Below are 72,089 nucleotides of genomic sequence, written 5' to 3' on the forward strand. Positions count from 1 at the left end.
TCTCGTGATCTTCGCTCCCGAGAGACCCTGCTCTTTGAGAAGCTGATGAAGGAGAACATGACTGCTGGTTCACTAGCTGCTCCGTAGCGGATGTGAGCATTTGTGGCACACACACACACACGCTCTTGGAATACTCCTGCTGGCTTGGGGCGAAAGACTCTGTGACAGGAGGGGCGAGCAGGCAGGGACAATACAGGCAAAGGTGGGCAGACTTGTTCTAAGTTCTGGGTGAAAGTCCACAGCTGTTAAAACTGAGCCCAGGTAAGGATATATTTTTTTCTAGGTAGATTTTACCTAGAGCTTTGTCCTCTCACAGGATTACAAAAGAAACAACTATCTAACACCCAGAGGGGGCAGAGAGCCGTAGCCTTTCGGGCAGTTGCAAATATATAATACCGACCCATGGATTTATAGCTAAGCTCACAGGCTCAGCGTAACGCTCTGCAGGAAATTTGCAAAGTACTTTGGAATATCTCCTGCACTCTGCAGTACTCCTGTGAGACGGTAAGTGGAATTATCCTTATTTTACTGCTGGAGAAACTAGCTGGGGAGAGATAGAAAGAGCAGTCCCTCTGCCTGACTTTGGGTATCTACTGCTTTCCATATGAAGGAAAACATCCACCCTGATGGATCTCTCCTGTCAAATGAACACATTATAACATGAAGCACAATGAAAAAGGAATGATTTTTATTCCTACATCTGCCACCAAGTACTGTAACTTCACAGGCTCTGTGGAAACTAACCACTTAAATTAGACCCTTGAGGCCCCAAGTGGTTGAAATAGCTTACCACGAGTCCTACACCAAGACTGAGTAGTAGAAGCAGAATATGTTTCTCCATCCCAGCGTTTCTTGGCCTTGCTCATTAGGCACACTGGTGTCCTTGCAGCAATGCTCTTAACAGCAGAACTAGAGACTTCCTCAGGGCTGAGGTTTCACTCTCTCGCATGTTCAAAAGTCTGTTATCCTGGTGATTGCTACAGCTATCCTAGCGATTGCTGCAGCAAGCAGTGGTGACCATAGCATGACCATAACAAAGGCTGACCATAGCCTGACCATAATCACAGCAGCAGAACATCGATTTGAATTAAAAGACCAATGCAGCCTGCTCAACCTAGGCAAAAATTCTCCAAATCAGTTTAATTTATTTTCAGGGCATATGAAATACATCAAATTTTTCCCTCTGTTTACCTGTCGTAGATACACTTTGCCTCTCTCATAGAACAGGAAAGAGCTGAAGTCCAAGCAGTGAAGTTTTCCTGGTGGGAAAAGCATGAGATACATTAGATTCGTTTTGAATGTGACATAAGAGTTCACAATTCAGAGTTAAATACCTGGCGTTTTTCCTCCACTCTCAGAGGCAGAGTAAATTACTTCCAGAGTTGTTCTATACTACTGCGACTGAAGTGCCTTTGGTATCTGACCTCATTCATTTGAACTTAGCTTGGGTGTCTTTACTATATTGCACTTTGCAATGCAAATATACCCTGACTTGATTACATAGAGGCTGTTCAGCAAAGATATTCACTGACCCCTCTGACAACAAGAACTGCACTTCTTTTCTGAAGGCAAAAATAAATCTGTGAGTATTTCTTTGGCCACCTCATGAGGAAATAAAAATAACGCTGCAGTAATTTAGGAGCAAATTGGTGTGCTTGTAAAAGTCTCAGACATTCACACCTTTTCCCTACAACCATCACATCAAGCTGGTTTCTACACCTAAGCTACAGCAATGCTTTGAAGAGCATGTAGCAACGTCATGTCATCTGTCATTGCTAATCCCGTATTTGTACTTGCCAGGCAAACAGGCACTGGAAACTTTGTCATATGCACGTCTATCAAGAAGTGAGGGGAGATGAAAGTCTGAAGAACTAGCAGCTCTGAACCTCGACTGGAAAAGCTACTCTCTCCTGTTATTTTGGAGCCTTGATTTTGCCTTGTCTTCACAGATTACAGTGTTCCACACGACAAATATCATATAGCAAATTAATATTTAAGAATTCAGCACTGAGAGGTAATTACTCAGCCAGCACAGCCTCGCATTATTGATGCTTGGCTCCTTAAGAGATTTTTTTGGAATGCCTATAAACTAAATTAAGATATTTAAAACATTACAGTATTATACATCATTAGTTTTCCTGATCTGCATATTTTAGCAATTGCCTATGTTAGGTCACATGAAGAGCTGTTTCTTGCAAGTTATTTTTGAGAAAGGCTTGGACCCAGCTATCTGTCTGTGACTTCTGTTGGGAAAGAAAGTATCCTCCATGTTGCTACAACTGGTTTCAGGTAAATGTGAAAGGTACCTCCTTCACGGCCTCCATAGATGTAACTGAAGCATAAATCTTCAGAGTCCTGCTTTCCATGTGACCACAGTGATCACCCCACCTCTCCCCAGCTCTTGGACTTTAGAAAAAGTCAGAGAAAATACGTGGGATTTGTTCTGTACACCAAAGTAGAGAACACATTCCTGAGCCAGGGCACCTTTAGCATTGGGTTTAGTCAGTCAAAAATCGATTTGTCAAACTGGACGCTCTAGAGGAGTCTAGAGTTAATCATGCTAGGACAGGAACGAAACATTTACCCTCCAGGAAACTCCAGTGGATACAGAATGCTGTAGCCCTGCAGCTCAGCAGTACTGTCTAGCGCAGGACATCAGGTTTGTTTTCCACTCCATTTACAGGATTAGAGAAATACAGGATTGGTAAGGGTTTGAGGTCTGAGGACTTCGGTAAGAGAGACAGGAGTCTAGCTAGACTGAAGCTAACACAACACATTCAGTAGCCTGCGTCCAGTTTACAGGACGAGAGTCACAGTTAACGCTGCTGCTTCTCTGGCATAATGAAAGTTTTTACAATAGGATATAACCCATCTCCGTAGGAAATTGAACTTTCCTAGGAGCCAAACCTAGATTTTGGAAAGCAGTCCTCCTTTCCCCTACCTCCCAAAGATCTAAAAAGCATCGCAGATTCCAAGTCATTCTAATCCAAGAAGTTTTGTCCTGTCTTTCTTCACCCAAAACCTACAGAAAATATATTAGGTACCCCTTCCTTATGAGGTGAAGTGAAGAAACAACCAGGAGAGAAGTTGGTCATAGAATCACGGAGAAATTCTATGGAAGGGGCATCTACAGGTCATGTAACCCAACCTCCTGCTCAAAGCAGGGCTAACTCTGGAGTTATATGAGTTTGCAGAGGGCCTTGTCCCACCACACTTTGAAAATCTCAAAGCTGGAGATTTCACAGACTCTCTTGGCCCCTTTCCTAGTGCTTAACTATCCTTACCGTGAAGATTTTTTTTATTGCATCCAATTGGAACTTTTCTTGTGAAAATCTGTGTTTGTTGCCTCTTGCCCTTTTGTTGTGCCCTTCTGAGAAGAATCTGGCTCTGTCTTCTCTATAACCCTGCTTTAGGCAGTGGAAGGCTGCGATTAGAGTTTCCTTACCCTTCTCTTCTCCAGGCTCAGCAAACCCAGCTCCCTCACTTTCTCCTTATATGCCATATGTTCCAGCCCCCTTCTGAATTATGTGCTACTCAAAATGAATTAGGTATCCCAGTTCATAAAAGTGTTTTTGGAATCTACTTCCTTTGCTTGCACAAAGGCTGTTTGTGTGTAACGCAACAGATGTATCAGGAGTTTAAAAACAGAACCATATAATGACTCCATCCAAAAATATCAGGGGACAAAGCAAAGAAATGGTGTCACGTAAAGACATTCGGGGATACAGAACTGAAAAGCATATCAAATACATAGGACAAATCTGTGAAGGACTTGCATTGTACAAGAGACTAACACCAATTTTTGCAGAAGGCCACTGACAACTAGAACAATATTTGGATCTGCATGCACAGACCCATCGTGCACACACAGACACTGGTCATAGTTAGTTGAATGAGAGAATTAGGATCCTGACGGCCTTATGTGAAGTGGTCTTGGGTTAGAGCCAGGTAGAGTTGGAATCATATTTGGATCAATGCCACAGGGCAAGAGGACTGCACAAAAATAATTGTATCAACAATATTTTGCACTGTTAAGCAACAAAGGCATGATTTTGAGTGTATAATGTCTATTGACTTGTATCAGATCCAAATGGGATTTCATTCCTCATGAAAAGGGCTTGGAGAAGGCCATGACAAATTGTCAGCTTTGTGCTGTACCTACATATGTTCCACAGCATACAGGGGTATAATCTTAAATTAGTGCATTTTATAACTCAAGCAAAACTCATCTAGTTCTGTAGTGTAGAACTGAATGGCTGCACTTGGCAGGCATTTGTGAGCATTTAAGACCTCTCTTTATAGGCAAAATAACAAGACCCATCAATCCCATATTGTGCTCTTTGCAAAAAACAAAACAACAAAAATTCTGAAATTGAAAATACCGTTTGTGAGGTAACCTTGCATTAAACAAAAGACTTTACCTGACCTTGTTAAATTTTATCTAAATAGATGTGCAATCAATAACTCAGCAGACCTCTCTACATCAGCTGTCAGTTCTTGCCCAGTCTATCAGCTTCCTCAGCGCTCATTTATTCTGTATCCTGGGGTTCAACCATGAAAGTTTCCATGTTGTCATGGTAATTTCGTAATTGCATATTGTGACCGTGGGAAAAAAAAAATAATAAAAATAGTAGAAACACCTACGCTTGACACCGGCGCGCAAACGAAAAGGTGAAGACGCGTGCCTCCGCTTCGTGTTCAGAGGTTTGCTGGAGAGACGCCGCGGGGCAGCCGGGGGGCGGTGGGGCCACCGCGGAGGCTGCGGGGTGTAACGGAGCCCTCAGCCGGGCGAGCGCCTCCGCCGGCTCCCGCGGGGCCAACCCCGACCGTTCGCACCCAGCCCTTGCGCGCTCCCCTCCCTGGTGCTACAGGTGAACCTTAAGCCGCTGGTGTTAGCTGCAGTCTACCTCGTATGGGAAATAGCAAGCAAAGCCGGTGTTTAGGCTGGGTTTACGTGGGAGGAAGCTTTCTTGTCTTTTGTGAGCTGATGGTTTACTTAAGGTGTCTGTCCGCCTGCTGGCCACATTCCCGTTATGTTAAAGGAGGAAGTCAAAGCAGGAGACGTGTTTTGTTGCAAGACTGTCACTTGTTTCTGCAGGGAAATGGAAAAGTTTATCTTGTTTTTACAATGCACTAAAACTTCTTTTATGATGGTTTCATTCAGCAGTGCTGAGCATTGTTCTTCCTGCTTTGAGTAATCTCAGCTCCTACTGAGCTGGGATTTTTTCTTCTTACTCTTCCCTTTTTATGCTTTTTTCTTGTTTTTTTTTCCTTTTGAAGCTAACTGTTTGTCTACCTAGATGAAGCACTTGTGTGGGTAGACATGCCACCCTTTCCCCAGAAAATGTTTCCTGCAGTAATTTTAAATTAAGTCTTAGATTAAAAGAGTTGTGATCAGCCACCACTTTAAAGATAGCCAGGCTTGCATTTGCATATATCTTAATCAAGGTGTTTGGTAAGTGAAACAGCAGTCGTAAAATGAAGCTGATTGCCTCTCATGTCCTGCAAAATGACTTGGATAGACAATAACTGAACAAATACTCTCTGGTCTGCTTCGATGATATTTTTAAATTTATATTTGAGCTTACTGTTGAATTGGTGTTTCCGTGCAATAAGCCTTCATCCTGTGGAGAGGAGCAGCTGAAGAGGCCAAATGGTGCTGCAGCGAATCAGTGTAAATCCACAATAATTAGCATTGCAGAAGGACCCTGCCTTTCAGACAAATGAGAAAACACCAATACAGTAATTCAACCACCAAGTCAGTTCCAGGCAGATCATCAAATACTTTACTCTCTTAATTTTAATTAATTTCAATTTTAAACCTTACATTTTGTTCTTTTTTTAAGAATTTTACAGAACCCAATGGGCCAAACTCCTTTTCCTTGTTCAGTCTAAATTCTCCAGGACTGTAATTGCAGATGTGCCAGAACAAGGGCAAAAAACTCTAGGGTTTGGATCAATACAAACAGAAAAAAATCTGCAGGTTTTTATAGAAGCAACACAAATAATTCACTAGGAAACCGCTCTCTGGATGCCACACCAATCATAGGGACTTTATGTCAGTGCACAATCCCAAAAGCTAAACTGAAATAAACCCAGAGATTCAATGAATAATCCTGCTTTACAGCTCAAAAGGCAGATAAATAAAGTAATACACGGTATTAATGAAGAGTTAATTAGAATTTTCTTTTTTTGAAGTTGTGTTTTCAGAAATGTGTCAATAATGCACAAGAATTGTACATACAAATAGCCTGGCAGCTACTACTGCAGGCAATAATCAATTAGCTCTGTTTTAATTTGTTTTTTGAATCTTGAATTTGATTCGTTAGAGTTGGTGGATAAGCAGCATCTGTCTTACAAAATCTACGTATGTGATCTCCTGCCTGAAGATCGTAGGCAGTACTGCCCTGCCATCAAATGTGGCCATATGCCTTCGCCTCTGAGCGTCCAGGAGAGCGTGGCAGTCAAATGGGTTGAAACCAAGGACAACTTGCATGGAATCTAAATAGCAGAAACGGAACAAGGTTTTCCTTGATGGAAGCTTGTGATGTGAGAAGTGGTAGGTGGGCTCTCGTGGCCATTGAAAAGGGGATTTTATACCCCTAGGTAGAGCTGACTGTCAAATTTAAAGCAATAGTAACTATAGGTTGCTGTCTTTTCTCCCCTTTATGGAAGCAATGTGTCCACATTGTCTTTTCTACTTCCTAAGCTTGTTGCTCTTCACAGATACAAAAATGGAGTGTCCTTTCCAGAGTTTTACAGCAAAAGGGGCTTTGGCTTTTTACTTTGTGTTGCATAAATACACACAAGATAATGTAGTTGGAAGAAAAATTATCAAAAAAAATTTTTTTGTCTCATGTAAAAGAAAAAATTGTTTCTTTCCCCTAATCATTTCATCTTCAAAAAGACACCTTCGCTTTCACTTCATGGAAGATTTTTCTTAGAACCACCTTACAACGATTTAAAAAAAAAAAAGTGTTTTATCTTTTTTTTTCCCCTCCCTTAAATCCTGAAATCATGATGAGCTTGTAATTAACCACAGTTTGTAGGGGATTTGTGAAACTATTATGCTGTACTATAAGGACACACACTTTATCAAGGCTTGAGCATGGTCTAATTAATAGAGATTGCATGCAGCCCATTAATTAACTCAACATGGTAATCAAACATCCGGAAATACTGCTTAACTAACCCCTGGTGTACCCAAGGGCAAAGCATTCACTGAAGATGTGATATGTCATATTGCTGCATTGATTGGAACAGTGTTACCTTTGAGAATGTGGTACTCGGGGGTTAATTTGACAGAAACTATACAATAGCAAAGAATGTATTTTTTACATTAATTTAAGTGCCCATGAAAATTACTGAATTAGCCATAATGGAAAGTTAAGGATCACCATCTTCATTAAATCACAGCTACAGATCTTAGTCTTTGTCCTGTGCTGCCCACGTCCGTCACACTGACCTAGACAGATTGCAAACACTGAGAAGTTTTCCTAGTACAAATCTCCCTATTACTTAGCCTACCTACTGAGGCTTGTGATCAGTGGGAGCACCTAGGTATGGTTCATCTCCCTGCTTTAGCTGCTGAAGGCTATAAGTGCACAAAGATTTCCTGGGCAGCAGCCACCACCTACACATCTTGCTCTACTTATTTCCCATGACTTCACCATCCTCTCTGTCGTGTCCTTGCAGCAGGGAGTAGGACAGTTCTCCGGTCTGATTCATTCCACAGCTCAAAAAACAGTTGTGCTGGCACAATTAAATTGGCATCATGGAAAGAGAAACCAGAGGTATAGAGAGATAGGGCTGTTAGAGCCAGTGCTGTGCATTTGTCCTACTGCAGCACAAAAGTTAGGCACCTTTTTAGGACACTTTTAAGGATATGTAGAGATACAGGCTTCTCTAGAAGGATAATAGCGCGACTGTCTTAAGTACCTCCCTTATCATGGGAGGATCATTTTTGTAGAGGCTTAATTCTCTCCACTGGACTATAGAGAGAACCTATATTCCGAAATTAAACTAGATCWACCTTATAAATGCAAAAATTAAATAGGATAAATTCCCCCTTGCTGAGTACAGCAACCTTACTCAACAGTGGCCACCTAGTAATCAACAGTAGTTATTATCATCTTTATGGAAATTACAAAGAGAGCCCATTCCATGTTAATATTTAGGTCATCAGTCTATTGTAGGGTCCCTTGAATCTCCATTGTTCCCCTGGCAGATTGCTATTTCACTAGTGCTATTTTTGGGTGAATTATAATTTAACAAAAWCTGTCACATCTCTGTATTACAGAATTCCTTATAACGAGATCGAGGCCACTAAAAAGACGAAACAATACAAAACAAACTTAGCTAACTAAAAAATTAATTCTAAAGCAGGTTCTTCTGCTCTGATTCAATGTGCTTATATTGCTAAGTAAACCAAACAGCAATAAAGCACTGTCCTCTGACATGAAGTCACCATGCTGTAATTCTGCTTCTAATCATTTGTGGTGCCTAGGAGACAGTGAACACTATCATTGCAGGCTGTGATCTCATTCAGCCTCATGGCATTTTTATATCAGAATGGACTACTACTTTTAGTTGTTTGACTTTCAATATAACCTAGGCCAGAATAGGTCACTTGGTAACTCCTGYGTCCTGATCTTGTTTTCTGGTGGGAGGTAGAACATATTTTTAGAAGTATCTAATTAATGAAAACTCTTCTATAGCTCTCAGAAAATCATCCCAATGTTTAGTTACTTTCTCTGTGAAATTTTGGCACYTGAGTTTCTGCTGGCTCCAGCTGTCAGCCACTGGGTTTCATTCTGCTTTCAGTTGCTAACTCACTGTATTTTGGCTCAAAGTCAACAAAGGTCAGTTATTTTTCCACTGACCTGTAGGGCCAAGATCCTCAATTTGAAWAACCCACTATAGATTAACCAAAGTCAATTGGATCTTATTCTGACTTTGCTTGTTAAATTAAGGAAATATCTTCTACCCTCATATAGGCTGCAATCAAAGTGCATCAAAACCTTCATTTCAACAAGATTAATAGGTAGATTATCCTGAGTTTTCCACATCATTTTCGTACATTTGTATGTGTATTCTGAATGCTTTCAGAAAGGAAGTTGAAAAAAGGAAGTGTAGACTCCAAAATTCCTTTGCTGGGATAGATGCTGCCATTAGTAAAGCAGCCTAAACTGCTTCAACCTACTTGTTTATATATTCATACATTCCTCAGTTAGAATATTACTCTGAGGGGTCATGTTCAATTGGGTATGTGTGATGTCCTTCAAGCCTTTTCAGATTACTTCACTTCTAACATATGCATCATATACACACATATACATGTACACATAGCACTTATTGGAGAAGTTTAACCTAAATTATGAGCCTGGTTTTGTTATGTTAGGAGCACACAAACCWGACTTGTTACTGAAATGAACTTTTTGTGTTATTTATATCAGCAGATCTTTGCTGGAGTTTCTGGGCAACAGCAAGCCAATGGCAGGACCCCTGTGGAACTGGAAACTTCCTCTGAGCGATGATTCCTGATTTAGAGCTTGCTTTTACAAGCTATCGTTTAGACGGTTTGGGAGCCGTTTAATATGTGCAACCACCGATTTTGTATAGTGATAATTGTTTTTAATCAGAATGTTGTGCAGTACTAAGTCAAACACATTACAGAAGTCTAAATATATTATGTCAACACAGCTACTTTAAATTAAGCAGAGCTAGGCCCAATTCAAGAGCTGCGGGGAAAACTGCGATTCATTAGGAAGCAATGTTGTTGATTTAGTAGGTACCTAGCTTTCCCCAGAAGAACCATGATCCTAATAAATGTTGCTTGGGGTGGATCTACCAGGAGGGAAGGAGAAGAGGTTAAGGGCCCGTGGCCCCTCGATCAGCTACGTGGAGCGGGATACCGTCTCTGCGGTATGACGGCAGCAGTCTGTCCGCATCACAGCTGCATTCAGTTCTGACGATGTTACAGATGTTACCTTTTAGATCGCACAGACAGTGGAATCAACCCAGTTGTCTGCACTAATTACATGTCAAGGCACCTTTTCTAATCTTATCTGTGTTACTGGGGGAGTGGCAGAGTCTTGAAAGCTGCCCGTGGGTTAATTTTGTAGATATATTGCTTTTTAAAGAATGGTTCATAGAAACGTGTCATAGAGACAATAACGGACTCGTTTTTCAAAGGTGCTGATCAATGGAGGTAGCATGAGAGCAGCACAGATTATACAAGCTTAAAAAGGTGGTCACCAAACTATCGTCTCTGCTGTCTCCCTGACATGAAACAGAGTTCACTGCTTATRTATTCCCGCACCATTTATTTGAAATCAATTTAAACTGGGTATTAAAAGTTGTAGATACTGTTTGATATAGAAAGAACAGACACGGGGTAAGGAACAAGGGACACACAATGAGTAAACAGTCTCCTGTCTCCTGCCACTCCCTCTTTACATGACTCTCGTGGTCTCACCAGGTAAAAAGGGAGGAAAAGAAAAGAAAATTGTTTGCTTCAGCTGGCAGGGGAAATCAGGAACAATTTTCCTTAAGTACTACTGAAACTAAATTAAAGTAACTAACTAAACTTAATGATTGTTCTGCAAGCAGCAGAATTCTTCAATATTTTAGTTCTCCTTTGATTCTTAACGGAGGGACAACCAAACACCTGCTCTTCCTCAGTTTTCTCCTGTTCCCTCTTTAGACCACAAATCTAACAAGCTTGAATTTTAGCCCCCACCCTCCTGCCCACATGTACGTATGCGCAGTCCATCACAATCTGTTCATAGCAAATATATCATTTCAATTTCTAAGCATTTTAACAGCTTTACATTTTCCCCTTTACAAAACCAAACCAAACCAAACATTCCCTTCCCTCTGCAAAATGCACAACATCTTTTGCCAACAAGGCCAATGAAATAGAACAAATATGGAAATAAAATGTCGCTTCAGTTGTGATGCCTGAGACTAACGGTATTGGTGTCTCTGAAAGAAATACAGAGTTACTAGAATGGAAGATTTTGTAGCTTGACTCTAGAACAAAATTGGCACCTGTCATTGCCACCAGCTTAGCAGAACCAGCATTTCAAGGGGCAAGAAATTTTCCTAGCCTTCCTCACCCTTCCTACACAGAACTCGATGATCCAAAAAACCTAGAGCAGCAAGAAATGTCATGTCATCCTTCACGTAATGCATTATTTTTGACATGCTACATGCCCAGGCTCTCATTGTGCCTAGCACGGTGGCCTGGGCAGTGAAGGGCAGGAGTATTCTTCAGCAGAACTTGCACACCCCGAGAGGAAACCATCAACGACTGCTACATCAAGCTAACCACATTACATAAATGAACATCCTTTAAACCCCATCGCTTGTCTCCTTGCATAGTGATTTGTCACAAAAAGAATTCAACAGCCCTATGGTTATGTTGCATTTTCAGTGAACTAGCTGTATTTTTAGAGACGAAAGCAGAGGCTCAAGCCAGGATGGAATGTGAGTTCATGCGTAGCRGACTCTCAGTCTCGGTCACCTGTACTAGGTGCAGCGAGGACTTGCACAAACGGGAGACAACAGCGACTCTCTACCCAGCAGGACTGATCTCCTAAAGCACTCAGACACGGAAGCGCTCCTGCGTAGTGACAATTTCAGGTTTAGCAAGACAGGAGTCCCCTACCTGGTGTGCGAGTCAACCTTCCAGAGAGTGCGGGCAAAAGTCCCTGCTGCCGCGACATGAGCCCAGCACCCTTCTGTGGTCCCGTGCGCAGAGCCATGAAATCCTGCACATGAGCCGTGTTTTTCTCCATGCCAGGTCTGCCAGATCAGCAATGGAAAGAGGACGCTAGGTTTGCCTGTTGCGTGACAGCTGTTCAACGTGCAAAGTGCGGGCTTCAGCTGGAACGGTTAAAGGCAACTCACTGTCATATTGTCCCCATCCTCTCTGATCTTCTACGGTCTCACTCCCTCATACTCGCTCATGTTTTTGGACACAATACAAGGTGCACCGTGTGTGTTGAGGCTTGTACTATTTTGAACAGTGAAGTAGAACCACCCACCACCCTGGCTAAAATTCAGATTAATTAGGACCCCTCCAGTCTCTGTTTTCAGATGATTAAAGGCTAGAGATGGCCTGGAGAGATGACACATGTCAGCGTGAGTTATCAAAATACAATAACCAGACATTTAGTAGGGGGTTGGTTTGTTTTTTAACTAAAGGAACCTTTTTGTTTAATGCAAGGAGTTTTAACTGCCACCAGGTCTTCAGCATGAGAAGTTATTACACAGCGACAACCCATTTTGAAAAGGGAAGGCAGCAAGGCCAAATTAAACTGGCAGGTCTGGAAATTTAAATTCAGTGGCAGTTCAGGTTATACACTATACTTAGGTAAAAAACCTTAATTCTATTTTAAAGGCTCATTTTCCACAAATGGCTGAGCTGTTTAAGTTAAAGTGAATAAATACCTAATGAGCCATTAAAGTCTATAAGATTGTATGGCCTCCAGGCACTGGTACCTGGATTCAGCCAATTATAGTTCCATAAGATAAGATGAAGACATCAGGTTGTTATTGGAATATATAAAGGTTGAAGACACTGTTAATAAGTCACTACAGGATGTGATAAAATTGTTTAAACTGTTTAAAAACTCTCAATGTGTTTTGCTAGACACATTTTTACTGTGAGGTTTTTCCCCCCATAAAGTCTAATCCTTTCTTTGCACAGCCTTGAGAACTACACTCTGCAATATTGCATTAATACCAGAATGTGATTTGTTTCTGCATTTCCATGTTTTTAGCACATACTCTAGAGGTTATGAAATATTAATGGTGGCAATTCCTCAACCATGGCATAGAAAGAATAGGAAGGAAAAGAAAGAATTTAAGGAAATACCAAAAAATGCTTATAAAAACCAAAGCAACTGTACAAGAGAAGYGTCATAAATAGTGAAAGCTATACTTGCCTTTAAGCAATACCAGTCTTATGGAAATTATTCACACATAGCTGGTATCTATCTATTCTTACATCTCTCCAAGCTGGAAAACTCTGACTGTTTATAATTAGAATTTTCTTGCGCTGAATCTGTTTATTAATCTTTAATTATTTTTCCATACAGAATTGAACATATAAGATTTGATTCTACAATCCAAACACATAATGAGACATGTGAAAAATCACCCTAAAACCACAGGCACCAGTCCTGCAAGGACATATATACACACATAACTTTCATCCCACTGGTTTAAGTTTTCCAGTGGGAACTTTCATTTGTCCTCCCACTGATTCACCTGTGCTGCATGTGTTCTTCAAGCACCTCTGAAACAACTTTTTTGTCCTTTTTTTTAACTCTTCAGTACCATCAAGCCATCAGTACCAAAAAGCTGCCAAAAGTCAGGCCTGGCTAAACCACCCCCTTTCAGACTGACCATAACGTTTCAGTGCTTCTTCTGCTCTCTCCGAGTCTGCGTCTCTGTATCCATCTGTTTTCTCTCGGCTTTACCTGGAATACTTTTGGGGCAGAGACCACCTTTTTTATTCTGTGCTTGTACAGCACTTAGTGCAATAGCAGCCAGACGTCTCTCTAGGGTTCCTTGCCATCGCTGCAACCTAGTTTAGCTAACTAAAGTAAAGGCAGTGCATCAAGGGCACAGTCAAAGGGACAATTCACAGAGCCCAAGGTTAAGCATATGGATAAATATGTACCGAATAAGAGGCTGTCTGATGGAGGCTGAAACATTTCATTTGTTAAAGCCACCAAGTCTTTTAGCATGAGAAAAATATCTCAGTGCAATTTCCTTTATGACTTGCTCTCCCGTGACTTAGGTATCAGTTATTTAAAAAATTGTGATTCTCTCCCAAGAACTACCATATAAAAGCCATAGACCATAGTATATTTTTCCAAACAAATTATAAGCCTTCCAGGTGATCAAGGTTTCTAACAGGCACATTTACACAGTTTCATTCCCCCTGCCTTCTCACATAAATGTACTGAAGGTTAAAAGCACACAACATCACTAGCAAAGCTTTGTTTCCCAGCAGCATCTGTAACTTGCATAAAGACTTATGTTTACACCCCAGACTAGGGAGCATCTCGCCTTATCCCCTCTTGTGCTCCGAGCAGAGTTTTGAGGCCACAGTGCTCCTGAATTATCACCTATGACTAATTCAGTTTCCCGTTCTCACAACTCTATTCTGTTTTGGCTCAAGTCACTAAAGGGGAATAATCTTTCCACTAACTTATAGGACTGGATCCTCTGCTTGAGTAAGCCATCATAAATCAAGTGACATCAACAGAAATAAGGCATATTATGTCAATTTAGCGGCCAGCCTGTGGATCCTAAGAACAAACTAGCACAGTTGTTGCATCAAATCATACATCCCTGTCTCACTGTGGTAGAATACAATCTTTCTCTATATTTCCCATGTACACATTCCTTGTAATTTCTGTAAAATGTACCTAACTCCAAATTTACTCAGGCTCGTGAAATCTAGAATACCAGTAGCACAATGGAAAATCCAGGTCCCTGTGAGAACGTTTTACTGTTTGAACTCCATCTTCCCAATGAATATATATATATTGATGCTATTGAGGCTGGAATTTAATGAAGCACTTCAGTAAGCATGCAGGTCTCCATGGCTGTGCAAATGAAGGGCTTTATAACATATCTTTAGAAAATATGGTATCAACATTCATCCTACAAGATGGCTTCACTGATTGGATCTCCTGATTTTACAGCTACCCCTCTCATTAAGACCTTGTGACCAAGTCCCTGACTTCTCAGTAGTTTTCTTTATGACACTGCAGTCTTTCCCTTAATGGCAACTCACCAGCTCTGAGTTTGTTGTAGACCCAAAAAAGGAAGGAGGGGAAGAAAAGACAGTTAAAGGCACACAACAAAGCAAATAAGGAATCTGACAGTGTGAAAAATACATTCTGAAGTAGAGCAATCATATCGCAGACAATATAGAGAGGCTGCAAGTTGGGGCATTTGACTACTTTCAAATTACTTTTGCATGAACCCTTCTGTTTTGCGWGTTAAAGATTGTTCATGGTTGCAAATTAAGTATTTCAGGTATGATAGATAATGGAGAGCCAATATCCTAATGGCACTTGAAGTCATGACTATGTAATGCAATCTCCTTTTTATTACGGGAGATTATTTTCTTGTTTCTTGATTATATTTCCCAGTTATTTCTTTGCCTTTTATTTACTGTTACTATTATATATTAGAAGGATGCTGCTAGGTGCAGGCCAAGAACATAATTTAAAACCTGTTTTGAACAGCTGTGTGATTTTTGGCCTAAGACATATTATTTTATATATCCCAAAGTGTATTAAAGATGTATAGGTGACAGGACAAAAACATAGCTGGGGTTTAGAAGTGCGTGCTAGTGAGATGTGTACGTTTTTTGAAGATTGTTACAAATATTTTTCATAATTCAAAGGACAGATTACCCACAGGTGGGATGAAAGTGGAAATAAGATGTTATTTTATTTTTTTTAAAGGATACATTCTTTGCTTATAGAAGAAATGGAATAGAGTAAGTGGCATTTTATTGCAATACAGTAAAATGCATGTTTAATGTTCCCAAAGAAAAGAAAGTCTTTCTTTTGGTCTGCAGTTATGAAAAGAAGTTTAGAAAAAGATTATAAAGGAAAAGATTATAAAATAATCTCAAACAGTGTAAACTGTAAACTATATTTGCACTACAGTTTACAGCCATCAAAAGAGTACACTGCAAGAACTACCTGGGAAGCCAAACTATCCTGGCTAGGGAAAACTTTCCTATCTGGAAGAGTAGCCAGACAAAAAGAAAAAAAAACAACTATCCTTAGCAAACACTATTTTGCAGATGAAGATCTCAAATTCCATTGCCTAAAGCGTTGCCCTGCTTTGCTGGGGCTCTGTACGGATGAGGCACTGGAATATTGTCGGTTTTAAGAACAATCTACTAGGGCCCTAACAAGGCACCTAGATTTTGAATACCAGAGCCAAACTTCTTTGCATTTTTATAGTCTCCAGCTTTGGTAGCTGAATTCATACTTCAGCGATGTTACCTTACTTTCAGTTTAAAAATAGTTAATGACAATGTTTTGAAGCTATATAGCTACTTCCATCCCACGATCTCTGTGCACCAACCAACAACATTTATGTGAACAAGAATGGAATGCTACCCATTTTGCAAAGGAGCCAACAGAGATTAAATTACTTGTGAAAAATCAATCAGCAAATATTAGCCATAAAGAATCCAGGAAACAAGCAACCCCATGCCAACCTTGGCCCGTAATTCAGCATTCCTCATTCCCATGCTTAGGTTCCTGCCAATAGATTTTACGGCTTACCATGTCCGTGAAATGGAAGCTCCACCTTGCTGAATAAGGTGTTCAAGCAGTGATTCTGTATTTGAGATATAAAACTGAATCTGTACGGATACCACAGGAAGAAAGGTCTTCAATTATATGCAGCATAATCAAGAACAACACCTGCCTTCAAATCCATTACCTCTGTTGAGCAAACAGCTGTATATTTTCAGCTACCTGACAGAGCAGAAAAGAAAACCCCATAGAATAACCATAATATAACTAATACTAAAATAACTAATAACAATTAATTCTTTAGGTCTAAAGATATAATGAAAAGAATTTTTATGCCAATATTTTAATGTGTGTTACTTACCCGAGGATTTTTTTTCTAAGAGCTCTGAAGGAGAATTTATCTTCCTACAAACCCTGTTCTCTTGAGCATATATAACAAACCTCCTTTCTGTTTTGATGCTTACCAGCCTGGGCAACAGGTGAGCATGGGTCTCTGCAGCGTGGTGGAATGGTTTGGGTACCTAGCGGGAGAGAAAGGCCAGCGAGGTGCTTGCTCTGCTATTGACTTAAAGCGCAAAGGATCAGCCGCCCACCTGAGTGCCACTGACCCCCTGAACGAGGATGAATTGCATTCTGTGACGGTTCTACTCAGCTGGAGCGACTGCCAGAGCACGTAGCAGGATGGTGAGGCCTGTGTTCTCATTCCCCGTCCGCCCCGCCAACCTTTTGTCCAGGTGGACAAAGACTACCCGCAGGTACCAGCTAGGTACCAGCATCTCTGGTGAAGTACTGAGCTTGTGTGGACCACAGGTCTGGCCCRGATGGTGCAGACAACCCAGCTGTGACTTTGATCACATCAGTTAGACTCTCTAGTCTCCATTTTTCCACCCTTGAATTAGTGAAAATCCTTCCTTTTCAAAATAATTTGGGTCTACAGACTGAAAAGTGAACACTAAGGTGTAATTCATTCTATATACACTAGTAATCTCTCTGCTTGTGTAAATAACTGAATTAATGAAGAAAATAGGGTCACACAAGCATAACTGAGGAAATATTTTTGTCCTTGGATTTGCTAAATTTGCTCAGATATGACAAGAGAATCTGCCCATTCAGCCATTTTCTTCCAAATCAGTTTTTAGCAGAACCATCTCACAATGGCAGAAAATAAAATCTTCATTTAACTTAGCACCCATCACATGCAAGCAATTTAGAGCTGTGCACTGTTTTGCAGGCTTTAAGTAGACTGAACATCCCTTCTTTGTGGATTACATAGCACTACCATTTTATAAAGAGGTAAAGTGAGACATATAGGGATTAAGACTAACAAAACAYTGATTTGTGAGGCTCAGCTGGCCTGGTTTTCAGAGATGACAAGAAAATATCTGTCTTCTTATGTCAGTTTAAGTTGTAGGCTCTGACTGATTTTCCTTTTCAATCTGTTTATTGAGATGGATACCTACAATTTGTTATTGGTGATTGCTCAAGAAAAATWGGCACTACTGAAGTTAATCCAGGAAGTAAGTGGGAGAGACTTGAGACCAGAATCTTAGTTTTCACATCTAGCTACAAAACCAGTCTGCCTCCTAAAATAATATTACAGAAAGGGTTGGAAGGCCCTCTGAACCTGAAAAGAAAATAGATAAACCAAGGAGAAAAATTAATACACTTAAATTAAATATGGCAACAACAAATAAAACAACAGACAATTTGTTACATACTATGGACTCTGCAGGAAAGCATTACACCCATTATTTCTTATTATTGCTCCAGGAAAGAAATGCACAGTGAAAGCAAAAAATGAAGTTAGCAATGATTTTTCACTCATGAACCTTTCTCCAGGGATGAGTTATAAAGCAAAAAATGTAGCCTGGAAGAAGAGAGTTAGAAAGCAAGGATTATCAAAGTTTATGTATTTAGAGAGACACTCATGCACACACACATATACCACTATAGGGAAGCACTAAACAGCACTTACACACTTTTTTATTTTATCTTATACATTAAAGAACTGTTTAGTTAAGAAGCAGTAAATTGCTGTAAGTTTTATGGCCAAAGTTGCAGTAGGTAACACAAGAGCATCCAGTCTGAGGCAAATTCTTTCCAGAGTTAGGGCTAAGCTGTCGTCGTGTTGGAACCAGGTACTCGCATCTGGGTTAGTTACTGGAGCGACTGTGTGTGCTCTGTGCATGCCTATCTCTTCCCAGGACTACTGTGCACAATTTAAGTAAATTAGCCATGTAACATGGTTCTGTGTTGCTTATATCTTATCCAGGGAAAGCTAAACACCGAGACTCTCTAACATCTACTGCTTCACAGAGGACCTAACTAACACTAACGCACATTATCTGTATAAAACCACGTATGGAATAGGCTGAGCTCTCAAAGAAAATTGGGCAGGTGGGCAGACATACAACAGTGAAGAGGTGCGCCACACAAAGAATATAAAGAGTTTTCAAACACAGAGAGACAGTGGAGGGAGTCCAGCTAGAAAAGGTTCCAAAGTATTGATTTTTTAAGYAGTTCAGAAACATCATAGAGCGATAAGTTAAGAATATGGGGCGATAGTAGGCATTAGATCAAAGGTAATGCCACATGAAGAGATGCATCTAACAACGCCGATCATACAGAACATTCGGTGCTGAAATGCAAAAAATAAGTAAACAGAAGAAAGGCTAGTGGAAAGAAACAAGAACATGTGGAGTGCACACACTATACACAGGGTGAAATAKCTAAAAACCCAACAGAATCCAGCACAAAATGAGGTTACTATTTAATAAATTTGCACCAGCTGTTCAGTGGAGGATGGAGAGATTATGCTCATTATTCTATAAGCTCAATTGCCAAATCAAACCCTAGAATCACTGGGTATGTTTTTTCTTCTGCAAACCCAGATCACAGTAAATTCTTTTGCAGAGGCATTGAAATGAAACAAAAATGTATTTACTGCCTCTCAAAGCACTTTAAAAAGGGATGGATCAGAAGTCTTAGTACCTACCAGTCTAGAACCCTCCCAGTCTGACATCAGCCAAAAGCAATCCTAGGACAGCTAGTGTAAGCGTAAGTCCCTCTTCGGTGAAGGACACAACACACAAACTCCTTGGCTGGAGCTCTTGGCTAAGTGGCACTGGCAGAGAAGGAGACCTAGCAGAGCCCTGGGGAAGACACTCATCCATATGCACTGACTCTGGCCTCATTACTTCTCCGCTTTGATCATCTCCCCTTTAAAGAGGTAAGAAGATGGCAAACATGGGTTGCCTGTCTTAYAACTGATAGGATGGATGCCCACTCAGATCTGAAACCACTTAAATTCATGGGTCCAGACCTGTGCCCAAGTCAGTATATCAGCAAAGCTTATGAGTTCAGATCAATCACTTCATTAACATCCCTGTATGTCTTCCAAAACGGAGCTAGCTCACATCTGCCCAGTTTGGAGCATAGACAATAGAGGCTGGATTTGTCTGATATAATTTGATACAATGTTGATACAATCCATAGTCCTAATTCATCAGGGCACTTCTCTAATTAAAGCCAAATAAAGGGGCCACTCATAGGCTTAAGACTGGGCACACACTCATGTAGCTTGTTGCACTGAGGCTGACAGAATGACGGCTCTGAAAGATCCCTTGACAGAGTGTTTATAGCCTCACCTAGACCTCTTTCATGGGTTTGTCTGGGAAATATCTTGTGTCGAATTATTGATCGTGTCAATAAATAGAGRTGGAGAGAACTGATATACTTCCAAAGTGAAAACAAAGAACCAGAGGAAGAGAAGGAAATGGTAAAATATAGAAAAGCTGAAGTATGAAGTATAGCCACTACCTATATTAAAGGATTCTACGACAGAATAACAACATTATCCCTTCTGGCTCACGTTAATACTTTGGTTAAATTGTTTAAGTAGATTAGAAAGAATTATGGACCGTACTGGAGGAAAAAAGAAAACTATAAACAGGTAGTGTGAATGTTCAACTACATATGATTACCAACAAAGCACTACCATGGAATAGAAAGACGTGGCCAAGCAGACCTATTTGGTTTGTGAGGGAAGAATTAGTGTGAAAAATGAAGGGTTTGGAAGTTAAAGCTTTACGTGTTCCTTTCTGATGATTTCTATGCTCAGCTGCTCTCTGCCCTTTGGACAAATTTCAAGATAAATTCCTTCCCTCAGAAAACAGTAATCCCAAGCCACTTAAGTAAGGATTGGAAGAACAATCTTGTATCTTCATGTGGCCTAATGTGTTTTGTATAGTTATTGGGCTATATCCTAGGTAGGGTAAGCTGGCAAAGTTCCACTGAGTCAATAAGTTAATTCCTCTAAAGGTTCCTCTGATTTTTCACCCTATAGCTGATATTTTGATAAACTAAACACTACATTCTTCCACAYTTTTTATTCATATGAAAGATTTTGAAATATAACTCAGATCACTCCTGTAATAACCTGCAATAAAAGTACAACACCTGAGCATGTGCTCGTGTCCTCTCCAGAAGCTTAGAGAAAGGGATAGATTTAGCATAAAGTATTAACTGTGTGTTGTTAACATTCAAAAGACTGGCTTTTTTAGTGTCTTAAAATTTTCATTTTCCACTTCAAGCAGTGTTTTTCAGACCTCATGCTTATCTCACTGGACTGCTTGTCCACTCTAGGTGCACAGCAAAATTCTACTCAGAGAACAATACCTCCAGATAAAACAACACATAGCTTAAAAAATAGATAAGTACATTTCTTGTTTGAGCATGGAAAAACAGAGCATTTCAAATTCCTTCAAAAAAACTKCAAGGACATCAGAACTTCCAGGGCAAACTGACACTGACCCAGCAGAAGTGAAACCTGTGATCACTTTCCCTTTAATCCAGTTTCCCTCTACAGTCACCTTTTGCTTTCTCTTCTTTGTTGTTAACTTTTTTCTTATTTTGAAATGTTCCCAAGACCTCTTTGCTATACCCTGAAGCTTCTGTACTCTCCAAGAGGCTGAAGAACACCTCAAAATCACTGCACCAAACACAACTGTAAACACACAAACCATGATCTCCATATTCAGGYGTGTATACATATCGCATAAGACTGATTAAATATAGGAACAAATTTTCCAGAAGATGACACTTCATTACGATCKCATAGAAAAGATTTACTATCTGAAGTACAGTATAAAACAATTAACTAAAGCTAAGGGAAACGGTAGCAGTATAATAGTTTACTTCACACAGCAAAAAATTGCACYGTGAAAGAAATCTAAAGGCTAGCTCAGAGACTTTGAGACCTGCAACAATCCATAGATATCTGCTAAGGAGTTCAACTGAGTGCCTCTTTCAGATTTGGGATAGAACTGTAAAGAATTGCAATAAAAAGGCTAAAATCGGTGTGAATGGAGAATAAATGGGAATGTTTGGGTGTGGAGGCACCAAAGGAGCATACAGCAGGGACAGGGCTCTCAGTATAGCCTGTGTTCATGGCGCCAGATTAGCAGGTCATCAAGGGGTACAAAAGGGTACAAAAAGGGATGYTTGAAACCTGCACAACTGAGGACTGTGATCACCAACCCAAGAAGGACCCAGGAGAAGGACCCTGAGGAAGACTTGACAGCTGGTGCCCCTGGTCTTACGTGTCCTCAAAATTGATCCTGGACACAAACATTGTGGTGCCAGCCCGCTGGCCGGACAGCACGAACACCCCTGCACTAGACTTCGTGGACACCACACACGTTCTGGTCCTTGGGAGTATGAGACTGAGAGCGTGGGTGAGCGAARCCTGCTTCGTTTCTGTTTTTATTTTTAATAAAACCACCTTCTTCTGTAAACTCTGGATTTTTGCTACGTTGTTGATACAATGCCGCAACAGTATTTCTTACAGAACTTATAAAAGATGATCTGGATCAGGACTTTAATCATATTACTGATTATGGCTATTTTCTGATTTACTTGGATTAGAGTTATTTTGCTAACTTTCTCCTCAAAATGTTTTGATACCTCTTATTGCTAGAACATGTATGACCACTATAGGATAGCCTGTCACTCACAGAACAAGCTTATGAAATTTGCTTGCTGTGTATAGACATACCCTAGTGACAGAAGGTAAATATCATTTTCCTTTTTTTTCTCTTTAAAAAGGGCAATTCCCTAGAAGTTTTCAGTAATATGCCATAGTTTGATGTGAAAGGCTCAGCTGAGACCGTAATATAAGTGTCAGTCACTTGACTGACACTTTTCACAGTATGTGAGGAAGTGTGCTTTTTTTCTTTCTCACTTCAATGCAATTTTGATGAAAAATTTGTGTTTATGCAGCTAAGCACTGGTGGTTGGTCCTCAACAACATAACATTTCAGGGGCAAATATTGACRCCTCCTATAAAGAAAACTAACAGAATCTAAACTGGAGATGTATCCCTATAAAGCCCAGTACATTTATCAGCCTTTTTTCATGCAATGATTAGCAGGGAGCTGCCATTAAGTGTATTACTCACTACTTAACAAAAGTACAAATTGTTTGTTCATGGCTTTTTTTACTGTATCTGAGAAAGAAGGTATCTTACTTTTTAAAATAAAGCTTTTTTTTTTTTTTTTTTAATTCCTGTTAGAATTCTGCCTATTGGAGAACTGAGATTCACCAAAGACATTTTAGAAGTAAATATCTGCCCCAGAAGCATGCCTCTGGCACTGAAGTTCRGTTGTGAAAACTGGCCCTTTAATAGTGGCTTCTGAAGAGCTTTGGACTATATTTACTCAATTTACCTAGCCTGTGAGATGATGCTGGGATCAAGCTAGGTTTTTTCACATCGGTTCAGGCGTTAAAGAACCTGCACATGCGTGAGGATATAAGCCATGTGCTGGTAATTCCTCTCTCTGTGAGGAGCTGGATGAAATCTTAGGCTCAGTTGAAAATGTCAGTCTAACATGACAATCTTTGCTTCTATTTTCTGTTTTACTGTTCACCTATATGTTCCTCAGAGTTTGTGAGAAGGGACATACAAGTAATGTCTCTATATTGTGAATCTGATCATGTTTACATTTAAGCAAGCCAGGAATTAATTACTCTGTTAAAATCAGTGCATAAAATCCAGGCCCTATTGGAATTAATATCAAAGCACTTTTCACCAAGGGCAGGACTTCACTTACTGGATTTACACTGGTGCAAAGCCAGCATCAGTAGATCAGAGTCAGGGTAGCTACAAATGCCTGCTCTGTCYGTGACGGAGCACAAGCGCTTTTCTATTTCTTCAGTTTCCTTGTTCCCATTAACACAGCAAATTATGTGCATTTCTGTGGGTTCTTTTTCTTTAGTATCCTCAGTTAATTCCCTGCTAACATGAATTTTCAGTCATCCTCAGTAGATATTTATATCAATATTTTTGTTTTGGGGTGGAGAGAAGTGAGAGCAACAAGCAATGATAGAAAGAGATTAAGAACAGCAGAGTAACAAAGCACAGGAATGAATATTGAAGCTATTTTATTCTTACACTAAGAACCTAATCAGAAGCAGTGGACCTAAAGGTACACTCTGGGTACATTCAAATAGCGGGAGCATTTGTAAACTCTTGAATAAGTTTGTCAGTTAATTCTCTACTGAGCTGCATTTTTTTTAGATCTATACTTACAACTGTTTCAGAACAATGCTRTTTGCATATCCATGACTACGTTTTGAACGTATTTATCAGACATATGCTATTCAGTGGTGGGTGTGTTAAGTGTTCTCTATCCATTAACCATTATGCTCTTCTATATTGAGGTTTCACTGCAACAGGCAGCTGTTTGACAGAGAATAAACTCCTGGGGACAGCAGCAAATCAAATTAAATATATCTCTACAGAGCTATCATAGGGGGTTGCATGACTTGATAGGCTGCATATAAGAGCAATAAGCACACTAAGGAAGAGCAGACCTGAGATAAATCAAGATAGACCAAATGAGCAAGCAGGCAGACAAATCACTATTGGCTCCACAAAAGCCATTAAGAGTTTTGATGATGATTTCAATAGAACCCCTATTGCAGCTGTCTATCTGTGAGCAGAAAGTTTTTAATCCTACAGAAGTCGGAGAGATTATCTAAATGCGGTGCTCTTCTCACCTACTTTTATAAGCTTGGTCATGGCAAACGATGCTCACTGATGTGCTAATAAATAAGCTCACTGAGAAAAAAAAATACATGCACAATATGCTAATAGTCAAGATTTCATTCACTCCCTTTTCTCATATTTATTTTCCTCATACAAAACTGTACCCAGCATAGAGTTTAGCAGAGGCTATTTACATACAAATCACCTTGTAAATCAGAAAGAAAATGACTTGATTACTTCAAGCAACAAGACCCACATATTCATTCCTCTCCAGCTTTGGGCTATTCTCATTAAGAACTTTTCTACAAAGTAGATAATATGAGTGTTTTCTTCACTCCTTTTCTATTATGTATGCATCAAAGCCTATCAAATACATATTGATAGTATATACACACTCTACACAATTAGGGAGGGAGAAGAGACAGCCAGGGAACTGCCATCATAAGGAATAAATTCCTCTTGATAAATCCTATTACTTTAACAATGACCTAAGTTTAGAAATGTACACTTCAGGGAAGGGCAAAGTACTCACACGATACCTTACTTCAATATATTTCATATTGGAAACCTGTTCTTTCAATACTCCCTTTGTCAGCCACTTGTTTCAGCCTGAACATACTCAACTCTTCAGCATTTCATTCTGAAAAATAAATGATAGATCTATGTGGAGTGAAAACAACCGTGTCCTGTTTTAAAAGCCTTCATTTCTATGTCATTCATTCTCTGTTAATGCTCTTTCCCACCTAATATTTCACATGGCTCCTGATAAAACTGTGTAACTGGGGCCTACAACAATAGCCTTTTTAAAAAATGTGTTTCTGACCAATCTTGTCTTAATCAGATTCATAATGAGAAACATAAATACACCTGTGCTGCTCTGACTCACAGCATAATTTCTTACCACCAAATATAACCTCTGTTTTCCACCACGGATCTGCAAGTCATCCCTCTCTAGGCTGACTGGGAGGAGGTGGGATGGAAACGGTAGGCAGACGTCCCTAATTAGGCTAGCCCGGCATTATTTTACAAACCTTGCGTACCTGAAGCTGTGCAAGCAGAGGCCCAGGGCAAAAACAAGCCGACTGCTAAATTCTCTGCAGAGGTTTAGCTGTTTGGAGCGTGATCCACACCCGGAGTGCAGGGTCTGAGGCAGAATGTCCCCAGCAGCTGTGTCCCTGGCAACTCACACCCAGGGCGGCCGGCGCCGGGCGCTTGAACTGAGCGCAAGGAGACCGTCTCCTGCGGTCCCAGTTCTGCTGCTGGCCACCGAAAGAGAAACGGGGAGGGAGCCCGGCCGACGCAGAGCAGGAAGGAGGGTCACGCTGCGAGGGAAGCAACGGAGAGCCGAGCGGCAGAGGTCCAACGTGCACCCCCAGAACTGAGCCCTTGTTTGGGCCTCTTGCCCAGATTTTCCTCCGAGRTTCTGGAGCACCACCCCAAAACCATTTCGAAATGCATGGGCCCGCAGCACGGCTCCCCAGCTTCCACTGCCGCAGACGTACCCACCGCTTCGAGCACTGCCGTGACACGCATCTCGGGCAGAATCCGCAACTGCCGTATTAAAGAAAGGCTTGACTAGTGGGCCATAAATAAAGCACTGAGCTTCAGTTTTGAGCAGGAGATCAAAGATCTATGGTGTAATATGCATTTCGAACACAGAACTATCTGAAATTTGGTTAGTGCTCAAAGCTGATTATTCAAAAAAAAAAAACAATTAAAACTTTATCCTTTTCCTAAAGTCACCTTTTTAACTTTTAGCATAACTCTTCATAAGAACTTACAGTAAGTGTATGAACTTTCAAAGGCCATCTTCTCAGGAGAATATTCTTTGGAAAAAAAAAAACATTTATATAAAAATGTAAGCAAATGCATCTTAAAAATTTAAATTGCATTTTAAATACCATTCTGCAACATAAAGTCCATTTAAGCATATTCTTAGGTACAGAATGTAGGAACTTAATGATTTTTTCACTATTTAAAGGTTTTGCATCATTTCCTCTTTCTGTAATTAAGCAGAAATAACCTAGATCAGTTTAATTCTCATTCTTTTCCTCTCTCTCTCTCTTTCTCTCTCTCCCCATAAAACTCCCAAATTCCAACTCCAGTTAAGATTCAGTAAGTGATTCCAATAATTGGGTTAACGACTTCTTTGGTTTAAAAATCACACTGGGGTGGGAACTTGACACATCTGTTTTGGCAAATTAGTTACCTTAATTTTCCTTTGTATTTGCAGTCGTTTCAGAAAGGAAAAGGGTCTATCAGTTTCAGCAACTGCAGTAGAAAAAACTTTATTGATTGCCCTTTCTTAAAAATGGAACAAGGATATCTCTTATTTCCTCCTGATCCTATCAATCCAACCCCTGCCTAGTTGATCTCATTCAGCTACCAATTGCATGTGATGCCTTTCTGAGATTATCACTGTCTGTTATCTCTTCGTAGTGGGTAGAATTAAGAGGAAGAGACGGATACTGGTAAGTATTGCACATAATACAAAAATGCAATACAACCTTTTGCTCTTTTCCAATAGCAAGTGAGCTATTGCAGTGACCTAACGCATAGCTGCAGGGCATTACCACATCTCCAGAAATATTTAGTCACGTGAAAAATTAAAGGAATGCCAAAAAAAAAAAAAAAACAATCTGTATTTGCATGTGTTCATTATAGCTTTGGCAGCATATGGCTCTTCACATTTGTAAAGATTTCAGTGGATAAAACAATCAATACAACCAAAATCCCACACTCCTTAAAGGAACAAATCTCCCATTGGCTTCAACAATGGCAGTGCTTAAACAAGACCAGCGGATTTCAGCACTTAGCAAGCCAAATTACAAGGGCACTTTGAGCCCCCCTCTAAGCATTCTGCATAGACTGACAGGATCTGGAGTTGACATCGGACCTTAACCCTTGTTGATAACAAGAGACAGGTTGGCTGAAATGCAAAAAAAATGTGCTTCCAGCCCTGCACCACTGGGGGAATTAAGGGAACCTTAGGAAGCTAGCCAAGCTCTTTCCAGGAGTAGTAGCTGATGGGTGGGCTGGTATCTAATCCAAAGAAGCCAATGAAAAATGATAATTTTAGCAGTGTTTGACGTGTGTTGGGTGACCTACAGTGTACTACAAGCCTTATTGGGTAGGTAATAACTTCCAGGCATTGCCATAAAAATATAGTGTTGAAACCAGTGACTGGAACAGAATCCCATGTTAAGCTGTCCTCGGGCTTTCAGTCACAATCTGAGTACACAGGGTTTAATATCTTAGCTAGCTTTTTCAGATGACGTGTTGCTGTATCTCAGCACTCTACAAGTACTTATCACTGCACATACAGATTTATTTTAAGAGGGAAAGTATATATGATAATTGTGTCATTTATTAGTTATAAAGTGGCAAGAAGCGATTTTTTTCTGAACAGTTTCGGGTGTTCTAAATAAAAGACAAAACTGAAGTCTGACTTCAGAATATCTTGATTTTAACCCACTTGCACTTTGCTCAGTTCTCTAAACACAGGTGTCTAGCTTGAATGTGACATTATCGGAGCAATTCAGCTTGCCTTGGCACCCTGCGTACCCTATGTAGCACATGCCTTGGTGGAAGCTTCACGGCAGCTGCGTGTGGAAAGACACCTAGCTAAAGGCGGTCACTAGAGTAAGTGCAGGAACATGTCTGAAGAAGCTTATGACATAGGACTTCCCTCTAATCCCCCTTCCACTCACAGGGTCCTCTTTTTGAGGACGGGTGCTAAATGACAACAAACGCGTCCATACAACACCCCAGGGGTTAGCACGCTTGCTTGAGGAACTTTTGGAGCCTTCACCTCTGAGTGACATACTCTCTTCCACCTGATTTTCATTGTGTTTGGAAATGAATATCTTGGAGATATCTGTTGTACTATCAAATCTGTTAAAAAATGCAAAAGCTTTTGGGAGGAGGAAAACAGACACTCAGTGTGATTACTGATTCCTTGTTTTCTAAGAAATCAATGCTAAAATATGCATAAATTGCTCCTGGCATACAGACCAGAACCCTGGTCTCTCTCCTCCCAGGTGAATTTCCTTATCAAGAGGTTGAGGAATCAGACTGCCATTACATTACCCTACCTGGTTGAATAAATTGTTGTACTCCTTTCTACAGACAGACCACAGGAGGCATGGTTTTTTAGGTTGCTACTGTCAATAACTTAAAAGAAAACTATAGTGAAGTACATGGAATTTTTTTCTGATTCAAGAAACATGGCTTTCTTTTAACAGGACTTTGTCATGGCTCAGCATCTGCAAATAAACTGAACATCCTCCACTTAAGTAAGATCTTGGACTCTCATCACCCATCCAGGGCACATCTTAGAACACAGGTCCCGCTTAACTCCATACAACTTCTACAGAGAGAGAGGCCCTACCCCTCTGACAAGAAAAATGGTGTAAACTGATCATAAAACAAGCATAAGTGACAAAATAACATCATTTCTATCGATTTGCTTTCAAAAGTGTGATGCAGCTGTGAAACCATGGTGTTTTTATATGCTGCACCTAACAGCACAGCAACTATCTTTGCTTTCCAAGGAAGCGAGCCACTGAAAGCAGCCACCGCTTTCCTTTCTCTCTAGGCACACGGAAACAGAAGCTCTGACAGCAGCGGCCTGAAAGTCAAGGATCCAGGCTGAAGGGTCAGGACGCTTGGCAAAGCCTACTGACAAAACCTATCCTCTTAGCTAGTCAATCACAGCATCACATTATGGTGGGATTTCCAGCAGGAGTTGTAGTCAGGCACATTTCTATGAGGAGCGAATGCCAATGTGATTTATGAATATCTTGCTCTCCCTTGTGCTGCAGACTGCACCGAGTTGTCAAAAGATAAGGGCAACAAAGAAAATAAATGAGGGTAAAACATAAAGCAGCCCCTGACCTGAACATGTCAGTATTCCTCCTCCCAATACTTCAAGGGCTGAAATAAGCTCTGACATGAAAGTTCAAATCCTACAGGCAGCATTAAAAATGGTTCCAGATACTTCACATTTTATTCTGCTGTTGACTGCCTCCGTGTTTTTACATCATGATGTAGAGATCATTTCAGCAGTACTGGTTAAATACCTGCAGTCCAAACCACTGCCATCTACCTAGTGCAGAAGCTTACACGTCAGCCTGTTCAGACACTAGAACAAAATTAAAACTGTGAAGGCTGCCAAAGAGTACACATAAGCCAGTATTAGAAAGCTGCGACTTTACCAAATAATTCTCAGTTTTTCCTGTGCCTCATTTTAGAGCCAAACAGCAGAAGTGACAGATTTTAAGCTATTGCCCTTTTATTAATACCAGTTTTCCACCCATGAGACAGCTTTGAGCATTATCCTACAGCTATCAATAGAATTGCTTCTACCGCCTACACCTTGATAACTGTAGGGATATTGGTACCCTTTCATTTTGTTAATGTTACAGCAGCAAAATAGTTGATTCCTAAGAGGAACATTTGAGAAGCTCTTTAATTTTCAGGACAGTAAGGGGAAGGGCTGCAGCACGGATCTCACATACACAAGCTGTGACAGCTTCTGTCGCGACGCACTGTGGCAGCACTCATGCATGACAGCTCAGAGTTCACAGGGCAGTACAGCCGGCTTTGTACCATGACCCACATGTGGCTGCAAGGCTTTTCAATGGTTAGCGATAAAAAGTATTTGCTATTACACGAAATCAGCTGAGATGCCATATAGAAAAATCAGGAAAAGCAAAATGTATTTATTAGCTCTTCATCCAAGGAGCAATTTGCAGAAGAGAAAACTTGCAAATGATTTCAGCCTTGACACTTAGAAGTTAAATGCATTTCCTCCAGAGTGTTGCATACATATTCATCTTGAAATACATTGTCTGAAGTACATTACTACAGTAATAGGAAGCAATGATTTCAAGGTATAGCGTTTCAGCTTCCTTGAAGGACAGACTGTTGCCTCTTCCTCAACATTATGTGCATGCTCTTCAGGACTGGCTTAACAATTTTTACACATTGAAGGGGGAAGGAAAAAAAAAAAAAGTCTTCTACCTATTTTCTGAGCTGTGAAGACTCACTCTGACAGAACAAAATAAAACCTGCTCCAATGGCATGCCCATTGTCCTAGGTAGTAGTGCAGATGGTGAATATTTCCTTTTTCTTTTCAGCACTGTTCATATTAAAATCACTTTTTAGTAGCAAGCTGGAAAATCCAAGCACCGCTGTACACTTGGAGCCAATGCAAAATGAAAGAATACTAACAGTAATTAACAGCCAGTGGTATTTATGAGCAAAGACTGTCCCATCTTCATCCTCAGATTATCCTTTTGCATTTAAAATTCTACTGTGATTGAAACGCAGAATTCACTATTGGAATTTTTTGCCTCTAATTGCTAGCTTATCAATATAACAGATAAAGTGACCTGAGAAAGTAGAACAAAACCAATTACCAAAACCTTAACAACCACTCAAGAGGAAATAGCTCTGCAGGTGCTAGGGTTCTGATGGAGTACAGACGTCATATAACAAATATAGCCATCCCTAATAGCCCCAGTAAGATGCTGCTAGAACTTTGCCTTTAATCTACTTCTAAGCCCCACATCTCAAAAACTTTAATACAATTCACAGGAGCTGTTCTAAATTAAATTGTTTTGACTGCCAGTTCAGGAAATGCCTTGTAATTCAAAGTCAAGAGAAACGTAGTATATGCATGAGGTAGGGTAGAAGGGGTAGACTGGTTCATGACCTGCTAACTAAACTACGTGGGCAAGTAGCTGAGCAGTCAGTCCTACAACGACAGCGTACAGGAGTCTATTAGAATTYGAGAGAAACTCCCATGGCTGGTTTGACATGACCAAATAACAGGGTCTTCCTTCCTGATTCTAAGAATGGTAGGAAGAAAAGAGAGACACCTGCTTCCCTTAAAGGGACGACAGATCTAGGCACTCTAGAAAAAGGAACGCRTGGATTCGATGTAAGGAGCCAGAGCTCCAGGGACATAACCGAAGTGGTGAGAAAGCACTGGCAGCTTCGTTTTTGTTCTTTATAAGATACTACCATTTCATGTCATTGAACCAATTCTCAACCTACATTTGTTTGTGGCTCATTACCCTTTTAGGACAGTAGGATTGTGCTGTATTTGCAATAAGGCAGGAACCTTAGCTCTGTTTGAACCGTGCCCAGGTGAATGCACATTTAACCACCCTGATCAGCTCTTACTGTTGCACCATTCAAAAGTCATTGCATTTTCAGAAATCCTTCATTTGAAGTAAATGACCTGGCTTCCTCAGACTTGTAGAGATAAACACAACAAAGAGAGAGGGTTTTATTTCCCCATCCCACCCAGTCAAGAACAGCTTGTATGTATTCATACCCGCACCTAAATTTCACCTTGAAACCTGAATTGTATAAGAGAAAGTATTTCCCAAAGCTTAGAACTCATTGCTGACCTCTGCTCAGAATAAAAGTTGCATGTCCTGTAGTAATTTGTCCGGTGAAAACTTAAGGCTCAGTATAAAAATCTGACTAGCAAAATCACATTCTACATACAAAACTCTTTGAGTAGTCTTCTCAAATATCTAGTCTGATATTCAAAACTGCAGGTAACTACCTTTTGGGAAGAAGTGCTTGGAAAACCTTTTTGCTCAGAATCTTAAAAAAAAAAAAAAAATTACTCCCAAAATGTTCATGTTCTGGGACTAAGACTTGCACATCAAATTTCAGATGAAAGATTTTTAAAAAATTATGACAATTCCTTAAAAATTTTGGTTTGGAAACAGAAGTGGCAACCAGATCCTTCATGTAATAATGCCACTCCAGGAGAAGATACGGCTGAATTCGTTCAAGAGATTATATATATTTGACTCTCATCATCCATCCATCACGCCTCTCACTCCTTTTCCAGCCTGAAGTCTCCTTCAGTCAATCAATTGTTCCGTATCTTTGAACAACTTGCATCATTTCTTGAGGACGAACTACTGACTTTAATTTTGAAACCTTCAATCTGAAGTACTACAAAGACTATGTACACCTGTGGATGTACACACTACTTACCACAGCTAGTGATCCAAAAGCTATCATTTGGGAATCACTTCAAAGCTGCTTCCTCGAGTTGGCCAGTATAGAGTTGCTTCTCCAAAAATCTCTCACCAAAGGCTTCCAGTACTTTCAGTGTTTAATCCTTAGGCCGTTAACTCCACAAATGAGAATAAAGAAAGAGCAATCAAATAATATACAGATTTCTCTATAGGTCTATAGTGTTTTCTAGTGCACATTCAGCAAGTTAATCCAGAGGCAGTGCGAAAAARGTACTTATCTTCTGGTTCATACCATATTGCCTCTGGCAAAGGCACCAAAAACACCACCACCACAATTCAAGGGACACTCTTAATTTTTCATTAGTGGTTTTAGCAACTGAAAAACTGCTGGACACATCATGCCTGCAAGGGGTTGCTAGGCTTTTTTTTTTTTTTTTTAATCATATCTGATGAAAATAAATAGATTTGACTTACCTTGTTTATGTATGACTCAACAGCATGCCTCTTTTGGGGAATTATTCTTAAAAACACAATGAAAGCAACATGGCATAGGATAGGTGCCATCGCAAATTGGTGACCAGCTGTTGTGTAAAAATGTCTTTGCTCTGAAGGGAGTAACAGGCAGTGAATCTACCCTCTGCTTTAATCATCAGTGTTGTGAAGTCTACCATCAGCAGAATTTAGACGCAAGCTTTTCTCTGTTTAGAAGGCATCTGTTACCATAGGTTACCATAATAGGTAAGCCTGGAGGATGGGATTTTTTCCAAATAATTAATATTAAAAAAAAAAATGTATCCAATTATACAAGTTCATTCTAGGAGAAAGACTAATTGGACACTTACAGCTTTCTTGGGTTCTATTTTCATACAGGAGCAGGAACTCCATTCCTTTCAATTCCTTTGTATAATTTTTCTCTTAAAAATAGGACTGGGATTTGGCCGGGGGGAAGAAATCAGAAATTCCAAAACACTCAGCATCAAAATCTGCTAAGAAGATGGTCATGCTTCATTGGTAACACTATTATCAAGGAGAGCTGTTAAGTGAAGCAAGGTACATGTTGAAATACACAACAGAAGATTTATAGAGAAAGCTTATTTTATTTTATTGGTTTATAGGCCACACCTACCTTTTCATTAAAAAAAAAAAAAAAAACCTATCAACATAAAAATTTTCCAGAGTCAAATATTTAGGTATAACATACATATCTGAAAACTTCTCAACTGAGCCCTAAGTAACAGAGCACTTCCTTTTGCACATTATATTTTAGCAGACAAAACTGCAAATACAACACTACATACGTGCTGCAGCGAGAGGTCCTAATATTCAACCACATTAACACAAGGCTTTTCCATGCTCCAGAAGAGCAAGGATTCAGTGAGATTTTGAGTGGGCTTGAGAAAGGAAAATACCAGGAGGTTTTACATGAGAGTGCTTGAGGGAGAAAAACACAAAGATATATTGAAATGAAGTTGTGAATTACTGTTTTGCTAATATATTTGACCAAACATTTACCTTCACTCGGTACTTCTTTCCATGTGCTTTGGTATTGATTTATTAGAGTAGTACTATGAGAGAGAARTGCCGTTCCTTCTGAAGACATGGTTTATAAGTTTATTATCAAGAGAATAACGGTAGGGCTGAAGAACAGTCCATACAAGCTACCACTGGCTTGTAACTCACCRAGAGGATTTTGCTCACCCTTTAACACACAGTTCCGATTCATCGGTACATAAAAGATGTCTGGAACTTGTAGTGACTAAATCACAGCACATCAGGCATTGAATGTATGACAACGTAAACAAGACGACTGATAATCTACGTCATTTTGCATCCTGCTGTGCCGAATAAGCTTGCTTTATAAGGGGCATTCCCATTTGAATACAGACACTACAGAATATTACAGCTCTCTGCAGTGAGGAACGCCTGCTCTTTTAGCTTTTAACAGYATTCAAAGCTTGCTATTTTGCTGAAACTGAGATACCAAGGAAAGAACTTGCTCTGACGCTTTGATTTGTTTTGTCCCTAGGTACGCTGCACTGTTACTGGCTGTATCCTCTAAGAAATACCGGTAGTTTACCATCATGCCACAAGAAGCACCAATGCCCCTGGGGCTCGTGTCTGCCATCCAGTTTATCCGCCACATCACAGCGCCATTCTGAAGATGAAAATTTGCTACTGGATTGAGAGCATAGCCACGATGTTTCTCGCCATACAAATACCAGGCACAGAGTCTCATGAAYGGCAAATGGAGCACTTGGACCAATTTTTCTGATCTCACCCATTCATTGTTAGTTAAGAGTTTCTTCAGAGTTTCAGTGGTAGGGCCCCCTGYGATCTCAGAGATTTCCTGGCATTCTGATTCAGTAAACAGTTCATTTCTTTCCAGTTCTTTTGTTTGTGAGGAGAGGAGACCAACAAGCCATTTTGTGAATCCTGGGATAGGCGAAAGACTAGAAAAATCCTTTATCTGAGGAAGTTCTTTCTGCAGACAAAAGAAGAGAAAAAAAATTCATGARTTTTGTCATGACTGACAACAAGAAGTCTGAATGAAAGAACAGCTGATACCCTTTTCTTGATGTCAAGTGAAGACAAGGAATTCTGAGAAGAGAATTTACTGATACAGATAGACGGAAAAAAAAATCATCCCACCAGTAACAGGTTAGTGTCTAAAAAGCACTTGAAGCACTGAGAAATTTTGACAGTGACTGAACTACAGTCCACGCACACCATCTATTTAAAGGAATTTATATAGTGTCTTTCAACACCACATTCTGGTATATTCTTTTATAGACAGACATCAACAAATAAAAAACGAATAATCATGTAAAGCAAAACATACATTAGCAAAACCACGTGTTAGTTTTCAGCACAGCAATATAAAGAGTTAGAGAAGAAAACTGATACCAAAGTCAATCCTGCTGTAAAAGGAGGGGGGCAAGGAACAGAAGGAAGATAAACAAAATGGAACCACCACAGTGTTGTTTTAATTACTGTTCATATAGAAGGAAGCAGTGGTAAGAACAGAGGCATTTATCAACGTTAAGAAAATGTCTTAATGACAACAAAAAATTGTCTTTAAATGACTACAAAACACATTTTTTCCATTTTGAGTATTTCCCAGGTAATCGTTAAAAAAATCCTCATCACTCAAGGGGTTATCTTACACTAGCAAATGTTAATGGCCGGCACACTGCTAAGGTGTTTGAGTTGTACACGCACTGCTTGCACCCCCAGGTACCACTGTGCTCGGCACAGCGGAGCAGTCTGCGTTCTCTACCACGAGGACACAGAAGCCAGGGRAAGCAGGTCTGGCATGCCTCTGCCACGTATTGGAGCACTAAGCCATGCAACATTTGCTAATAACTTAGAAAGATAATTGAATGAATATTCAACTGATCATTTACATCTCCTTTCTCTTCCCACATTGAGCTTCCCAAATAGCTTACTGCTGTTCTGCTGGCTTCTGGCCCTGTGGTACACCAGTCAGCTCAAATCTACCACCCCTTCAGTCCTGCGACCCATAACTGCATAAACTGGCTAATCTCACCAGCTCCCGTCATCTGACCTTCATTGGATATTACATGGACATTACATTGATATGTAAGCCAAAGAATTCTTCTTTTACACAAGACAGGAACAAGAAAGGCAGACAGAAATTATAAACACATCCCCAAACTTCCTCTCCCTGGAGAACTGGATGAAGCAAAAAAGCAAATTATTTCATAAAAACATTCACTTCTATATCATATTGAACACAATGACCATTTCTATAATCAGAGAGCCCATGAGATCCTGATCAGGTCACATCCTCAACTAGTATGGCTGCCACGCTTAGATTATATATCACTCATGAGTGTTGATCTCCTGTCGACTTTTTCAAGTCTCCACTAAAGGACATTAAAATATTTTATTTTTAATAGTAATTCTGAAGCATGTTAGTGTAGCAGGATCTGTGAAGTATAACTATCAGGTTTCACTTAATATGCATTTCATAAAAGAAAAAATGCTCTTTGGAAATTTGTGGAAAGATATTTCTATGGAAGGTAACTTCTGACAACATCTCAGTGCTGATTTATACAAATTTAAAGACTGTGCTTATAAAAAAAACATTTATTAGGGTTGTGCCCCTGCTGCAGACCATGGCCACAAGGCGCATGAATATATAAAATCATTTTTATTCAGAGATTGTTTCTTGGAGTAGACTGTTCAACCATTTTAGAAAAGTTTCCCCTCTGCTTTTGAAAAAGAGCAATGACTGCTCTACTCAATTCAAATATATATACTTTATATTTACTTATATACAAACATATATACACACATATGTGTGTGTGTGTATGTATATTTGGAGATATATATTATACACATTTGGATAGATAGATAGATATAATTGGGGCAGAGGAATGGCAAAAAAATGAGAACAGAACAAAGCAATCCCATATACTTTAAAAAATTTTTCTCTTCCCACCACCCCCACTCCCTGGATGTTCCCCAAGGACAGCAACACTATTTAATTCACAAATCAGTTCAAARTAAGTTTTTAAAATTTAAGTACGGAATCAAATGCATTCACTAAATCTTCCCTTGATCACCTTTCATCTGGCTCCTCATAATGTTTTTCAATCAAGGAGTATGCCTAGTCATCAAATTTGGAATCCACTTTTCTTTACAGCAGCAGGATCTTAATTAGTATGATAAAGCAGAGTTACTCTTAGACGACCCCTTGCCAGCTACAGTTTCTCTGGATGTCACAGAGACCACAAACTTGCAAATTTTAACCAGGTACAACACTAGCTCCCAAAGACACTACTTTAGCACTATTAGCACGAAAACACAGATCTGGAAAAGAATGGGAAGGCAGAAAGATGGCCCAGAAGTGAGTTTTYAAAGGCTACTGGATAAATGCTTGGAGATATTTGTCCCTGCAGAAAGAGGCTGATAGCTTTCATTTTTGTCAAGATGGTAATGAGCAGCATCACTCGCTGCCTTCCCTTCTCTCTCAGCACCCTGAAAGCCAACCAGTGGTGACTCTGCAGTGACTCGCCTGTAACCTAGCTGCTGAGACAGCGTGCTGTCAGGTGACTTGACCTTTTGCATGCCAGCTCTTACCGAGGCTACACAAATCTCTGCCCAGAAGGGAGGGTCACAACTCCCTTCTGAGGATTCAGTGACCCAGGACCCTTCTGCTTGTCCACACAGTTATGATGGATGACAACACAGCAACCGTCTAGGATGTGACAGACCTGCAAATGAACATGGCATGGGAATGCAAACCTGTAAACTGTAATGAGAAGTACCCTCCTCATGCCAGCATCCTCAAATAGCAGCAAGCTCCTGTCCAAAAAGATTGGATTTCATAATGGGGGTTCATTTTTCTATGTCTTCATTCTCTAACATGCTTTAAAGTTTTCCTTTGGTCCATAATACAGAGAAGACGAGAGGTAGGGATGGATGGGTAGGAGTTTTCAAATTAATGACCTATCAATGGGAAATGCTAGATGTGCTGGTCAACAGAGTACAGATGTTACTATTGTGTGGGGCGGGGGGGGACCACCTGAAAACAAAAACAGGTTGTTAGAGGCTATTCTCCTCCAGGCGGGATTCAAGGAATACAGAACGTGGGGTACTTTGTTTGGTTGGGTTTTTTTCGACCCAAAAAAGGGATTATATTCCTCAAAGGTTGTCCATTTTTTCCAACTATAATATTTGATCCTATAAAAAAGTGCTTCTGACAACACATTGCTTGGGTTTCTTTCATGCATTCTTAAGAGATGTTTGRGGCTAAAACTTGAGAGGGGAAGAGAGGGAAAGTACTGTTGAAATTTAAGAAGCAGATCTTCCAGGTAAAAGGAAAAATGAATTGGACCATGAGAAAAGACTGCTTACCAGCAAGTCAGGTCTAGAAGTCTTCTGCGCTATCTCTGCTAAGAAAGTTTGAAAAGAGAGTTTGAAAACATTATTTTGCTGTTGAACAGGGCTAACAAACAGGGCTTTCCATATAGGAACTGAACCATGCCCATTGCCTCCAAAGGGTGACAATTCTGATCTCACCTCCCAGCTTGCAGAGCTGAGAGGGTAACAATACACAATGACAAAAGTGAAAACAAAGAGTTTCTTTCCRTATTTATGTATTAATGCTAATCCCTGTATCAAAGTTGCTAATAAAGTACTGTAATTCTGCATCACAGCGATGATAACTGCTCTGAAAATGGATAGTAAACAAAGAAGTGACCTGTTCACCAATCCCAATCCAAATTATTTATCAGGAAGTTAGTAGCTCCAACTCTATTAATAAACATAAGAGGAGAAATTGTGCATATTTTTTAAGAGAGATAAGACATGGGAAAGTGACCCCATTTTGAAGCTACAGTACTGACTACCACATATCTGATAAATGCTCAAGTTTAGGAGCTTATCTGAGGCAGCCACTTCTTGTAGAAAAAACAAATAGATGCAGTGAAGTGTGCACATTTATGTTGTTGCTAAATTGATGTGCTAGTTTCTACAGCTATTGGTGGAGATCCATTAATGTTTATTTTCTTGTCAGAAGCCCACACACCATTAAGAAGCAGCTGCTCCTTTTTTTTTCTTTTGGTTGGGTTTTTTAAAGTTTTTTTTTTATTTTATTGCAGAAGAGTGCAGATTTCTCACATTATCCATGTCTCATCTGAAACTGTCTTGCACTCTGAAAGCCACAGTCCAAGGTCACATTTTTCATCAATGAAAGCAAAGCCTGTTCGGAAATTATGATCTCCCCAGGTCACCAGATCAAATTAAGGTAGCAATTACCAACAGCCCAACCAAAAAGTTAAAATCTGCCACCAATTGTTAAGCATTCTATTGTGTGATATAGTAGCTATCAGTTTTCTCCCCAAATGCCACAGGCTATGAAATTCTAAGCAGTTTTCTCAAAGGCTTCACCACAGTTATCCATGTCTGTCATCTGCAGGCTGAATTGCTATGATGTACCTTCTGTAGAGCTATAGACCACGTAGAGTGGCTATAAACACATTCCGAATTAAATGTCTGTCTAATGAGAAATCCATCTGTCTACACATTCACCAGCACCTATCAGCTAGCTAGAAATGCATCTGCCTACTTTTCTTCCAGCACCTACTTCGGAGTTTTTATTTTTTGTTGTTGTTAATAGTTGTCTGAAATTACCTTAGAATTCTCTTCATTTCTGGGAGCAATACATGCTTAAAATTTAAAACAGACAAGACATTATTTACATTGTCTGCTCCCTGCATTACATATGTTAATGTAACTAAGAGATTACACAAAAGGCATAGGTAGCCAGTTCTCAGAACTGAACCAAAGTATTATCAGTGGACTAATGAATTCATCCCAACGCCTGCCCAACCAGAATCCAAACAGGAGATACCCAGAGAACAATAAAAACCCATTTACAGAAACACCTCCAAATTATCTGTGCAGCAGGTTTTTGCAAAACGACTAACAAAAAAGAAAAATCTTGGAATATTTAGAGCAGCACACTTCCTCCCAGGATTCCTTTATACGTGAAACAGGCTACTTCCCAGAGGCCCTGTTCTGATCTCCGTTGCATCCCTCCCCTTCACCCAGTCATACCATAATACTTGTGGCAAATGCCAAATCATAATAGCTAGGCAAAGATTAAGGATGCAAACTGCTAACTGTGCACATATGAAGAGATGAAACTGAGGGCCTATTTYTGTGACTCAACTTCTTACATCCTCCATCTGCTTAAATTAGTGAAAAACTCAAAAGCAGGGGCCGTTAACTTCTGTGCAATGTCTCAGACTAACAGTGCTTACACCGAGGGTTGTAATCTTCACCAGAGGCACTACTGATGCAATTTTCCTAATGGTACTGATAAAAAGCCATTTGCAAGAAATATTTTCATGATGGAATCTGTACTTGACATTCTTTGAAAGTGAGAAGCATTTCCCTACATACTTTCATGTTTAACAGTGTATGACCAGTTCAAGGAATTAGCAACATTTCTATGTTTGGACCTAATTTTTAGGTCCAAATTTTAGACCTAACTTTATAGGACTCATGTAGAGTCAGACATGCTAGCTCAATGTTTCAATACAGTTTTAAAAATCTTTCCAAATAAGGGCCTCAGCAGGGGAAAAGAAAAAAAAAAAAGAGTGGCTATTAGCATATTTCTAACTTAGTGCATGTCTTCTTCCGATCTAATGGAACTTCCCTTATGAGGAATGACAGCTGAGATTTCAGTTTTGAGGTTACAATGGCATTTACAAGTAGAAGTGTCAGAGCGGGTTACGTTAAGGCAGTCACATAAAGGATTTTTACTGGAGGATAAAAAGAGAAGTTTTAAGAGTTTGCAGTGCCTTGGGAAAATATGAGTCCAATAACATTCTGCAGATCAAACAGATGTCCACAAAAGTTAAGTCAAACAAATAGCAAGTTATAAAAGTGTATTAAACATCAACTGTTTGAATGTAATGAAAAACAGAAATTCCTCAACCCTTTCAAATGGTGTCTTCTTCCCCAAGTATTTTATTATCAGTTCAATTAAAGACAGTCTCAACAGATGTAACTTGGGACACTTAGCCACTTAGCAATGCTTTAAAAGAAGACTTGTTTATTACAAAGCAATGCAAAGGTTATATATGCATAAACACACACATTTTATATATATGTATTATATATATAATATATAATAAAAAAAAAATCTTTTTCCAATCACAGACCTCAACTACCTATTTTCACAGAAGCAGCTGGAAGCATGCTTAATGATATGTAATCTCTGACTCTAACAAGATTTTTTTGCCCAGGCCATATTGTTTCAGCTGCTGCCAATATAAAGTCAACTCAGCACTACTGTTGTATCGTTTGTCCCTTTTAAAGTAAGTGGCTATAACGCTGCTCCAAACTGTCCACTCTGAACATATCCTTGGAAAGGCCTTTGCTTATACCTGACCAGAGAGAAAGACAGCACACGCATGCAATTTAATGCACTGAAGTGGAATTTTCAGACTTTCGGAAGAAGGACAAAACATACGACTGATCACATGCCCTGCCTTTGCCCTGCAGCAATTTTGCAATATAAGTATTTTGAAGTTGAAACGCACAGGGCTTTTCTCCACTGAAAGGTGGAGACCACTGAGATGGGAGTCACAAAGTTATACAACGAAAGCTGAATGACTATGCATTATGAAAGTACATCAAATAATTCCTCATCCTAAACAGTGATAACAACAGTGTGATGTTTCAGAGTTACTTCACAGGTGTAAAATACGTAATGGGAGATGTTTCTTGCAGAATTCAAAACAATAAATTCAAGAACACCACTTTGGAACGAAGAGGAAAGAGWAAGGAAGAAAGTGTGAAGTAGAGAAAAGAAAAAAGTATTAACTACATCACAGAACTACAGAAAAATAGTAGAGAACAACATCCATCATGGATAAACTGTCCTGGATTATCTTTCTTCTTTTTAGCACTCTTCAGTCCTACAGTGGTACCAAGAATAGGTCTATCAGCAAGAAAACAAATGGTAGAAATAGAGAAAATACATGGACATTGCTGCACCTTTAAAATGGTTTTAACATGGCCCTTCATTAAAATCACTGTCCATCTTCAACAGGCCAGGGCATTATGTCCCTTTTAACACAGTAGTTAGAGAGTCAAAATAATCATACTCTCCTGCACTTACAAGTGGTGCTTAAAACACTTCTGGATTAGACTTCATCTTTTCCCTTCAGACCTCTCAAAAATTGTATAGTTTGCCACCCATGTACAAGAAGGGGGACTTTTGCTGTCCTGGCTTTACAGAATTATTATAAAATACTATCGCATAAGAAGATTTCTGAAATGCGTTGTAACTGCAGCATTCTGCATATTCTTTCTTCACATCCGTTCAGCAGAGACCCGGATAGCCTCACCGCGCATCCTTTGCAGATCTATCTGCTCCCCGTGCCCCCACAAAGTAAACCAAAGCCATGCTTTGATCGTGAATCAGAAATGTGCTGAAAGTCAGTAAGCAAAAGTCTTTTCTTGTGCCATGTTCCCACTATTGTTTTTATTAAACACAACCCCAGTAACAGGGTATGCTTCCGATTTCATAAGACTAGTGAAACCAACACACAAACAAGGAAAGTGATCTCACTCTACAAGGTACAGCTTGGAACGACGCTATCTGAAGTCGCTCCGGTGGCARAAAATGACTGATGGGGTGCCATACTTTTAAACTGTATTGCAGAACAAAAACTGGATTTAAGATAATACCTTATTTTGATGGTTGTGATTAAAAAAAGTGTGACTGGTATCCAGCTGGATATGCCTAATACTGTACCAAAAAAATGGATTTTATCATCATGCAATTTAACATATTAACCCCCCTCCTGCTTCAGATTTCTTAGATGTAACTAACCTTTCCTTCGCATTTGATAAAAGAAGGAAAGTAAGAGATATGGATCCATTTTCATGCACATCTTATACACTATTAATGGACATAACAAATTAATGATTTTTGTTTTCTGAAGTTAATGTCAAAACTACTGTGGCTAATTCTCTCGACTTAAGCAAAAAACCTTCGATTTATAATGAAGCCTGACTCAAGAGTAGCAAGAAATACCCATCAAAGAATGGGACATAAGTCTGCTAGGTATTCTATGCCCTAGAAAGATGCATGTTAATTCATTACAATAAAACATTAATGAAAACCTTATGTATTATAATATGATTCTTATAATGTTTCATAAGTTTTAGGGCAAGCAAGAAAAAACCAAGTCACTGAAATCTGTAATTACAGAATTCAGATCTACTTCACTTCCTACAAAAAGGGACAACTGCAGAAATACTACTCTGACTGAAATTTATATAGTTTAAAAACCCATGAAACTGGGATCTTCCCTCTTGAACACTAGTTTGATTCTTAGGGTAATTTCTGGCTTTTAAAATAGTTGGATGGATAGCCAAGTGAATTGGGGGGGAGAAGGAAAATGGACTAAGGTGCCTTATTATTCAGAAGCGAAGTCTACAAGGCAATGAACACTTTAGAAGTRAGACAAGATCAGGATGGCCAGCATTTATCTTTAAAAGGTCTGATCAAAAGGTGAAAAAAAGAAAAATCGGACCTGTAAATAAAAGCTGGTTTTAATGGGTTATTTAGTCAGATAGAACAACCGGGTCATCTACTCTGACCCCCTGTAATAACGGCCCGTGCTCCATTTCATAAATTTTCACCTGCACTCAGCTTGATAAATGTCAGATTGACTGAAATATAGTGTCAAAAAAGGTATCTGGTCCTGTTCTGAAGATACAAACAGATTAAAAATCCCAGCAATGCACGACAAACTGYCACTGTTTGTCCACCCAGCTGGAATAAATTATATCCATGCAGCTTCACAAAATACATTTTTGGGAATAGGGATGGGGAATACCAGAAGAGAAAGTTATGGCTGTTCCTGAATCACAGGAAAACAGCTTATTTCAAGTGTTCATAATACCTTTAAAGATTTTACTCCATGCCCAAAAAGATAAAATAGAGTATCTCTTTGCAGGTATGCAACATCCTGCTACACAGCAACAGTCAGCAAGAAATCATCTTTCTTGCAACAGCACAAATACGAAGAAGAAATATGTACCTCATTTACGTAATTTAATACTTTTCCAGGTAGCTGAATTATGTTTTAAATATTATAAATATATATACAGTCTAAGTTTTGCCACAATTTCATAACCAATTAATTTTAAGGATGTTGATTTCAGATTCACCATATAAAACTTTACTCATAGCAACATATCTTTCACAATAACTTGAAGCAGTATATGAAATTTAAGCAAGAAGGAAGAATGCTATCTTTGGCATTATATGAAATGTGTTTAGTTTTCAATATTAAATAAATTATTTAAGCTTGAGGTAATAATATTGTGATTAAGATGCATTTAAACGCTCTTCAGCCAAAGTGYTTGCTATTCATTGCATATTTCAGAGACACTGAGAGGGTTGGATTTTACAACGTTTAAATGTAGAAACTTTGTCGTAATGTCTTAAATAAGGAGCACGCTCTTCCATTGAACATGTCAAATTTTAGTACTTGCACATAGGTTATTGAAGTACAGTATCTCTATTTGCCTGTACAACTCACTCATAACTTTACTAGTATTGTAAACAACTTGGCTATGGACAAATACGTTGTCAACGGGGTTATTTTATGAGAGTAACTCAATCCTCCAGAAATTATTTTTCAGATGCAAAAGCAGGTAACTGCATGAATTTATTCAAATTTCGCCTCAGTCAAGATCAGACAGATGGCACAGCCTAATTATACCTGGACTACCGCACTTTAGACTGTTCATCTAAAAGCCATTTCAAAAGCAAGAAGCAACAAAATTCAGCCAAAATACCCATGAGGAAAAAAAAAAAAAACACCTTCAGGCCAGGCAGCTATGTTGCAGCAGTTGACTAATCGATAATTTTGCATAAGTAATAGTTTGATGCATTCAAGTTTAAGTTATTTTTGTAAATAAAACTGAAGTTCTAAACTACAGATTATTTTCTAAACATCACTACAAATCCAGATGTTGGAAGAAAGAACATAAAGAAGGGTAGTGACCACTGCCTTTAAGTGGCAGCTTTGTTAATATCTCAAGTATTAAAGACTGTTAAACGAAGTAGTGTACTTAACAGAAATCTTACTCTTTCACAGCACTTTGTTTAAATGAATTTTCATTCCTTTCCCCARCCGCTTGGAAACAGGTTCTCCAAGAAGTGCCAAAACTGCTAACAATACTCCCATAACATGCAATGATATTATATGAATTCACAGAACTGATTTGCAATAAAGCAAATGAATCCTGTGACTTTCAAGAGTTGAAGACTTCTTCCTTCCTGTGTAAAAAGAAGTGTCCAGACAAAGAACTCCTCCTGCCCTTTTTGTTTTTGTTTGCACACATATTTACTCAAKCAAGCAAGCATGTGCATTGTATAGATAGCAAATGGCAATTCATTTTAACAAACAAGAAAAAAGAATTACGTAWAGGAAATATCTTTGTAACAGCAGCGTCCATGAGATTCTGAGAGAGGAAATATTGACCTGGGGACCGGAAGGGAACCTGTTTGCCAGTGTTAACACACTCAACTGAGAAACAACAGTAAATCATATAATACACTACGTTGTAAAATAAAACTAATTTAAGCTACCTTCACTTTTGACTTTTCACAATTTGACTTTTAATCAACCTATGCATGTGATTAGACAAACACAGTTCAATCAGTGCATGTCAACAACATGACAGTATTTACATCTGGCAGTCATTAACCAACAGCAGAAAACATTCTTCCAACTCTTTCCACACCTTCAAAGACTGAAAGCATATGGGAAGACCAAGCAGCTCCTCACCCTGAGCAATGAAACAGAATGGAAACTAATACAGGAATGCAGGGGAGCACATTAGCCAAACAACATCTCAAGTGCAACTTGCCATACCTACCTGCAGCTCCTTTACAACCCGTTTGATGAGGTAAGTCCCAAGCTCCACACCCTGAAGTCCCTGCTGCGTCAAACTGATTGAATAGAAAATTGCTGCTGTAATTTTGTCCAGATCTTCTGTTTCTATAGGGTAAACTTCTTTCACTATGGCCTGGGAAAATAAGAATCAAAAGAGGTTAGTGTTGGTTATTACTATCATTATGGGGGACGGGGTTCTTCTTTTCAACTTTCAAATATAATTAATTTTTTTCCCACTGTTTTATTCAGTGACCTCTGTGAGGAACAATAAAGTTCTGGTCAAAAATAAAGAGTAGAAAGAAGACCTGTTTACCTATTAGCAAGTACAGGAAATAATAGTTGTACAAATTTTCAAAAGCACTCATAATTACTTTGAAGTTTTAATCTCATTTACTTTCTTTTCTCATACCACCTGCACTTGAACAAAAACCCACAATAATTTATATAACAGATATTCAGAGAATCCCTGTAATTTCTTAAGAGAAAAGCCAACTGAGCTGTCATTTCTTAAAAAAACAAAACAAAAAAAAGAAAAACAAACTACTAAATGATAATGCTAATTTGACAGCCCTAACAAAAATATTTTTTCAGCAAACAAAAATGCCTCCATTTTCAGTTTCTAAATACTGAGACTTCTTATATAGGCAATTTTATCACCCACAGCAATGAAAGTTGGGTGCAGTAAGGAATGGAAAAATTTGTACAATAAAGGTTAAATCACTTAGAGTCAGTAAAACAAAGTCAATGAGGGGGGCTGCACTGTTTCTTTGCACACTAGAAACACAAATTAGTTTCAGGAATGTGTAGAGCTATGTTGTATTCAGAACTGTACCGAGACAACAGATCATCTCAGAGATGATTTCTTGAGAAAAACACATCCATGGAAGCAATTACATCCAAATCACTAATTTTTTTCCTTAAACTAGGACACCATTAGCACCACATACCACCTATTGTTTTTCAAAATTATAGGAATAACAAATATTCCCGAAGTATTAGAAATTATGGTTTCTAAAAGGTATTTACTGCAATTTGAGCAGTTTGTTGTGTACTGAACGTAGCTGTGACTGTACCTGGATGCTGCTGGAGATTTCACTGGTTAGTGCCACATGCAAGACTATCAGTGGTTCTCCTGGGATTGCACAGTGAGAAAAAAAGTAGCACCTTCTATACGACCCAACTCGACGCTTCATATCAAGCCAGTTTCTAACAGGATGCACAGCTTCAGAACTCAATGGAAAAAAAATAAAATTATATTTTTCATTTAAAAATGGAAGCCAGCTGACCACCGTACAAGCTCAGTACTCTTCCCATTGATATCAATGACAAAACTGTCAGATCAAAAAATGAGAATCAAGCTATAAGTGAAAAAAGTAAAACCCATCCTGAAACCGTGACAAAGTTGAATATAAAGTGTATCTTGCATATCCAACTCTCTCCAGCTTTCTTTAGGGTAAGTTCATTACACGTTTGAGATCTCACTTGCACTCTGTGTTTGATATAGGATACCACATTCAGATCACTGTATCACTGAATGAGTCTGGACACACTTCTCTTCAGGAATTAGTTTTCCCAACTATGAAATAGAGATACCACAATCATCCTTGTAAAACATTTCAAAATTTTCACATGAAAGCGCAAAGAGACTTCTGACAGTAATACTGCCTAGTGTATATTTTAAAAGTTCAATTTGACATGTATTTCAAAATATTTCTGCTCTCCTACTCCGAACTATTCTAAAACRTATTTGCCACTGACACACCAACCCCCACACCATGGTGTCATTTGTTTTTAAAAGGATCTAGATGAGAGTCAAGGGTAGTTTGTAAATTATTCTTTTAGAAGGTTCATGTAATGTACTGCGTAGAAACAAGAAGGTGACACGTTTCACTTCAACCAGTTTTAGTAYCTTATCCAAATGCTTTAATATATCATCTTCAACAACAGATACACTTAGTTGAAACTAAACATGCTCAAATTTCTGCTAGCACTCCCACAGTCATGTCTTCAAGGAATCATTCAAAGTGTTGTTTTCCCTACTACTTACTGAAGGAGTCTAATGTGTATGCCAAAATACCCTGAAGACTAAGCAAGATAGTACTAGCTATTTTTGTTTTGAAAATCGAGGTTGTGTAAGCATTCTGTTTTCTTGGCCTCATTGACATTTAAGTCATGTACCTTCACAACTCCTTCTTTAGAGATTAATTTCAAGCTTTTTAAATGACAAACCACCACACAATGTAACTTTTATTCAGTCATCTTCTATTTGATCAATACAATTTTGAATATTTAAAAAAATGTCAGAAATAAATATTGTAGGTTTTAAGACAAGTTTATTTAAAAAAAAAAAAAAAAAAAGAGGCAAGAAAACCCAACCAAAGTGCTCTCTCCATACAGAGTTTACAACTGATTCTGGGCACCTCACCTCACTGTTTCCAGACAGGATGGTAAGCCCTATTACATTAGAAGTAAAAAATGCTACGGAGTGTTCTGCATCCCATGCTGTATCAGACTTCATAAATATTGGTTCTGCACCAATTTTGTCGCTCAGGGAGGACAGAGGGGAGAAGAAGGGGGCAGTGGTTATGGAGGCGGTGGCAGCAGCAGCAGGTGAAAGGGAGTGTGAGAGGCAGTGCAGCAAGGATCTTGGTTTGTAGGAAAAGTAACAGCAGCACCTCTGGGAATGTGAAGAACTGAGCAGGAGGGAAGGAAACTAATCTAGCTGGAAAATGAAGCAGTCTGCAAGCGTGGCACATGAGCTGACAGATCAAATTATGGGACTACGGTCCTCTTCACCATTTACTTAATTCAGGTTTAAAAAGAGTGCTCTTTAGCAACTTCAGTGCAACTATCCCTTAATGATACTTTGCCTATTGTTCAATATTGAAAAGTGTATCTTGAAAACAGAGGATCTGTACAATCATGTCTGCAGAAAGTTCCCATCAGCAAGTGTTAGCAATTTTTAGCACTTACTCACTAATTTTTTGGAGTACTTCACAAGGTGATTGCCAAGTGACCCGTTCCAAATTTAGGAATCCTGTCGAAAACCATTCTGAAAGCATGTTCTTTAGAACTCCATTCATTTCCTGCAAAAAGAAGAAAAATTGACTCTTTTGATAAATAAGCAGGTGGAACTTAAGAATGTGGGCAAAGACAGTCTCGATTGTTTCAAACTACAACACTGAGAAGTTCGGGGAAACTATATGCTTCTGTTTGAGAAGATTAACTGCAAAACAGCTCAAGCTTTCCTCATATAGGACTAAAACAATGCAAATATTTACCAGATACAATGAATTTACAGCCAGTAGTAAACTGCAGATAGGGAAATGGAAGAGAACACAAAACAAAGAAGATGAAAAGGAGATACTAAATAGAAGTATTTGAAGTCTTGACAATCAGGCAGCAGTTGCAGAGCTGTTCAGATGCGTTAATTTAAATACCATGAAATTAATCATGGGAAATTTGACAGAAATAAGGACTTGAAATTTCTACTACCTATATTAGTTTTAGTTGTCTAAAATTTCTCATTTGAGTTTAGAAAGACTTCTTGAACTCAGCTCAGCATGGATATCTCTTTAAGAAATTCTAGGGCTTCTTTTTTTTTCTTTCTTATGTTGCTTTGTCTATAGGATACAATATGATACTACCAACAACTTACCAGCAGCTTGGTCAGAACTTTCTGACTTACATTCATTTACTTAAAAAACAAAAACTCCTAAGCTTCTCTTCAGACCTTTATTAAATAGCCAGTGCTATACAAGAGAGACAAAAAAATATGTTCCAATGTACTTTGGCTTGCTACATTTAAGCAAAAACAACAAAAGCAAAACATAAATCCATCCAGAAACCAACAATTACTACTTGAAACATCTTTCCAAAGTTGAATTATAGTCTCAGAACTTTCCTGTGAAAGCAAAAATATTTCCTATCATATCCTAAAAAAAGATGAAAGTCATAGAGGTACTTTTTAAGAAATACACATCAAAGAAGGCTCCTGTTGGCCAAATATTCCAAGATGGAAAAAAAAAAAAGAAAAAAAAAAAAAAGGAAAAGACTGCTTTTATGACCAAAAGCTAGTTTAATTCAGCATACTAAAAAAACTTGAAAATTTTCAGACCCAGACTGTGCTTGCAGCCAACTGAAATCAGGTATTCCAATTTATACTAATCCACCCAACATTATAATTAAATTAACTCTTTCCAGAAAAAAAACTTAGAGCAAAGTTGATGATGATGACCACACTAGTGGCATATACAAGGTAAATTCATGGAAAATCCTGGTTCTTTTCCATACCTGAAGTGCAGACTCAAATTTTCATATAGAAGAGTTTCAGTTTCCTTTTTTCCTACGAACACCTTTTATGTTTACTAATTTGTGTTAGCCAAATACATTAGCTTTTCCATTTGGCATATACCTTTGTCTGTGCAGAAATGGCTATTATACAAACCACTGAGAAGAAAACAGACATTTGTCTCCATAGAACAATAACATCACTTCTTTCATGCGTGAAATTTTATACCATCTTTCTACATTTTTTCAGTAGCACCCTCATAAATACAATGAAARAAGAGCTTGTTTATCGAAGCATAAATTAACAAATACTACAAATACTGAAAATGTCAAAGACATCATTCCAAAGGCATGGAATATCCACAAAGTCTTCCAAGAAGTCAAATCTGCCAATACTTGCAAATTGGTTCCAACTTTGTTGCTCTTTCTCAGTAGGGCTCTCTTTCAGTTATGTAATACACTAGGTAGATGTGCTGAAAGTCAGCTGTACTTTGACCTGCACCTGTACCATCATTAACAAAGCTGAACATGCTAGTAAAAAATATTGTTAAATGAGTAGGAAACCAAAATAACCTAAACAAACTCATCTTGAAGTGTGCTTACAGGGTAAGCAAACCCCATGGGAAAATGATGAACGCTACAGAACTCCCCAGCATAAAAAGTAACCTCTGAAGAAAACGTGATTGGGACCATCTGCCACAAGTATCACTGAAGAACTGAGAGTTAATCACATTAAGCAGAATCCTCCCTAGTAAAGGACAGTCCGCCCAGTTTTTCACTGACTTTCTGATCAAAATACTCCTTCCTTCTCTGTCTCAAGGTAACATCATTGCACATAACAGCAGCTAGAAGAAAAAAAAAAAAAAATCAACAAAGAACACGTAGCCTAATAAAGATAAGTGACCTTAGAAAGGACTAGATCAGTGATGTTGAAACTTTGCAGCTAGGAGAGCCTCAGAACTTATTCTGGTGAGAGAGGCGTATGCCGCATACCTTCCCCTGCCCAATACTTGGGCATGTGTATGTCCATTGCACACGTACAGCAAGTCTGATGATCCTGGGGGCTTACTGCTCATATTTTATAACTGTGCTCCTGTAGTATCCCCAAAAGAGCAGTCTGCAACTACCAAAATATTTCAGATTGTCAAATTTCTGTAACATATTACCATGAAAAACACAAAATGACTGCTGGCTCAGGGCACTTCAATACTGGACACGTTCTGACAGTACACCTTAGGGTAGCAGTAATCTACTCAAGGAAAGCAGTGTTTTTGCTGATGCTTCCRTGCCAGTGGATTAGAGAAAAAAGTGCCAGGTAAAACAAGCTGTATTAAAAAAAAAAAAAAAAAAGAATTGTCTGCATTCAAGCATCTACATGAAGGGCTCAGGGCTCTTTCTGGCATGGCTAGGTCACTCAGGAATTGCAGCTCCTGAGCAGTACAACAGAGCAACCTCAACACAGCCTGCATCACCAACAGCTTCATTGGCAAAAGCTGAATCTGAGTTGAATCTTAGTCTCATCTACAGAGTTATCTTCCCCCCCCCCTCCTTTAAATACATTTTTCCACTCTAACCGTACAGGTATAACTCAAAAAGAGCATTCTGATTGCTTTGTTTATTCTGGCTTTAAGGTAGTTCCCTTGTGAATCCTTGTTTCTGCGCAGCTCTGAAGTTTTTCAAAATAACTATAAATCATTTTGAGCAGATATCCCTAGGTGTAGTGAAAGTCTCTATGTATTTCAGGGTTGTTTGTTTTCTTTTCTTTTGTAAGGGCACCCTGTGAGCCAGAAAAATAAGCCAGAGTTGTCAGAGCTGGGGTCAAACTAACCTATTCCTATAGCTCTCCTGTCATCCATCTGCTTTCTGGAACACCAACACCATTTCAAGCTGCGGTCCAACAGCTAGTAAGGAAAACTGCTGATGGCTGCACTCCTGCTAATCACTATTTTGAACATACTGCTCTGCATCCACTGGCAGTAACATGGCTCAGATGGCAACGACCAATCTGGGAGAAAGCCAGTTATACTACAGGGAGATTGATAAAAGCAGAAAAGGAAGGAATCTGATACATTTTGCTTTTTTGAAGTAGCTACAGGTTTAAAAAAAGTACACTCTCTGCAAGAGGATATAATGATGCACTCTGTGAACTGAAGGTTACTTTTGAAGGTGTAGAATGCATTGTAGAGTTATTTTTAGGTCCAAGATACAGTGATATAAAACCAATGCAACTGTAACCATAGAAGAAAGTAATGGCAGGAATATTGTTTATAGGAATTACAGCTGAATTTAAGTAATTTATCAGTTGTAAATAATAATGCTTTATAAAATTACAGTGCAGTCTGAAGCCGAAAGAATTACATATGTTGACAAAACTTAGCACAGAAAGACATTAAGTATTTATGCTTTCCAAAATCATGTTTAATACAAGTCATCTGAACAAAATGTTGAGTTGTATTCAATATCATACTGTGTTAAGTCTCTGAAAGGTTTGATTCGAACGTTAATATTCTCAAGTTAGGTTCTCTTATTTCATAAATTTAGTGGTAAGTAAATTCTTATTTTCATCCCAGAGGCCTTTCTAGTCATCAAATTACACTTAAATATTTATCTTTGCAAGGAAAAGGATTGGAGACATTTCATTTAAAAAATAAATAAATAAAAAACACCCAACATTTGTTATTCTGAATTCCAATTTTAAAGTTGAGTGATGAGGCATACTCAGATTAGCACTTAAAATTACTCAGCTATACTTTGATTTCTATTAGATAAGTATAATAAGTGTGATTTTTCTCATTCCATGTTCTTGCTATAAGACAGCAAAATACAGGCTTTTCGATCTCCACATGACCTCCTTATTTTGGGAACAACAAATGGGAAAACTCTTAGAGGAAAATTTAGATTAAAARTTTTGATTAAGGAAATTTGCCTTTCTGATGAGAGCTATTTCACTTTCGCTCTCAAACAAATAAAAAACCCTATAATGAAAATTCATGTACAGATATTCATAGATAAACAGATAAACATAGTATTAAACAGCAGTAACTAACACTCCATGTATATCAAACAGATGGCTCAGTTACTGCTAGTTGTTGGTTGAGTAACTGACAATACTATATATATATAAAAAAAAGTAATTGGCTAGGCCTTTCACAGTTCAGGAATCTTTCTCCACGGCTTTGGAATGTTTGAAGTTTTAAGCCTGATCTGCCTCATTCAGGCATGGTGATCTATACACCTATTTTGGTTTTGCCAAGTATTTCAGTTTCTTTGTTTTTTTCCAAATTAGTTTTAACATATAGATACAGAATCCCCTTGGTGAGATACTGAAAGATCAACCCATCAGCAAAATGGCATTAAACAGTGTCACACAAATAAAAGGGGAYTGTTTTACTGGTTCCTGCATTGCTAATACTAATCACTTCCATTAAAAAAAAAAAAGCACTCAATTGAGAAAAAGACATCAAAAAACATCAAACATGAGCTAGGGAAGTTTTCAGCACTACCATTGTCACTGTATTTTTTCATCTCCCCTTTTTTCACACCATTTTGCTCTGCTTTAGACAATGAGTAAAGTATGCAAAAACGTTTTCAAGTGACCTTATCACCTGTATATGTTATTTTATTGAAAGCTACTGAACAAACAGAACACACCAATGCTTCATCAACCAATATCTAACAGTGCAAACTGCTTCTATGTGTTGATGTTTGAGCATATATAAAAATACTTTATATTTACACTACAGTAGTGGCTAACCCTCATTTTAACAGGTCTTTCAAAACGCAAAGTAGAGATTAAGGACTGTCTAAGAAACATTTCAGACAGTTTGGGCAAAAACAAAATCCCAGTAGGCTTGATAACGCATTCTGTAATTTTCTTCCAGCATCAAGAACAAGTCAACATGCCGTCAAGTGCAAAAGAAGACTACAAGAACAGGTATGCAGAAYGAAGCCCAGTCGTAATACACAGCATGAAACCAAGCATTCCAAAACAATATTTGGAGAAGAAAATGCAACAAAATGCTTATGACACCCTTTTTATTGAAGCTTTAATTTTGAAAACAATATTTTCCTACATTCAAATGGGTATAATGTTTCTGAGCATACTGTATCAGTTGATATCCATGCATTCAGCTGTTTTATACAGATTTTTATTTTGCTAATTTTTGCAACATCCATCTGTTTTTACTTAAGATGATCCAACTGGATGTGGAAACCAATCACAGAACATTATTAAATTATGTGATGTCTATTACCTATCTTAATTGGCAAGTAATTGCCAGCTTTTGCTGCTATTTCAGTTATATGGTGATGGTGTTTAATTTACAAATATGCTGTATTTTTCTAGCAAATTTAAGAACCCAGCAGCGATGCCAAAAACATCTTTTTCTTGTCCAACTTGTTTTGGATCTGAATATCGACAAGCAAGTTATGCTCAGCACATCTGYGCAAGTCGCTGTCTTCCAAAAAGAGCCTTTACTGCCTGCTGGGAAACACTTTCATCAAATACCTGCCACTATTTTCTGCTACATCATTCCTGCTCCCAAAGCCACAGCATGGCGCCATGCTGCCTCACATCACCTCTGGCGACGTYCCACCTCATCCATTTCCTCCGCAGGCCCAAGCTGAGTCATGACAAGTCCTTTCTCCTAGTGATATCCTTCATCGTTAGCACGAGGCGGTTGCTTTGTCGCTTGTGGCACTATATCAGGCTCATGAGTCAYGCTGCTGCCCGTCACTTTCCGCTGCAGCGGGTCACTGCTCGACGGGTACATCACCAGCTGCATTACCTTACGCCATGCCACACCACCGTGGCACTTCTTCCCTTGCCATAACACGACCCTATTGCAGGTCTCCTACTGCCGATGGCTTTGGAAAGCCCATGGCTTCACACCGCTGGACGCGCCCTCCCTGCCCCTCCGCACGGGGCAGCGAGGCCAGCTCCCGCCAGTGCCAGGGCCCGTGGCGAGGCGCTTCGCTCTCACGCCACGGAGACCCCGATGGTGAACGGGGTCCAAGGGGGGACGCGGCCCACCGGACCGGCTCCGCGAGTGGCACCCGCGACGCCCCAAACCACGTCCCCTCCGGCCCTCACCTTGACGTGCGGCCCGTCCACCGCCTTGGTGGCCAGCCCGTCCACCAGGTCGCCCCGCAGCTCCACCAGGAAGCGGAGCCCGCCCTCGAGGCGGCCCAGGTGCTGGAAGAGGCCGCGGTACTGCGGGTTCAGGTAGTAGCGGAGCCGGTCCTCGGCCTGGAGCAGGGCTCCCGGCTCCCTCCCCTGCTCCCGGGCCTGCAGCACCTTGGCGCTGAACTCCGCCACGCGGCCGTGGTCCACGCCGAAGTCGCGGGCCAGGCGGGTGAGGAGCTCGGCGCGGCGCGGCCCGGCCTCCAGGCCGCGGTAGTAGCGCACGAACTCGGCGCCGCGCAGCTCCGCCGGCGGCGGCGCCTTCTCCTTGGTCTCGTAGGGCGGCAGCGGCGGCACGGAGCGGCTCAGCAGCTCCTCCATGCCCGGGGCCGCGGCGGCGGCGGCGCCCTCGGGGCCGCGGCGCGGGCCGGCCGCCACCGAGACGCGGCGCAGCCCCCGCGGCGCAGCCCAGGGCCGGCGCAGGAGGCGCCGCGGGCTCAGGCAGGGGCCCAGGCGGCTCATTCCGCCTCCTGCGACAGGCGGGGAATGCCCTGCAGCCGGCCAGGCCGCAGCGCCGCCTCCGGGCCCCGAGCCGGCGGGCTGATTGGCTGGCGCTGCAGACTGCCAGTCCTCCTCACCAATCGGAAGCGAGAATAGGAAGGGCATGAGAGTGTGGCATGGGGTGGGAGGTGCGTGGTTCGGGCGCCATCTTGAGTGTGGCGCGGAGAGTGGCGGGCCGTTGCGAGGCCTTCCTGAGGCGGCGTCTCGCCYCGTGATGGGCGCTGTGCCGGGCCCCGAGCAGGCCCTTTGCCCGCTTTCTTCTTGCCCGGCCAGAGCTTTTCTCCCCTTGAGTGCGCTTCCCTTCRCTGTACTACCCCACGGCCTTCTCGCCCGTCACTTCCATCCCTCCCACAGTCGGGGCTGTTTCCCCCGCAGCCCGCCCGTGCCTCAGGTAGAGGCCTGAGGYGAGAGGGGCGTTGCGTCACGTCGCGCCTGGCCTGTGGCACTGCCAAGGCGATTYTGGGTGGCATCAGTCCCAAAAATGGTTTGTCACCACTGTCTCATGAAGTCAGCAAACCGGGGCTCCTGGAAATCTGCAGACTCATCTGTGGATGTGGGTACAGGGTTACTGCACAGCCTCAGGGAGCCGGAGCCCCCGCCAGTGCCTGCTCAATGTGAAATAAGCGCAGGAAATTGCTCAAATTGGGTTGCATAACCCGAGGACGCAATCTTGCAAGTTCAGTGCCCTTTGGTACCCGTAGCAAAAAACAGGACTATTCATGAATAAAGCTGAATACATACATATTTTTCCTGGTTCTGTAGYTCCAGTCTTACAGAGGTATCTCCTGTTGACGTCCCTCCTGCCTCCATCCTTACAGTTGTTCTGTGCCCATTAAACCAAGCAAAACAGAGAGGTCAGGCGGATGTCAATGAGATTAGGACTGAGCGCCAATTCTCCTGATCCTGAGAAGCACAAGGAATTCTTGTTTCTCAACAATTTAAATAAAAATTGAGGACAGAATCAAGCCTTTTCTGCCAATGGAAAAATAGACGTAAAAATGGAGCATTACTATTAGTGTGCAGTCTAATTAAAAATTTCTAGACCAATATGCTAGAGCTCCCAAAGAACAAAAAGAAAGTTATTCCAGCAGTATAGCACTTGGGAACTGAGGGTCATAAGGTTGAATACCCTTAAGGAAGGGAAAGTATGACTCAGAAGCATTAAAATATACAAAAAATACTTTTTAAAAAAACATTTGGATTCCACAGGCAATGAACTAAGTTTCAGAAAATCCCATAACAACTTTATAACTTCATTTTCAGCAAAAGTAAAAGCCCTTAAAGCTGGCTGGTTAGTCATTCTGCTTCACCTCTGCAGGAAACGTGGGCTGTCACAGCAAGCTTCTGTCTGTGTGAGATTCTCAAGCTAATATTTTCAGATGGGCASAGGAACCAGTGAGCAAGATTTTTCACTGGATAACACGGTGATACTTGTACAAGTACTGCTTATAAACAGCAATGCTGCACTTTTAAGTGGGTATCCATTAGCTAAGCACAACTTTTTCCATTTGAAAACCAAACCAAAACAGTGTTTAGCAATGCTCTGTAACAAGAGGTGAACAGACCTTTTTTTTTTTTTATCAAGGATAATTAGAAATTGAACTTTTTCTCCATATATTTTCTAAGTTACATAATAATGATTTTAGTATGCTCTGTTTGTCAGACGTGCAATCATATAATAAACCTCTCCTAAAAACCATGATGCACTGATTCTGTTAACATAAGCCTAAAATTTGCGTCAAAGATCTACTTGAGCCTCGTTGGTCCATCTGGCTGTTTCTGTTAATGTGCTTCAGCTTCTGAACCAAATGGCATGAAAGGGCTACTTGCGACTCATCAGCCAGAAAACCTAGCTACCTTGTGCACGTAGGAATCTGCAGGAAGTCACCTCAATCACAATCCTGTGACCATGGTAAAGAAAATGAAATCAAGTCATTAAGGCATTTACGAAAAGGCTTGTAGGAAGCCTTATGCACCAGTTCACCCCCTATATGACTCAATGATCCCTGGAAATTTCGAGAAGCCCAGGGTTGAGCTGTTAGTACAGGAAGGGCAGCAGTGGAAGTTGATGGCTCACAACCTCCCAGGAAACGGCCAGCATTTCTCAGAATCAAGTCCAACATTTTTAGCTTTTAAAAATCCAAAGTAGAATCCCTTTTATTCCTTTCAACAACCCTCTCAAAGTGGCCTCGGCTACTGTTCTTACAATAGCATAGTTTTCTTACATAAACCACAGGCTATAAAGACGAGCTGCCTATATTGTTCACCTGTGAAAAACATTGTGGTGCAAGCTATAAGGGTTTGTGAAATAAGAAATTCGTTTTGAAATCTGACACTCCTTCTTTTTTCTCCTGGAGAAAACTATTATCTGCTTCAGCTGCTGCTTGAAAAATGAAAAGGTGGCTCTTTCTATCAGGGCCCTGAGGGCACTAACAGGCCTTAACAGCCCTGACCTGCCTCACCTGGGGCCACCCCATGGGCCCATTTCAGCTCAGCCTGGGGTAGTCAGTCCCTCTCTGAGCAAGGCTGCAGGATTGCTGGTGTCTAGCTTGGCTGTGGACCCTGTTGAGCTGGACCCTGATCTATGCACTGATTTCTTGACTTCTTCTTGGACCTACYTTATTATGSCAGCCTTGCCTGGCCTTGCTGACCCTGGTTTCCACCRTTGGAYCTAATTCTGGCTCACATTCCTGCCTTGACCTTGGAYCTGCCTCATTGCTGTGGACTTGCCTGAGGACCTGGGCTCCTGGCTGAACCTGGCTGCTGCCCTGCTGGGGTGCTGCAGGATGAGTCCTGGCTGTCAAGGTCTTGGCCCTGCGTCCCCCTTGGCTGCATAGGGGCAGCCACCCCTCGCTGCTCCCCAGTGCTGCCTGTGTAGCTGGAGATTCARGAGGGAGATAAGTGCATCATTTAGGTCTATGTGTTCCCCCCCTCCCCTTTAAATAGCAAAGACTTTGCTGAGCTTGGGATGCTTGGAGATGGATTAATGATGTTCTTAAAAAGTGAAATATTCTTTGGTTTTTGTTGAAAACCTGAATACTGTTATCTGAAAGCTGGAGAATGAAATAGGCTAATTACAGCTTAGCAGTTCTTAACTTTTAGTCTCCAAGTAAAAAGATAAGACTATAAAAAGGTAGAAAGTCAATCTGATCATTTGATTTCTTTTCTGAATCAGTTCAAATGTTAAGCCAAAAAAAAAAGTCTGGATTCTCAGCTCAAGATTTCCACTGTACTGGATGTAGACTGATTTATGCTAGATAAGAACACAGGCCTGTGTTTATTTTAGTATTTGCGCTTGTGTTGAATGGCATGGAAGTGTGTGTAAGAAAAGAATCTTAAATGAGGAACAAAACATGCTCCAATTTAATTAAAAAACAAAAAAAGCAGAACAGTTACTAGTGTCAAATAAAACAAGACAGAGCCATGCATTTTCAATAAAACATTGTCTGTAKCTCTATGTTATTTCTAGGGAGGCTTCTAACCCAATGTTACAACCCACACCTACTATAAAGGTGTCATGACTTTGATACTTGCATATACGCATAAATTCTTAGAAGTATATCCAGATTTTCTTGGGCTAAGCATAGCTGTCAAACTAAGAACTTGTTACAGAAATAACTGATAGAACAYATTAAAAAGGCTTAATGACTTGGTTAATTGAAAACAGCCTGTTTTGGTTTGATATTAGGAAAAAGGCTAAGAGATGATAAAAGGCCTCTTCCCCTGTTTTTCTTTCAAGGCTGGTGAATTAACAGTGCTTCCAGGGTCATAGCACAGGGGTAAACTGTATTGCAAGCTCTAAATGCATTTGGTAATAGCTTTGCTAAGAGTTTGTAAAGTGACTTTAAATGAGAGAGAATCTTGTTTTGAAGATTTCATAAATCTCATAATGTATTATTGGAAAAAAAAATTCTGCTGTAGCTATTTAGTAAAAAGCAGAATCTTTTTGGCTTTGGCACTAGCTCTTCAATTACTTAGGCCCTCCAGATAAGCAATTTTGAGGGTTGCTTTGTTACAACTCCCAAAGCTCTTTGTTTAAAATTAGATAGCAAAGTTCTATTGTCAGAGCTGTAGCCAGTGTTTAGCTTTAATCTTAACTTTAGATAAATACGATATTGTTTTGTAGAACTAGCTGGCTGTAAACACAAGAGGCTCGTATGCAGCGGCTATGGAATAAATTCTGTGCTCTCGGCTGAGCGGTGTGGCTGGAGTCTTGTTTAAGGGTAGCTGAGTTCAGCCTATTATTCCTGGTTCCTCACATCTTAGTGATTATTTAATTCACCTGCAGTGAGTAGCCCATGAGGTAAAGAAATACTTAACAGGATATATGTCTGTCTTTAAGACCATGAAAATATTTATTTCAYGTGATTAACTTTTCTGTATTGAGTAGTTCTCTGAAATTATGAAGTTAAGGGTTTACTTAGGTTTCTGCAGAACTGGGACTTTTATGATAAAATCCTGATTTTGAAGTCTTACTTGTCCTAACAGCTTTAAGAATGACTATCACAGCTGACTGTGGGCTATGCTGCAGACTTAAGAAATATAAGATTTCAAGATTTCAGTCTATAATTAAAATGAATGTGAACTTGTTCATTTTCAGTCAAGGCTACTAAGTACAATGTTGGAAGTTTCTAATGCATGTATGACTGACTTAGATCTGCTTTATTTTTGCTCGGTGTTCTTTTCTCCTCTCAAAGGATTTGATAGATCCTTATAATTAGTGAGGAGATTGGCACCATACTCATGAGAAAAAAACAACAAACCTCCAACCCCTACTGATAATTACCTTTTTCTTTAGTATGAAAAATGAAAAGTAAATATGTTTGAAAATGCTGGCTGGAGTTGCTTGCTTCCCTTGTCCGTGCGCCCCCTCTCCCCCCCAACCAAACTGTCTTTTCATTTCATTATGAATTTTGTCTTTCTCTCAATTTGAAACACTGGTTGATGATTCAGTTCCTAGACAGTACTTCTATTAGGATTTACCCATTCATCGAGTTTCTTGATACCAATTCTTGTTAAGGTTCGGATGGCATGTTAGAGGAAAACCAGGCCAAAGATTTAAACAGATATATATATATTTTTTTACTTACAGCTGGCTGTAATGCAAGGCAGACAGGATCCTGCAGCACAGCACAGGAAGCAATCTTTCCTGGGTGCAACTTATATGCTTATAATGTGTAATACAGTACAGTAGCAAATTCCTTCTTATACTAGTTATTTCTAAACTGATGTTTGCAATTTTTCTGTTATTGCAGAGCCAGATTTTTTTACACTTGTGTGAACTTAATTAAAAATTACCTGTCAGCCTGCAGAAACAAGGCTGAATGTAGGAGTAAGAAGCTATCCTTGTATCTTCCTGCCAGTAATCAGGATTATTGTGGAGTGTGTATGTGTGGGTTTTCCCTTTCCTTTCATCCTGCCCCAGTAATGGAACAAAGTGGGAAGGAAGCGGAGCAGAGGACAGGAAGGGGAAGCTGCATAATTCACATGTGGAGGCAATATGGAAGATGATTAGTATTTTATTCACATGTTTAGTCACAGAAGTTGAATGATAAATTTAACTAAAAATTCCTTATTCTGGAGGGCAGGGCTTGTAATTTGTTGTCTGTCATGACTTGGATATAGATGTTGGGCTAAACTCTCCTATGCTCTAACTTAATTTATRAGCAACACAGAATACTATGTGAATTTGGTGGGGTTTATGGCTTCTCTGCTTTTCTTCTCCTAACATAAAAGATTAGCTCAATACAGCCCAGCAAGTCTGAGTGAGCTTTGTAGTGCTTRGAGGAATAAATGACCTGAAGCACTGACAATCAAAGCCCTTCACTGAAGTGAGGCCTGATTTCTTGTAGCTGGCATATGTGCAAAGCRTTATGTTGTCCATGAGTGACCTTGACGTTGCCCTGGATGACCAGTTTCTCTCTCTCTCACTGAGGTTAGAATGACTTTTCCCCTGTGTTTCAGCTTCTGGTGCTTGAATTTAACTAGATCATATGAGGAGTGGTTCAGGATGCAGCATTGTTATTTATTCTAGTGTTGCTTATTTTATGGTTACTGCTTGAGTCTACGAGGATGAGTGTAAGCCGTTTGCTATAATCCAGTACAACTTCATGTTATATTGTTTCTTCTATGCTAAAACATTCTCTGCTTTAATAAAGCAAAGACTGGAAAATTAAGAAATGTGATAATTGCTTTATGCAGCATGGAAGTTAATATGTAGGAAACAAAGTTTATTAGAAAGCTTAGCTTTTATACCAATGGTAATGAAAATAATGCTTTAATATTATTGTCCTCAACAGGCCTGATTTTGTGTTGCTGGGGTTTCTCAGAGGAGACTATTTTTGCGAAAGGCTTGGTGGAATAGTTCCAGTGTTTGGGTTCAATGTTTTTGTTGCGCCACTGACCTTGCTGTGTGACATTGAAACAGACACTTGGTCTTATTCCATAAAGTTGCCAGGGACCTAATCACATGTGTAGCACTGAAGCTGATGCACCTAAGTGTTTGCAGTGTATAGCTTCTTTCTTTAYAAAGCTGAGAACACAAACTTGCCGGGAAGTCAAAGCTTATGACACCAGCCTGCTAATCTTTGTCGCCAATGCTAAAGGCCTCTAAAAAGGCTCGAGTCTCATTGAGGTGTCTCTGGTTACTCCCATGGTTATACACGTGTGAATTGCCCATGAGAAAAGGTAATGCTTAGTTTGATCGTTTCTGTTGTGTCTGTGTATTTACTATATACTGCTTGCTTTAGTTTCTTAAGGTTGTTACAACTGTAGAACGGGGAGGGTGGGGGGAGTCTAAGTGAAAGTGTCCTGTGAGATTCACTCTGGGGTGAGTCGTGGTCRCTGCGTGACACCGTTTCTTCTGTCTGCAGTTTACTCTCTGGGTACAGCGTGTTTTGCTGAATGGGTGCCTGAGCCACAGGAGGGCTGTGCGTTTGGGACACCCGAGTTGCTTTGCTCATCAGATGGAGTCTGTGTCCCTAAGGAAGCAGCTGAGAACTCAGCTGAGRGGAACTTCTTGGTGTAAGGTAGAATAAATAGGCAGTGGGAGATGCGAGGAGGAGAGAGCTTGCTGYGTGCGGTGGCCAGAGTCCTGAGAAGGGTGGACGTTAAGGCCAGTCGGGCCTCGGGACCGATGGAAAGAYGTCCCTGTGCTCCAGGGGAGGCTGTGCCGGGAAGCCGGTGAGAGTTACTGAACCTGAGCAGCACTGGGCATATGGACCCTCCAGCCAGGGCACTGTGGGGCTGGGATGTTTCTTGCTAAACCTTTAAGTCTTTCTTGCATAGTAGATCTGTGTTTTCCCTGCCAAAACATGATTTTTTTTCTAGTTTATGCAGTAATAAAATGTATCTTAAGATTAAAAGCACCTTGGTGTGCTTATGTCTGAGTTGCAAGCAATTTTACTACCAGACTCTAGCCATTTTTTTCGCCATCAGAGAAGCCCACTGCAGTAAATGAGAAAAGGCAAATATGAATGGCTTGCCCTTGATAGTAACCTTCTTGCTACACAGTTGTCTTGACTATTTTTACTTTAATTTYTGTGGTATATCTGTGCTTGGCAGTGAGCTATGTTTAGGAGCGGTCTTGTTTGCTCTCAATAACACTGATCTAAGGCAAGGAGGAGGTTTTGAAATGTGTGAGGAAGCCTTCATGTGAATGAACACCTTGAGTAATGAAGTAATAGCGTACCTGTAGGCCTGAGCAAGCGTCTCATACCAACAGGCACTTGGGTCAGTGGATCCGAGGTCTAAGGCTCRGATRTAACGCAGGGAATGCAGGCAGCTCYTCCRGAATGAAGCTCTGGCTGSGATGYGGTGCTTGTTCCCAGACCTGGATTTTTAAGCCTCACTGCATGCAGCTGCTGTGATCAATGTACACTTGAGATTTGTGAGCAGAAATTCAAAAGCAAGTGTCTGTACCCAATTTTAGAAGGGAGGGCGCATTCTAAATTTTTTTTTTTTACTAAAGTATGTGGAAGTGCAGTTATGCCRTTACTTAGAGAACTAAATGCAACTGTAGTAGAGTTCATAGTTTTCACTTAAACTTTTATTGATTACTGACCCCAAAGAAATTATCTGCAAACTAGAGCATGAAAAACTGAATGTGTGCTGTGCAGAGGTTTATTTCAGTTAAGGGGAYAGTAAATATGGCTGTACAAGAGGGAGAAGAATCTTATGGAGGAATTTGTTTGATGCTGCAGATGCTTCTTGCAAATACTGCACTGGTGGCTGGCAATATCTCCAGAGGGTAGAAAAGTGAATCAAGGCCACAACCTCAATTTACGGTGTAACAAAACTAGAAGCTGAAAGGATGTGTGGGGGAAGGAAGGTTCCTCTTGAGGCACGAAACAGCAGTTACCTCTCTGGTATGCAGCTGTATCTCYGCCTTTGTGATTGAGTGCTGTCCTGAGGATGTGCTATGTTTCTGGTCTTCCTCTTGCGATGGGTAGAGACTAGGGCAAATGACATTTGAGTTCACACTGCAGTTATGGTGCAGGATTTTAAATGCAGGTGTGCAATAATGTGCTTATAACTGAGCATGAGGTAATGCTAAATGTGTGCTTAAGGAATTCATGGTGATGCTGTGTGTTTGGAGGAYGGGGATGCATATTAGGTGTTTGCATTGATAACCAAATGACCCYTATTTCTGCATATACATAATTCACATCTACCTGGAAATGCATAGCTCTGGATGTACATATTTCAAGGTATTCATGTTATGGTTATGAGTGGCTAATGATATTGGAACTAGAGGCTGAACCAGTTAAGTCTTATTTTATATGTTAATTGCTGTACTGCTTGATATTTTCTTCAAAGCGGAAACTTTTATCACCAGTTGAAATTCAACTTGTAAAAATTAACAAAGATTAGCATAGGAGTTTAAAAAAATGAAATACCATGCTTTGTATAATGTTGTTCATTCAGGACCAGAGAACACTTAAATTGCAAACTACTGATTATCTGTATGGTGTTTTATAGCTAATAGRATTGTATGAGTTTTTATCTAATAAGCAAGCATCTACTCTATAGATGGGCTGTAAGAGGAACACCTTAATTTGATACCTATATCATATGCTAGCTGGGATCAGCACGTGGACATCCTGTGGAAGATCTCRGGGAGCAGCAGACTGGGTATAGCTTCCCCTCTTGCAGGTGGAAGGAACAAGAAGGAAGGAGATCAGGGCTGTGATTCCTTCAGGGATGTTTTGTTACTGTTTGGCATTATTTAAGTTCCTTTTTCTGCCTTTGTTTCTTTGACTGTGACTTTGTGACCTGCAACTTGAAGTGCAATTTATTCCATAGTTACTGCGTTTCCTTGTGGATGTCAAGATATCTGCAAGARCAGGCAAATTCACTTAATGCTGGCTGGTTTGGACATCTGTGTCATCATACAAAGACAGGGTAGGTAGTAATGTCTTTCTGCTCTAGAGCTTGCTCTRTACAGGAGCTTCCTACTTGGTCTACTGTTGTGCTCACCTTAATCAAATATTTCTAACTTGAAGRTCCCTTCCCATTTGATTTTTACTTGCATCCTGACAAGATGCGACAGAGGGCAGCAGACTGGTAAAGCATGAAGACCTGTAAATAAAGAAGCTGTTCCACTCTGTTATACTTGTGCCAAAGCTAAACTGCTTCATATGCCATTGGATTGCTTTTCCTTGTGGCAGCAGATATTCTGATGACAGCATTTCAAATTTCATGTGTCGTTAATGTGTCAAGCRTAGTTCTTTTCCTATAGGTTTGTCACTCACACTTTTTAAATGAACTTAGTTTTTCTTCTTTCTTCTTTAGTTATTCCACATTTAAAATTGACTCATTTCTATGTTTCAAATTAGGCTAGTTCTGTTTCAGCTTTTTCATCAATTATTCCAGTAATTAAGATCTGTAAACCCACAGTAAGCCTAAAAAGTGGCACTCCTACTATCTAGCTTCCTTAATAATAAATTGCTTAAAATTTCTGAAACAGCCGCTACAAAGGACAATTGTAAACGCTTAAGGAACTTGACAGCCTATATGTAGCTGTGAAAAGAACAAACTTTTTGGACAGTAGTCTCATCAGGGATCCCCGTTGTAAACAGTCTGGAGCGTGCCCACTTAATTATGGAAAACCTGGCATGGTGCTCTGGGGAAGAATTAGAAAATGCTAAATCTGCATCCCATGCTGAAGTGAAACATATAATCAAGTCCAAAGCTTCATTGTACCCTATAGCGAGCCAACTTAAATCTAGGCTGTTAAATATTTAATTAGTGTTGGTGTTCATTMTAGCTGTTTATCAGATCATGGTAACAGCAACTGAAATATTTCTTAGAGAATATAGGACTCTGATATGTATTTTTTTTTCCCTGATGCTTATGATGGCTGATGTGGAAAGGGGCCTCAAGGAAAGCTAGGCTTGAGAGATGAAGCACTCAGACTGAGATGTGTTAAGATGGCCTGGATGCCACACTGRAAGGAACAATTCATAAATATGTACAGTTCTTTATACTGCTAGGCTCCTTTAAATATATTCATATAAAAATGCAAGCATTGTATTAAGTCACTGGTGCACACATTTTTTCAAATTTTTTTCCAAGCCCAAGGACACCTTTAAACAAAAAACTAAAAGAAAAATATTCTTTCCTTTAAAGCAAGCTCAAAAACTTAAATATAGGGTTTTTGTATACTTCTAAAGCCAGTCATATTAAAATGATTTAGTTTTTTTGCCTTCTAATGCTTCTGCAAGTTAACGTTAACCAAAAATGTTTGTGTTGTAGCTTAGCTAATAACAGGTATGCATTAACCTATAAATTATTTGTTATGTAATCAGTACTTTATGATGCTTGTAGTGAAGGGCCACCATAAAAGCAGTTATACACACAATGTCAGAAATATTTTTTTGTACTTTTTGAAGTCTTCAAGAATATTGTTCAGGGATTAATGCATGACTACCTGCCATAAAGTCTTAAAATGTTATGTTGTCTTAAAATATTTATTATAAAATGCACTAAATTCGGGTCTAAACTAGTCATTACAAACCCACTGTTGTCTTCAGCAGCTTAATATGGATAACTTAAACTTCATTTAATAGAAAATTAATACCTTTTAGTAAAAATAAAGCTTAGCTTAAGCAGCTTGTAAGAGGCTGCATGTACCAATGGCGCGCACAGAACGAAATCTGTAAGCCAGTGGAAATCTATTTGCAAATGAAATTACTTTGACCCCAAGTCAACAAAAGTGCTTTAGAAAGGCTAGTTAATTCTAAGTACAGTTAAGCTATAAGTAGATGAAAACAGTGCAGACCTAAAGCCCAGTTTGACAACTTACTATAGTATCATTCCTGTGCTCACGGGAGCCAAACACGGGATTGGGGCCAGAATTAACACAGGCCTCGTTCTTGCGCCCGCATCACTTTGCTAAAGCGGTGCTCGGCTTTCCTTATGATGAAGGAAATCAGTTCTGCTTTATCATCCTGTCACTTGCTGCCTTTGGAAACCACCTCTTCGCTCCAATGTTCTGCACTAATGAAGCCTCTGATGTGGCTGCTTCCTAGGTGTCTGTAACATCTTCGATGTGATGTTGTAGTAACTGCAGATGACCTCGTTTGTGCTCTACAGAATAAGAGCAAATATGGGGGGGGGGGTGGAAATATGGGAGGGAGGGGAGTGATTCATTACCTCTCTTGATAATTATGAATACCACATTAAACATCCCTCTGACTTTGCTCCTTTCAGGGGTGAATGCTTCCAGTTATTGGAGCCCCTGAAGCATGTCTGCGGGAGAAGTGTAACCGAGTTTCCTACCTGGCTGCAAAGCTGTTGGAATTTGTGGTGTAGGTAGTATCTAAACACAGGGCAGTAATATCTCCCAGCCCCAAAACTTTACAGCTTAGCCTGTTAGTTGTATAGCTATTGGGCCTTCTGTCACTTTTTTATATTGCTTAATACCATAATTCTCAAATTCCACTGCATTTCTAACCTTTATCTTGTTACCTTTGTCAAAGTTTAATTGATTTCTTTCTCTTAATTTCTCATGTGTTCGGTTTAAGTGACTGTGTAAAACACCATTATGTGGAATGTGAATGCAGTGACAGCCCCAGTGTTTGTACTASTGTAGGCTGACTCTACCTCATCAGATATTCCATGAGTTGTTGTAATTGTATTACATATTCATCATATGAATTTAATCCTTTATATTCTTAGTTATTTTGCTTTGTAGGCAGATTATATTGTAAAAAGGGTATATACTGTTTAAATGAAACACTTCACTGTGTATGCTCCTGTGAAAGGGTAATCTTTATAAAGAAAAGCAATACACTTCTGAAAGTCTTAGGTTAGGTAAACAAGTAAAACAGTATGGGAGGGAAGCCATTTATCTAAAGCCATTTGCTTRAACATGTCCCTTTGTGTGAGAGGTTCTGTAAGCTTTTTGTTCTCTGCTGCAGGCGTAGACCCCAGATGATTGTTCTTTCCGTGCTTTTCCTTGGTTTATGCTTGTTTGCTTCCTAAACTGTACAGTGTTAGGAAAAAGGCTTCAAAATTTTTCTCTTTGAAATTTAGAATTCTTTCAGGTTTCTGGCTCACTCTGTTTAAGAGGAAGCTTCAGTATAGCTTTACAAGAGTATCACACGAAAAGCATTTGTGTTGTGCTTTTTCTGAGAGTCACTTAACTGTGAAGTTCTTAGTACCTGACCAAGGATCTGCTTTTTTTAAACTAACTGTTGTGCTCCTGGACCCCTCTCTGGCTTCTTTTGACTGTGGTGTAGTTTATTGCTTTCATCTTAATTTTAATTCCATAGAGTTTAAAGTCAATCTCCATGATTTCTATAGCGTTGAACTAATGCAGAAAAGGTATTCATAGTAACAAGGGAAGTTCTGCTGTTCACTTCGTGTTCAGTGGACTTCTGTTGAGTGCTGCTTGTTTCTCGTTAGTTCTCAGTCTGTCTTGATGTAATCAAGAGCATCAAGAAATGGGCCTTCTACCTTCATACGTTTGTGTACGTGATCGATCGCGTATCTGCTCTAATTAAATCATTACCTGTTCTTAATAGTAGAAATGACTTACCTGTATGTTTTTATCTTCCACTATGTATGATTTTTCAGATCTTTGGTTTTAGTCTGTAATATTTCTGTATCTTTTCTCTCCTTTCCACTGTCCAAGCAGTGCAGATGTGGCACATGCTTTGTTTTGCCTGGAGTTAGCATAACGGTAGGGCTCAAATCAAATTCCTTACTGGGTGTGGAGAAACTAATATTTGTGGGTTTTCTATTATTGAGGTATCACAACTCTACTTCCTACCTGCAGGGATTCCATTAGTCTAAAATGTGTACACTTTAAGGTATGAATAAGGTATGAATAAACAGATGGTAAAACAGAATGAACAGTCCTTGAAACAAAAACATTTTGTGCTAAAACTTGATGAYGTAACTGCGATTGCCTTCTGGGAGAGTATAGAGTATTGATGTGGAGAACCATCATCAGTCTTATGGCCAGGCATTAAGTGCTTCACACTTGCACCAGAAAAAGTAATTTGCTGAAGAGAACTCTGCTTTTATGCAGATGTGTCTGCTTTTGTCACTATCAAAGATATTTCTGAACACTTTTTATTCAAGTAACTGCTACAACCCTCTTTGAGGTCTTCATGTCAGGAACTAATCAAACACAGCAAGATGCAATGCATGTCTTTTAGATCTACTGTCTAAACAGAAATTAGAAGAATAAGAGATGAAGAACCTTGCCCAAGGTGTTGCAGCTGTCAGAGCTAATAGGTTTTTTTTGCTTCTTATTTTGGAATCGGGCTGTTTTCCAAATATTGTCCAGTTTTGTCTTTGTGTTTATCATTCTTTTCCTATGGATTGAGATTTCTGCTTTTACATTCTGTAGTCCAGAAGGGTTTGCAGGAATACTACCTTGCCTACTGGATGCATTCATCCTCTTGCCTGCTGGTAGTGCTGGTATGGGTAAAATGAGTCATTAAAATATCTTAATCCAATTATTTTCTTGAAGTGTTCTTCATATTAGGGGAAGGCAATGTCCTTGCAAGTTAAACTTCAGCTTTGCATGTCAAATGCTGCAGATACAGTATTGGTGTGTGCAGGCAAAACTCTTACTCCATTCAGAGCATAGCATCAAATTGTCAGGCTTAATGTCTTGGTTTTTCATACCTACTTTCCTTTTGCATGCTATGTGTTTTGTCTCCTATTGTGTATCTTCACTGAAAACTGGACAGTTTATATCAGAATCCTTTATTAAAATGCGCTATTAACTCTCTATATGATCCACTGAAGAAATATGTAGATTGACAAACAACCTTTTTCTGATTTTATATAATCAAATACATAGGGCCTTGTAAGCTATTCATAAGCATGGTTCAGTTGATCTTAATCTTAATATGCTGTACAAGGACACTAACCAGTCAGAAATTAGTTTTATTTCTGGGTACAATTATACATTTATCCTGCTGTAGGTGTTGTGTTTATTTTTCATGTCTTAGTGACTGAATTTGCCTTTCACCATGCTTCAGTGCATGTGGATTTTAGGAACTTCTCAGGTTGATGAGAGGTGTTCTGTGCAGTTCACCTTGGTCCCCGACTGAAGCGCAGTACCGTTTGGCTTCACTAGTGAAGAAATGTGTACTTACTGCTGTAAGCCTGAGCTTTGCCGGCTCCTTCCTTGTGGGAGACCAGCACTGGTCTGCAGGCAAGCTAGTGTCTCTGCTGTTGGATAGCTATGTTACAAAAGCTTTAGTTTAAAAGAAATGTTATTCTAGAATGGATGGGGAGCTGGGGAAGCCAAGGGAAATGTTTTCCTGTTTCTGTAGTTTGACTGTAGCAAAGGCTCCTGCAGCRTGCGTAGGATAACTAGTTTGAATAAACCTTGCTATAGCAGAACTGCATTAGAAGCCTCAAGACCTCATTAGCCCCTTTATATACATATGCGAAGCCTCTACCTGTCTTGAATATCTTGCGATTGAAATAAGACCCAACAGCATTTACCTAGAYGTGGAAGAAAAGCCACGCTAACCAAATCACTCGGACTTTGCCTTTAGATTTAGGGCAGTGTTTTGTGGCAGAGCAGAGGATGCTGTTCCTCAACCAGCAACACAAAAAGCAGTTTGTAAAAAGGCTTGTATGTGATAGCTGATATGTTGATGATTTATTTTTATCTGACTGYTATTGAGAAACTCGTGGAGTTTTTAAATGTGAGAGCTTTTCTTGTATTCAGTCTTGCATTCGATCTGCCACGCTTCACTCTGGTTTCATTCCCATTGTTTCTCCCCACTAAATGTCTACCTTCCAAAAATTATTTTTTTAGCAGAAGCCGTAGCGAATCTTTAATTTGATCCTTTTTGTTGTTCTCCTAGTTCCTTTTTTCTGTCTTAGGCATGTGAATACTTAATGAGGAACTACAGAATGCTTTAGGATTATGAGGTTTTAAAAAAAAAAACTTTCTAATTACTGTCACTCCTAACACTCAAGTGTTTTATTTACATGCTGCTGGTCATCTTTTAGTTCTTCTAGTGATGGTGTCTACTTTTAATAGTAAACCCTCTTAAAAAAAGAAAGGAACTAGATCACTTGACAAATTTAGGATAAAAGCAATTACACAAGCATATCTATCGGGAGACGCAAAGGGATGATAACACTTGGCAGGAAAGTGGGGGAGCAAGAGCTGCCAAGGGCAGTTGTTAACTTGCAACCCAGCTCGGCTGCRGCCAAAGAGCATTTCTGTGGCAGCTTCCTTTGGTGTTTCCTTGAGATGCTGCTGCTTGAGACCTTAAAACCTTCCTGTCTCAGGAAGTGTATGAAGCTACACAGCTTCAGTGTTCTCTTCAATTAGTCCCAAAGACTCTTATTTAAAAAAAAAAAAAAATCACATTAAAGAGCTTTTATTTAAAAGATAAATAACTTCAGGGACTGAGGGGGTCGTGCTAGCTTATGAGAGCATTGCTGCATTCGTCTTAAAACCTTTGACTATTGAGGCTCTCCACCTTATGAACGCTTTCTTTCAGCTCCTTCAGTAAACTCTTACAGGTGTACCCCCAACTGCCTTATGAGTGTCCTGCTGTGGAAATACTGTCAGTGTATCAAGGGGGTAGACATTAAAATGCAGTCAAGGAAATGGAGTCTCTCTAAGAAGTTTTGTTAAAGGAAATAACAGTTCCTTGATTATGGAAATCTCYGGGAGGTAAGCAGCTCTCTGCGTGCTGAGATACCGGAGGAGCAAGGCTTTGCTTCAAACCGTATAAGCTGTGTCTGTAGGAAATGTGGGTTTGGTTCTCTGGCATATATTGCGCCTTCTTGCATAACTAGAAA

At 39.8% G+C, this 72,089-nt stretch overlaps 1 protein-coding gene and 1 long non-coding RNA gene across 2 annotated transcripts; both read right to left on the minus strand.

The window, feature by feature from the left end:
- Positions 1-30,057: 30,057 nt before the first annotated feature.
- On the minus strand, positions 30,058-33,215 carry LOC112962592. Its single transcript, XR_003252357.1, has 2 exons — positions 32,838-33,215; positions 30,058-32,519 (listed from the first exon to the last, which is right to left on the minus strand). It is a non-coding gene; the product is annotated as an uncharacterized LOC112962592 (long non-coding RNA).
- A 745-nt stretch (positions 33,216-33,960) lies between these two features.
- Positions 33,961-55,757, minus strand: MLYCD (malonyl-CoA decarboxylase). The gene is made up of 5 exons (XM_026058907.1): positions 55,206-55,757; positions 48,797-48,909; positions 46,897-47,053; positions 45,807-45,956; positions 33,961-34,845 (listed from the first exon to the last, which is right to left on the minus strand). The coding sequence occupies exons 1-5, from the start codon at positions 55,755-55,757 to the stop codon at positions 34,312-34,314; spliced, it is 1,506 nt and encodes a 501-aa protein (XP_025914692.1). The 3' UTR covers positions 33,961-34,311.
- Between the last annotated feature and the right edge of the window lie 16,332 nt (positions 55,758-72,089).

This window comes from Apteryx rowi, unplaced genomic scaffold (genome assembly GCF_003343035.1).
Source record: "Apteryx rowi isolate R43461 unplaced genomic scaffold, aptRow1 scaffold_1, whole genome shotgun sequence".
NCBI classification, from domain to species: Eukaryota; Metazoa; Chordata; class Aves; order Apterygiformes; family Apterygidae; genus Apteryx; species Apteryx rowi.